The sequence below is a fragment of the Ylistrum balloti genome, unplaced genomic scaffold (assembly GCF_031769215.1).
Source record: "Ylistrum balloti isolate Yb309-2 unplaced genomic scaffold, AGI_CSIRO_Ybal_v1 Utg370006, whole genome shotgun sequence".
NCBI classification, from domain to species: domain Eukaryota; kingdom Metazoa; phylum Mollusca; class Bivalvia; order Pectinida; family Pectinidae; genus Ylistrum; species Ylistrum balloti.
Genome location: NW_026782081.1, coordinates 2,947,084 through 3,019,172, shown reverse-complemented (window position 1 = coordinate 3,019,172; position 72,089 = coordinate 2,947,084). Strand labels below are relative to the sequence as shown.

General features: G+C 34.4%; 2 protein-coding genes across 2 annotated transcripts; both read right to left on the bottom strand.

Moving 5' to 3' along the window:
- Positions 1-40,614: 40,614 nt before the first annotated feature.
- LOC132548277 (homeobox even-skipped homolog protein 1-like) lies at positions 40,615-48,594 on the bottom strand. Its single transcript, XM_060212129.1, has 3 exons — positions 48,306-48,594; positions 41,568-41,728; positions 40,615-41,172 (listed from the first exon to the last, which is right to left on the bottom strand). Exons 1-3 carry the CDS (start codon positions 48,592-48,594, stop codon positions 40,615-40,617), a joined length of 1,008 nt encoding a protein of 335 aa, XP_060068112.1.
- A 19,814-nt stretch (positions 48,595-68,408) lies between these two features.
- Positions 68,409-70,409, bottom strand: LOC132548203 (uncharacterized). The gene is made up of 2 exons (XM_060212025.1): positions 70,322-70,409; positions 68,409-70,129 (listed from the first exon to the last, which is right to left on the bottom strand). Exons 1-2 carry the CDS (start codon positions 70,407-70,409, stop codon positions 68,409-68,411), a joined length of 1,809 nt encoding a protein of 602 aa, XP_060068008.1.
- Positions 70,410-72,089: the final 1,680 nt, after the last annotated feature.

The window sequence follows — 72,089 nt, the reverse complement described above, 5'->3', positions numbered from 1 at the left end:
CGTGGGAAAACCCACGTGGTCGGGCAGGTAACCCCCATACCTTTTCAGTCCGTTCTGGGAATCGGGACCCGTGCGACCAGGTGAAAGGCGAGGTTGTTACGATTGCGCCACCAACCTCACTTTTGTGGTTTAGTACTAACAACCATAATATTTCTATAGGAAAAATAATACTATATTAATATAAATACTACTGTTTGCAGTTACTCAAATCCTTGATAGTAGTGTTATTGTCATATACTAACATTTGTGCATGTAACTATATCTGGTCCGCATTTGACCATAGCGCATGTGGTCACGTGCAGAATTGCGTTCAATAAATTAAACAAGTGTAAGTTTTTTTATGGTGTTCCACTAAATGTTTATATGTATTGTGTACAATAGAAGATGTGATAAAATGATTGTTTACCTGTGGCTAAGCTATAGAGACGCCCACCAAGCCTGGAAGGATATATATATATATAGAGTTTGTACCGTATAATAATGGATAGAGAAACTCGAATAAATGTTTTCTGTCGTTGGTAAGAAATATGGCAGCACATATTCATACGAATAACAAATTAATTAAATCATGATGTTCATAAATTTATCACAAAAGTGACACGCTCACTTAACTACAGGGGTGAAACAGCGTATCATAGGGCTGTGTGATGTATTTATTTATATCACCAGGGTCCGCACGGACGATGGCTATTGTTGCCGGAGTAGGACAAAAGCTTGACCAATAAACAATGTCAGGACAGTAATCACCTTAAAGTGACGGACTTTTATCTCAAAGAAAAGTAAAAAGAATATTTATGTTTGTATGATGCATGATAATAGGACTTTATAACATAACCTGACCACCAGGTGAAATTGATGGTAGACTGACCACTAGGTGAAATTGATGGTAGACTGACCACTAGGTGAAAATGATAGTGGATTGACCAACAGGTGAAGTTGACGGTAGACTGACCACTAGGTGAAATCGATGGTAGACTGACCACTAGGTGAAACTGATGGTAGACTGACACCAGGTGAAATTGATGGTAGACTGACCACTAGGTGAAATTGATGGTAGACTGACCACTAGGTGAAATTGATGGTAGACTGACCGCTAGGTGAAATTGATGGTAGACTGACCGCTAGGTGAAATTGATGGTAGACTGACCACCAGGTGAAGTTGATGGTAGACTGACCACTAGGTGAAATTAATGGTAGACTGACCACCAGGTGAAATGAAATTGATGGTAGACTGACCACCAGGTGAAGTTGATGGTAGAGTGACCACTAGGTGAAATTAATGGTAGACTGACCACTAGGTGAAACTGATGGTAGACTGACACCAGGTGAAATTGATGGTAGACTGACCACCAGGTGAAATTGATGGTAGACTGACCACTAGGTGAAATTGATGGTAGACTGACCACTAGGTGAAATTGATGGTAGACTGACCACTAGGTGAAATTGATGGTAGACTGACCACTAGGTGAAATTGATAGTAGACTGACCACTAGGTGAAATTGATGGTAGACTGACCACTACGTGAATTGCTGGTAGACTGACGCCAGGTGAAATTGATGGAAGACTGACCACTAGGTGAAATTGTTAGTAGACTGACCACTAGGTGAAATCGATGGTAGACTGACCACCAGGTGAAGTTGATGGTAGACTGACCACCAGATGAAATTGATGGTAGACTGACCACCAGGTGAAGTTGATGGTAGACTGACCACTAGGTGAAATTGATGGTAGACTGACCACTAGGTGAAATTGATAGTAGACTGACCACTACGTGAATTGCTGGTAGACTGACCACCAGGTGAAATTGATGGTAGTCATTCTTCTTACTGGAATCTAAATATAAACGTGATGGTTTATACTCCTCTCTGCAGCAAACAAGGCAAACGTCAGAGCTTAATGTTAACGACATTCTGGGTGCAATATGTACATTAGGGTTATATAATTACAATTATTGTCATTTGATTCAACGGGAAAAATACTCGTAACTGTTATTATCTCCAGATATCAATAAGTATTCAATGTTTTTATATCTACAAAATGTACTTTACTGCAAGCCTGCTGTTTTATCTCTACAGGGGCATAGGCGAGAACTGACTATCTGAAAGCTGATCATTAATAACGAATGTTAACGATGGAGTTGGCCAGCCTCACCTTGTCTGATCTCATGAATTATGCTTTAGAGATACACGAACTTTGACTCGAATATTAATTATTTTTTATGTTGTTATTAAGAAGTGTTGTCGTTTATGAATTTGTTTTTTATTTGTTTTACATAAAGTCTAATATTCTTTGGTGACTTTAATTAACTTGTGTAGATAGACGATCGGAAAAATTTATCACATAATGGTAATAAATTTCTGAAAATGTGAAAAGATGAGTAAAAGAGGACAATCTATAATAGCATGACACCGTGTCTTTAAAGAATGTCGGATAATAATGAGTGACTATGAATATGTATAAAGGGTGTACACAATGATATACGGTTAAAATGAAAGGATGACCACATTTGAATGGACACGTGATGCATGACTTTTCACACGGGTCATTATACGTCATTATTATACTAATTAGATATAAATATTCATTTGTTCTACCTCATGATTTTACTTCATAGGATAGATGTCGAGGTTCATTATTTACGAGGAACTACAAGTCACGACCGTACACAGGGACCTGTATCATTTGTAGGTAATAGAATCTAAAACACTTTTTTTTGTGAAAAAATCTGGAATATTTATCATATCAGACCCCTGTGTTATATTAAAATGTATGCCAAATATACGCTATAATGGGTGTTTGTGAACGTGAATAAGATAATATTAATATGATGACACTCGCAGTAGGAAAAATATAAATAGATAAATATTTATAATATCACAATAAGGCGAACGTTGGCAATATTATGTTAATAATACTATTTATGTCAACGTTTCAGCGATCTTCAGGATGATAATTTATAAAACTATTTACAAGTAAATATGGTATAATTATTATATTTATTATGACAAATTCAGAAGGGAAAATGATGTAAGCGCGTATAGTGTCAGCATCTCATCGCTGTGGCATGGCACCATGAAATATTACTGGAGTGACAAACTAGGAATATGGTAGGCAAGCGCAAACATTACAATATTAAACAGGATGTTATGTACTGATATGTGTGATTGACGGGTAAATCTGACTAACTAGCGATCATCTGGCGTGTTACCCAAGAAAATCAACAACCGCACATTTCTGGCTGAACGAAATACCTTAATGAAATCATAAAACACTCACTGCCGGAACAAGTCGTGAATACATCTGACCCGGATGTGAAAACGCGGTATCACAAAGTAGAGAAAATAAAAATCAGAAAACTGACCTGTGAAGAAAGAAAGAATTTCAAACAATTTTCAGCATTAAAGTTAAATTAGACACCAAGATAATTAGCAAGCATATAAACTCAAAATCCAGTTCAGTTGTAAGAAATGGAGACGTCAAGACTGCAAAGAGGAAACAGATATTCTAGCTCTATATATTTTCGCATTCCTTTCGTTATGGAAACAAGAAAATACCAACATGTGAACATCATCATAATTCAAACTCAAATTCAATAAAACTAGGGCACATTATGAACAAAAGCAAGACATAATCGGAGACTTCTAAATATTCCGAAAGAGAAAGCGTCTTTTGCTTCACCGACGACACCCGACATGTAAGCTTTGATTAGTCCAAGCAAGTAACGTCACGTTCTGAAACGAGAAAAAAATATCAAAAAGCTGAATAAACAGGCAAACTAGATAAGATCACCATGACCTCCGTAAAACTTTCCGATAACAGCAACCTGCATCTTTAAAACCCTGTGTTTGACATGTAAACACCTCCTAGATATATAGTAGGCTCGGAAACGTACTTATTTGCGGGAGATACAGAGACATTTAAAAAAAATAGAAAAGAGCGAGGACGAGGAGATTCTCAGAAGGGTTTGGATATCAAGAATGCACATCGAGAAATGTGAATAGGTCTTTATCGACTGTGAACTGAAAAACACAGGAAACGCTTAGGTGACATTAGGGTTCTACATGTATATGTGTGATATTTACATATCATCCTTGTTCATTGTCAATATTCATTGGCGGATGACGTAAATGACCGAAAACAGTAGGAGAAATAAATTGTTTTCCCTTTTACAAATGTATTGTAAGAACACACTTGGATTACACATGTTCCGTTTGGTACCCACTTAAAGCGAAATAAGTCGGAAGAATTGAGGATGTACAAAGCAGAACAACCCAGAGTTTACCGTGAATGTATATCTACCCTATGTAGAAAGACTACAAAGCGGAAACTTTCAACTCAATCTTAAAGGCAGACGCGCAGGGATATGATTGAACTTTATAAATGATAAATGAATAATACGATAAAGAATCGTCCAGTTTTATAAACATGTGGGGAGATGTGTATCAAGGCACAGCATTAAAGGAAACTCTAAAATGACATGTCCACAACAATCTAGAACAGCACTGAGGAGCAGTTACTGCTAATATCAGATCTACAAAACTTTGGAACAATCTTCCAGAAAAGGGCGTATCGTTCCCCAAAATAAATTATTTAAAAAGGGCATTGGACGAATATGGAAAAATCAAGTCATGTTATATAATCGTAAATCAACCAGGATAAGAATGAACGTTATAAAACGTAGTATGCTTGATAGGGTAAGGTGTAGAGGAACTGTACCGGAAATCAACTATAATTAAAACTATATTGGAAATTGTCCGGATAGTTAAAGTATACATCGGGGTTCGTTAGTGCGGACACTCCGGCATAGAAACAGGTAAAGGCCCTTGTCATTATTGGCGAGTTGTAGAAGGACGAAACAGCTGTATGAAACAATTTAATTCATTATTTGACTCTATCTATCTAAACTTGTATGAAAAGATGCAATTGCCACGTTTCTAAGTGCGGACACTCCACTTTGTGCGAATACTCTGGTATAAAAGCTTAGTTGTGTGAACGCTGTGGTACAGAAACTCGTAAGTGCGGACCTTCTTGTATATGACACCCATTAGTGTATACTCAGTAGTGCGGATACTCTAGTATAAAAACTCGTTAATGCGGACTCTCTTGTCTAGAAAAAGTCAAAAATCGTTAGTGTGGACGCTCTAGTATAAAAACTCGTTAATGCGGACTCTCTTGTCTAGAAAAAGTCAAAAATCGTTAGTGTGGACGCTCTTGTATAAAAACTCGTTAATGCGGACTCTCTTGTCTAGAAAAAGTCAAAAGTCGTTAGTGTGGACGCTCTAGTATAAAAAACTCGTTAATGCGGACCCTCTTGTCTAGAAAAAAGTCAAAAATCGTTAGTGTGGACGCTCTAGTATAAAAACTCGTTAATGCGGACCCTCTTGTCTAGAAAAAGTCAAAAATCGTTATTGTGGACGCTCTAGTATAAAAACTCGTTAATGCGGACCCTCTTGTCTTTTTGTGTCCTAGGCTCGGTTATAACCAGAACAAGGACGTTAAGCCCCAAAAAAGAAAAGAAGAAGGAGAGAAAAAAAAAAGAAAACCCTCTTGTCTAGAAAAAGTCAAAATTCGTTAGTGTGGACGTTCTAGTATAGAATCTCGTTAATGCGGACTCTCTTGAACAGTAACTCTTTATTCTGAACTCTCTAGTATATAAACTAGCAATTGCGAAATCTCTCATTTACAAACTCGTTCGGCTGGCCTGGTGAGAAAACCCGTGAAAGGATGCTTTTTATTAAAACAAATGGCATCAGATATATTACTTTCTGTTGTTGAGGATATCTATCTTGAACCATGCAGTTAGCTAACCTATAAGCGTCCAGGAAATGTGGTGGCGTCATAAAGGGATTATTAACTGTCTGTTTTCATTCTTAATCTTTGGTGGCCGATATGTGGGTGTTTAAAGACGCCAAACCGATAAAGCAAAATAACGAAAAAGGACAAATCTGTGTTCATCTGTTGTTACATTAATAGGGCTGCCATAATCAAAGTTTTAGTATCCGCCTGCTATAATTCATCTCACGCCCAATAAAATTGCATCAGCACCAATTAGCACCTCCAGACTTTTGACCACCCTTGACCACCCTTGACCGCCGTTGGCTGTCTTGAGCACAGGTGTATTTACATTGTCCGATTTTTGTGTATTAATCTTGGGAGTTCCATGACGGACTAGAGTGCTGTCGACCTTTTCATAATTTAGGGCCCTTATCTGACCAGGGTCCCCCCGGAATGTTACAGTGTAATGGGCAGTAAAGGGTGTCTTTGATCCCCTATCGCTCCGTGACATCGCTAACTGGACCGTACAGAATCGCCCCATCTTCGAGGACAGACTCATCTCATCATGATTATCATGAGGCATTTCCTCGTCCTCCCCGCCTAACAGAGGAGGAGAAAAGGAAATAAGGATGACTTGTCGACAGAGAGCCATGAATGGGCATGGCATGAACAAATGTTGAGACAAACAAATAAATAGATAAATGATTAAAAGGAAAAATATCAAAGAAAAGATTAAGAAATTCGAAGTTCAATAGACAAATATTTCGTTATCGTAACGAAATTGTTCCCAAGCACATATGTGTATATGAATGATATATGTATGGATTGTATCGTGGCTGTACATGATAAATGATTACTCATAGCATGCCTTCAAAGTGACCTATCCGTATATATATCTTAATATCTTAATGTCTTTTTATGTAATGAGTCTATAACCCCCCTTCAGGAACCCCAGACATACCCACACTTGACGTCAGTAACATAAAAATGAATTACATACCCTATCAGGGGTCCACACAGCAGCAAGTGGGCTGTAGGACCTTAGTGTTTGATATACCAATTAGCGCCCTTGTGTGAGATTTGTGAAGATAGAGTAAGGAGTTGTAAATAATGTACGAGATAAATTCGAGCTCAACAACATGCCCCTTCCCCTCCACTCCCCCCAAAATATTTACCGCCATTTTTATTTTTCTTTTGTAATCGAACATTCTGAAAAAAGATGTTACTATCATTTTTGGGGGTTCTAATATTTGCTGTTTCGGGAAATCCAATAGTGAATACTAGATGTATTGAAAATAGAAGTAAACTGAAATTGTTGGCCGTTTTATAGTTTACATGAAAAATAAAATCCTTTTTACTCGATTCAATTGGAAAAAACGAAAACTTAAAACACGAATACAACCTGAAAGGACATATTTTCAAAATTAAGGAAATAAACGTTTCTGTTCTTTTCTTCGCAATTCGGACAATTAAAGAAACAAATAAAGTTAAAAACATTTTCACAAGGGTCTCCACATGAGCATTCGGCATCATCAGCTAGATTTACTCAAAATAAATAATATTTCAAAGTACTACTTTGATGAAGTAGATTTATGTGAATTATATTCAACTTCCTGTCACCAAATCCGTAGAAGATTGTGGAAGTTTTGTCTGGTTTGGAGTTATAGAATTATATTTGACAGTTTGCAACGATGGTGAAGATCTGGATGTGATATCAAGTACATAACGTAGCCGAAGTGTAGATGGAAGGAAGGAAGAGATAGGCTGACTTGTAGTTTGGAATTACAAAGTCCTCTCTGTTTGTAATCGGAGACGGAATAGTTTGACAAACTGTTGGAAGTGAAAAGGAATAAAACAAAGTCACGAGTTAAGCCACTTTTTATCTTTAACAGTAATGGTATTTTCCTCTTCTAACCGAAAATTCTTCGAGAACTGTTTTGACACACAGAGAAATGTTGCTTTAGCAACCAGTAGTGACACGTGCCAACGCTAGGCTTTATATGTCACATAATTCGTTAGCATAGTCTAATATTAGGGCAATAAATGTTTAATGTATTTGGAAGAATGCATCACGTTTGTACACAAGTTTTAAATTTCGTAAAACATTTTGTTTCATAACTGACAAATCTATATTTTCTTTGTTGTCTCTCCACTCCACATTGTATATGACGTCACGTGCCTATGCCAGTCGCTAACATTAAAAAAAACTTTTGTTTTGATTGGGTTAAATTTGACGAGCCTTTTACCCTGTTTCTTAAAGATACAACTGTTGATTTATTGTAGTTGTTGTAATTTATCACAGGAAGATGTACCCGTCAGTGAGGTACCATGCACGAAAAGAGGAAGATCGAGTGTAAAACATCCGCAATATTATTTATGTAAATCAGGAATAATAGGAGGCCGAGGATGGAACCCTGTGGAACTCTTAAAGCCCGAATATACGTAACATTTACCATTTTCAGTGTAGGATCACACATAATTATTGAGATATTCTCTAAGATGTAGTTAAAATTAAGTTATTCAAACAATAGTTACCATGACTTTGTGCATAAAGTGTTGATATATGAGCAGTTGAAACTCGCTATTTGTAAACACACCTCCATTTTAAACACGCCGCCATCGAAATTACGATTGTTGCCGAACCACGTCGAAAAGTTCATGACCTGATCTCGCGAGAGTTGAGGTTTCTACTTATAGAGGAAGCACATGCAGATATGTCTACGGTAAGTTTTTGTTTACAAACATTGTTTGCGAAGGCTTGTCGAAAACTTGAGGTATTCCTGTGATAAACATTCAGTTTTTGGGAAATTATTAGAAGGAATATTTAGTTTAGAAACGATACGACGCACAATTATAACGTAAGAATTCAAAATGGGCCTGATGTATGATTGGAAAAAAAGGAAGCGACGGGTGAACGTCTGTACTGTGTCTGCCATGTTTACACACGCGGAATATGCGCATGCGCAATGTCATCGCTACGAGCGGTAATGTATGAATTATTGTGGGTCCCACATTGTTTATTTTCCGATTTTTTCAATTTTTATTTAAATTGAAAACAGTCAGTTTTATTTTCTTTAATTAAAGGAAAGTATCTGTTTTGTTACATATATTACGGGGAAAATAAGATAAAGTTTGTTTTTATAGTGATTTTTACGTATATTGGGGCTTTAATGTAATTATTGAAGAATTTTGGAACTGGACTGCGTAGTATATCTAAACGTATAGTGACTTATTCCGTCATGACCAGACGCCTTAGAATTAGCAGTATATCGCCCGACTGCTGTAACTGGGTGGGGTGGGGTGGGGGAGTCAAGTGACAATGATCGATAAATTGGCAACCACTAGATTTGTTTGCAACTTAATACTTTGTCATCTTTTTCCAAGGGTTGTTTTCCCCATCACATCAAGTGAATGATTTTTCTTTGACCCTGCTGGCTTTCTTAGGTAAGCGTTTTTGTATGTTTTGTTGCTTCTGTATCGTTGACATCATAGAGATATGAAAACCCTACGCTAATGTAAGACAAGAAAATAAAATAAAAACCTACCTGTCCATGAAAGAAAAAGAACAAATATATGAAGTCAGCAAAATGATGTTCTAAAAAATGATCTTGCTACAATGAAGTATGGTTCGGATATATGACATTATTTCATATTATATCCCAGCAAAATGTTTCGAAAGCAAAAACGAACAACTGAAAAATGAAAATAACCTCAAGTAACAAGACCAAACGAAAGGCACAGTAAATCTAAAAAAAGATGAATTTCAAATATAAAATGACAAACCAATGAAACATCCTGTAAGCCAAATCAAATCGCTATGTATGGTATAAACCACCAACTAATTATGTTACCGTCATGTATAATCTATTAACAAATCTTCACAAACACATTGATCATTCTTGATGTCCAATTTAAATAATTGATAAAAACATCCCAAGTTGCATTGTCAAAGACAATTATGATTTGAATGCATAAATCATAATGTATTATAAAGCAATAATGACACATTGATAAAATACGACCACAGATATGTATATTAGAAATGATGACAAACTGCATATATTGCCCTCAAAACGTATTTGTACGTCATAACGTCACACATTTGGTTAAATTCATTTCATTTTGTTCCGTATGCACCAACATCGGATTATAATAAACATATATACGAGGGCTGATTGATAAGTTGTGAGCCTCATATTTAAGGGTTTGACTTTTGGCAGACATATTGCATTTTTTAAACATAATTTCCTTCAGTATCTATACAATTTTGCCAGCGATATCTAAGGGCTTCAATTTCACTTTTCTCGACTGTTCAGAAAGTCTTCCACTGCATGTATGACGTCATCATCTGACCGAAAGTTGGTCCCGGAAACGGCTTTCTTTCAGTTTTGGAAATAGATGAAAGTCTGATGGAGCGGGAGCAAGCAAATAAGGCGGATGGTCAATTTATTAAAAGCCACAATCGTTAATAGCAGCCATGATAATGACAGAGTTGTGAACAGGGAAATTGTCTTGGTGGAACAACACACTCAACAGAGAAAGCGATGCACAATGTGCCATGGATTGTTTGTCTTTTTCGCAGATAATCTATCATCAGAATACCATCAGCATCCAAGAAAACTGTGGCCATAACCTTTTCAGCTGATGGAACAGTCATTGCCTTCTTTGGCGGGGATGAACCTGGGTGTTTCCATTATTTAGACTGTTGTTTGACCTATGGGGTGAAATGATGGACCCACGTTTCATCCATAGGCATAAGGCTCTGCAGAAAGTTAACAAGATTTGCCTCTAAATGTTCAGATCAGCACGTCCGGTGTGGTTCTTGATCAACTGTCAGCAGTCTTATAAGAATGGAATGTTTTCTTTCCTGTGAAATCCCAACTTCACTGGCTATATATCTCTCTATGACTCGCCTGGTAGTATATATCATGGACAATTTCTGGGGTTGCAACAGTGACAGGTCTTTCAGAACATCGTCATCCCGAAAGGCTCTGCCAGTCACGCTTAATTTCCGCCGCTCGCAATTTCACTGTAGCATATGAAAGAGCATCATTACCTAGTGTTGCTACAATATCAATATGGATATCCTTAAGTGCTAGACCATTCTTATGTAAATATAGATTCAAAGCTCTTACAGCGATTTTGTCCATTTTACAAAAGTCACTTGCCTTGTTAACTTTAGTGTTACATCTTTGACATTAACTGACCAAATTACACCAGTCTTTGGGTATACATCCTTAAATAGTCATGTAATATTATAGATGAAAAAGGACATCCTGATTAACTACTTCAATACAAGGCTCACAACTTGTTAATAAACCCTCGTATGATAACATATTACCTTTGTGTACGATTGCGGAGAACACAAAAAATACATTTCAAAAACCATATTTATAAATCAGCAGACTACATCATAACATTAACACGTCATCATTAGATCATTAATACATGTAACAGTAACAAGCAACATTAAAAAAAATATTCAAAGACATTAATTCAATGAAAAAATGAAAATTAAACACAATCATGCGTCCTTTTCATAAATGTATTATATTTTAACAGCAAGATATACATTATCTGGTAACAAATAAGAACGAAAATTTGTGCATTTAGTAATAACTTTCTCTTAGCTGTAGCATCTACTTAAAATTCGATTTTTTTACATTATTGCTGGAAAATGATTCTATAATTTTGAACACAAATAATCGACGTAAGAATTCTTAATAAGTAGGGAATCATAATATACATATATATATATATTATATGAGTTTCATTTTCAACTTTATTTCTGTCTCATAGTGAGCAGTCTCTTGAGATGTTTCGACATTAAGCATATTTAGAAATCGTTTTTATATTCTTTTTGCAGTGTACAGTCATAAGTCTTTAAACGTTGCAGCCAGTATTTAATAATAGCAACCCTGCGTTGTTTATAAGGAAAACATAGTTTCCTTCCTTTTGTTATAATGATAACGTGGTCGTTCTACTGAAGATAAACAGTTTTACCTTTACCGAAAAGGCAATAGTCATTTGCATTGCTTAGTAATATAACTATGTACTGTTGTAATTTTACCCTTAAGCCAAGGTTATGAAGCTGATCTATCACCTCTGTTACCACTGTTAATTTTATAACAATCTCGCTTTTTCTAAAAACAATACATGATTTTCGTTTTATCTGCATTCATAGTCAGATTCCAACGATCCGAGTACCTCTTCAAAAAGTCTAGAATATTTTGGAGTTCAACAATATCTTTAGGAAATTACGCAGTATCATCTGCATACTTAATTAAAAACAGATTACGAACTTGTCTATAACATTGACAATCAGATTAATTTAGCTCTGATTTTATGTCACATAAAACATATTTACTGCTGTTAAAACTGCTGTCGTTAATTTCAGTAAACAAGTTGTACACTTTCTTTCATAACAAAAGAGGAAAGCAATAAAAGATGAGTTAAACGTACTTTTAATGTACATAATTACATAAAGGCACTGAATGAAAATAATCATATAAGATGATACGGGATGTAAAAAATGATAATAATCAACGTCAGAAAGCCACGATATTCAAGTCTTTGAAACTGTTATTTTAACATATTGAAAAGAAAAACACTTTTTTTCTTGTATAAACACCATTCATTTATTTATTGAAGGCAATATGTCATTATGTGTGCTGAATATAAAGTAATGTTTTCTAATTGGGAAATGATATGTTTCATACGTTATTGATGAAAATCAGGAATGAAAGTGAAACGAACGTGAGGACTATGTCAACATGTCAAAGAACTTGATACAAAGTCATTAGAAATTATGAAGTCGTAATTTTTCATTCCGGATTCCCATATCACTGTTATAAACACACTGCCGGTGACAGATATGGCCAATAACATATATATTTAAACTTTATCAACCACAGTGCTTTCCTTTTTTCTTTCTATTTATTAAATATTCGGACATTTAAACAATTGCTGTTTGATGTATATCAAAATCATGTGCAATTCAAAATAAAAAAATGACTATTTAAATTTTGTATTAATTTATCAGCGATTGTTGCCCTGTCTGGTTCACGTCGTACGTACTACTTACATAATACCTACACAAGTCTGTCACACCGTGCTGTGATTAGTGCATATCTAGCATCAATACTTTGACATAGGTGAAATTTGGGAATATTTTATCATTATTTCGTGTCTAATTACATAGTTGACCTTTGAAATATTGAATTGTTTATGTAGATTTTTAACAAAAAACTGTATTTAATGATTGAATACATTATAAAGACAGAGTGATAACTAAATTATAAATTAATCATTCAAAACGAAGACATTAATTTTCAATATAGTTCTATTCATCAATATATAATTGTATGTGAAGTGCATTGCATCTTGAGCAAAAACTACAAATGTTTTGATATATTTATAAAGAATTTAGATTTGAATTTATTTGAAGAATAATACGAAACAAGTCAGCAATCGGTATTAGTCGATAATTGCTGATAGTCTTTGGGCTCTGTCATAAACATATATGTTTCGCCGGTATGACTACTGTTCACGTGACCTCTTGATGCAGTGTTTAAACTTGGATTATGCAAAGCATACAATTCAAAGCCAGCCTAAGAATATTTTGAAATCGACGTTTGCACGATTTTTATTCTCATACGATACCGCACGATTTCGTATAATAAAGCCAAGAAAATGTTTACATTATCAATATCTCCACATGCACTTTACATTTATTCATAATGAAATATTTTATAGGTTGACATGTATCTTTGTATTTCGTATTTCTCAGGCACGGTGAAATCTTTAGGTGTACTCTATTGGTTGTTTTTAAAGACAATTTACGTATGTTTCATGTAATTTCCGTTTTTCAAATTTGGTTTTTGACAGCTTTACAAATGATTTGTACGAAACTTTGAAATACAAAATAATAATTTTAAAAAAAGTTAAGAAATGTGAAAGAGAATCTTCAGTGTTGAGATATATATTTAAAGATACGAAAGGAACATATTTTTGAAACATTATGACATAAATGAAATGAGATATAATCTGTCATATCCTTTGACATTATTTATTTATTAGCGAATGATAATAATCAACAGTTTTGCAATTTATAAAGTCATATATTTACACCAGTTAACCTAGTTAAACAATGATATAATATGTAGCGAGCACATGTTTAGTAAATATTCATAAAATGAACAAAATAAACGACATCGTGTAATGAAATAACGTAGTTCATACCAGACTTAGACAGGAAATCAGATTACTTGATTTCGAATATTGAAATACATACCACAAGATCTTGGAACATACATACCCTGACATTAGGGTTCTATAATGCATATTACACAGATTTAGACATTATTATCAATATACCACAGGAATAAATTTATCAGAGCAATGTTTTAGTAAATAAACTCACCAGTTTGTATACCCCAGGAAAACACCACTTAATAAAATGAATAAGAGTAATATGGTTGGAGAAGGAAATACGAGTGAGAATCTCTATATATCTTTTTCAAAAACGTCTGTGTACTCTGTTTAATTGCTGTGTAATTCTTCAGACATTCTTTATATTCGCTGAACTCCGCCCAAAATGAAAAAGAAACAAAAAACGTTAGCGGCAATAAACATGAGCATATCCTTCATTGCTTTAAGTATACAATCTATCATTCGTATATAAAATATATGTGTACATTCATATCCTGAGTAACTTGAGCAGGAAGACATAGCATTCGTATCATAAAACAATTGACTTAACACAAGTTCTTCGTAGTAGTTGTCGTGGTAGTATGGTAGTAGTGACGGTGGTCCTCCATCTCCGCCTCGTCGTAGTTTGATGGAGACATAAACTCCCGCATCATAATTTACAAAAAGATCTGCAGCATTTTGTCGTTATTGGTATCTAGCATTATGCTTCGTGTACAAAAAATAAACATTTAATTCGGTAACCAAACTCTAAACCTTATTAGTAAGAATATACTTATTGAGTAGTTAATGTCAGTTCCGGTTGGACAACTTTGAATCACTGTTACATATCACCACAGAGGAAATGGAATTGTAGCTATGGTTTTAACTGTCTCTAACACTTACTAGAAAAGTTGTTGTGGTGAATTCTGTTAGGTCCAATGTGGCAGTCGTTTCGTGTTTCAGGTATAATAACAAATGTATTTCTTCCTGAACAGGAATGGTATACTAGGTTCTACCATTTATATATTACACACTAGAGATCCATGTATGTTATGTAAACCCAGAAATACGATACCAGAACTTGCTGCACACACACATATATATATATATGTATTTTAATACATAATCCGTCTCTTATCAAGTAAATTAGTTCATATTTTTTCAGATGTCACCTATGTAACATACCCTAGAGCATCTTACATTATTTTCGCCAGTCGGAAATCGAATTTTATGTCATAATATGGACAATGAAACGATAATATTTGATTTCGTATCCAATGTTTGTACTTCAAAACCCGTCGAAATAAATTTGTCCAAGTTGATAAAAAGTATCTTTTAGTAGATTTTATGAAACTCGTCCCGAAGTTTTAATTAAAGACTCTTTTCATAAAAACACATATAAAATGAAACTCATTTAAAATCCATATATGTATAATTACATGGTTTATAAATAACGGAATTACATTAGATGTGACATTGCTGTGATAATAAAAGTAGGGAGGCGAGATATACTTTATTTCTCGGTCTTTAAGTAAGCTGTGTTATACGCATAAGTAATTATATTTCTATATATAGATACAAACATTTCTACATCTTAAATCGTTGGTGTTCACATATAGCAGCTTATTGATAAGAAAAGGTTATTGTCAACCTCACGATTTCCGGGATAAATGTCGACTGCGGCTCGATAGCTACAAATAAATCTCTGTTGATGAAGATTTTAGGTCAGCTTCAAATTATAAAATGACTTGAAAATATCATAAATGTGTAATTTGAAGTGAGATGTGTTCGATACTCGGATTTGGTTTTGAATACGTGATATTTTTATCAATTGACCAAATTTTACAGTGTGAGTGTCTTCAATGCAACAGAAGACGCTCAACAGCCCGAAACACTCGGTCTTACTTTTGGAGTCTCTTTTCACAATTTCACCGTATAGAATTCTTTTAATTATATTTTACCCTTGTTCTATTGAGTTTGAATTTAAATTTTGTTTTTATTTTGGAATTGATTTTTTTGTTTTCTGTTTACTCTTTTTGGAGATGTCAATGTCCACTCGGTAAACGTACCCGATCAAACTTCGGTGAAAGCATAAAAGATAATTTCAATCCCTATACGAAGTGTTTCAGAAAATTGTGTAGATTTATAATTAACCTAATCCTGCACAAATCTAACGAATTAATTAAAAAGTGCTGTCATTGCATCAAGCATAGTTGAGGCGAGTAGCAATAATTGTCAAGTGACTGTATTATAACATCATATTCAAAACACGATCATCGTATACATGACTCATTACCGAACCACCCATGCAGAAAATTGAATAGGTTTAAGAGATATTACTTTGAATATTCATGAGTTTTAATGTTTCTTGACAACTGATAATTATGTATGCATATAAAACGACTCGCGATTATATTAGGTAAATGAACTGTCCAAGTAGATAATTATTCCTGTTTTTATGGTGTGATTGATGTATTGAGAGGACGTATCTTGATGACCTCTTGAAGATCGTGAGATGGATATATCACATTAGGAAACGAAAAGTAGGAAACAGGAAAGAATACTTATCTACCCGTAGTATTTTCAGGTTTTAAGATGGTTTTCCTAATGCTATTTTGTTTTCAAAATCGAACGAATGAAATAGATACATTAAAAAAAAAGATGAAATAGAAACACATTAACAGCCTCTTCTTCTGCATAAAGATACGCGTCAGACGTTGTTAAATGATCTAACTTTATATTGTAGAAACATAGGACCTTATATGAGTTTTAATTACAGTCAGAGAAATTTTAAGTTTTGTGAGACCTGACGAGCAAAAATGAAATCTTCGAGAAGAGTTTCATGAAATGTCATATGAAAGGAAAACAAATTTAAGGTAAATTTTACCTCATACAGTATTGTAACTCGGAAAAGTTAAGCATTTACAAGTTTTAAATAAAAAAATGTGGAGACAAAAATCAAACAGATGTAGCCATTTTGTTGCGGCACTTTGAATTAATGACGTCCATCATTGCCCAAATTATGATATCACACTCGATTTCTGACTGGTGTTGCCAATGTAAAATGCCTTAGGGTATGAAACATTAGTGACATACACGCTAAAAAATTATGTGGAAGAATTTACTGGATAATAGGTGAAATATATGATAATTAATTGATATAAAATATTATTGGTGATATCTTATTTTATGACATGACATATGGGTTCCCATGGAAATTAATTTTCATAAGCCTTTTAATTCAAGTTTAATAAGCAGAATGTTTGATGTAGGAATACAGTCGTCCATCCCTCTTATAGTGCATTATTACCATAAATGGACAGGGAAAGATCTTCAATAACATGAACAATATTCTATATTTAGAATCAACATCAGTAATATTTGAATGAAAATACGTTAGTGGTCAATAATTCATAATGTTATTTCTTCATACATCACACCATGTTGGTTGTAATAAAGTATGTATTACAGTATAATGCTGATAACATTATACTCTTGATTACAAGATAATCTAGAGGTCAATTGCAATGCAATTCTTGGCATAAACTACTCATTTTTACAATCATTGGTATTGGCTAAATCCTGATTTTATTTTTTACAACAATAATGAATTAAGATATTACACATTATATCAATCACTGCTGTTGGCCTGGATGGAAACATGTTAGGGGTCATCCTGCGGGGGAAACTGGAGAACACGGGAAAACCCACGTGGTTGGGCAGATTACCCCATACCTTTTCACTTCCGTTCCGGAAATCGAACCCAAGACGGCTTCATGAATGGCGAGTGCGTTACATATCGTTTCGGGTTTATGTGATGGACGGATGTTCTTATAAAAGCCAAATATATTCTAGAGACTTCATGCTAGTTTCCTTATATTCTAGATAAATTGGTTAATGTCTTTTTGCAGCCGTAAAATTGCCTCTGTAGCAAAATAAATTCAATTATCCAGTTTTTGCTTCTTTCGCAATTCATTGTAGTTTTTTCTTCTTCTCACTGACTGACCGATAAGGAGATCGTTATTGTATGATAAGGACTGTGAAGTTAAAAATGACATGTCAGAACAATGTTCAATAGCATTCAACAATAGGGAAAAAGTAGTGCGAGACATGCAATGCAACCAAGATAGCCACTTAATCTATCATCGCTCCATCTACATTCGACCGAAATCGCTGATTTGAATAAAAGAGAGTATCGTAATAACAGTTGTTGAATAACTTATAGATTGAACTCTGTATGATGATCTTAGCAGTGTGGAGTGCATATGTAAATTGGGATATGTGGAGCACATAGCATGCTTATATCAGTACATCTTAAATACAGTATTAGATACCATAATCATATAAAAAGAAAATTACAATCAAGCTTTCCATTCATCTCAATGGTCAGCTGACTTTACAAGTGAAGCGAAAAAGTCCCGAATAATATTGTCTTGTGGCTTCACTCATTCGACATAGGAAATAAATTTCTCGCACTCAAAATATCTAAATTGAGAATGAAATATTTGGCAAGGTCTTTGTTTTTATGAGTTTCGATGTATGTGAGCGAGCACAGTACATTCCTACAGAGCACCGTTTGTATCCTAGTAGTTGTTAAAGTCCAATATAAAATATCACCATATCTTTTTTATAAAGCCAGAAACACAATTAACCTAAGGATTGCACCTTCAATTGCACGTTGGTTTACTCCAGTACATGAGACCTATTTAAAACCAAAACCTGATATCTTTAAACTGATTGCGAAATAAATTGTGCTTCTTTTCATGATGTACAAATACAATTTTATAATGATTTAACAAATTACATTTAGTTTTTGTCTATTAGTCCTTGTCCCAATTTCAGCATATGAGCTAGCATTTTACACCGTATCATCATCGTTTATGGCTGACATTCACTACTTATTTGACAAATTAGAATCACCATTATGATGACCGCCTTATTTGATAAGAAAGGAAATCTGTACAAAAATAATAAACTTTCTCTACTAGATGGCAACATCTCAACAATCAAACCATCAGTGTTGGCCTGCAGATTTGACGGAGATGTCCTTCCATTTGTCAGGTTTATGAGATATGTTCTTTAATTAGTTTTATTACCATCATATGCATCTTTAGACCTTAATGTATATTCGGAAGAAAGCAAGTTCCATGCATAATGAGATTTATTGCTATAAAACCAAATGTATATTCACGAGCCAAAAACAAAACTCCCAGGCCATGCATTCAACTATGTGAATATCTGCGACGTTAAAGCTTTTACATGGGTAGTGATCGTACTCCTCCCTTCATTGCACTGTACATATACAAGAAGTTTGATATTTACATACTTGTACACTGCAGTTGCCATTCCTTTAAAATTATACAACATTGACTAATTTACCATATTTCAAGTCATAAACTTCACTGACGTGACGAGTTCAAAGCAGCTGTGATGTGTATATTGATTCCTACTTCGACATATACTCTTTTATATAGCATTTACTTTTGTATCAAGCTTAATTAGTAGATGACGAAGAATTTCGTTATTTTTTTTACCTAGTCCTTCCTTGTATTTCTCTTCACCATAATGCTTTCTTCTTCGTTGAATTTATCAGTATTTTATTATGTTCTAGTTTCCTTCTAACAGTAAACTATCTCAAGGATGAAATTTATACTGAGGTGTAAAAAAGGGGACATAACCAAGGTTAGTACACTCTTTTCAGTTTCCTATTCTATCTTCTCAATAAATATACTATTTATTCCTAGTGTTTATTTCAATTCCTGCATCAGAAATAATATAACCATAAAACATAATGTTTTACAATTGTTTCAGAAGAATCCGTATGTTAACTGTTCTTAATACACTAATGATATAGCGTACATGTATTTTCTGAACCTCTTAGATAGCAAAATATGTACGAGAGGATCTTTATTTTTGAAAACCTCCCAATTTCAATCAGAAAAATGGATCGAAGTATATATACACAATTACATTCAAAATGACATCAAGAACGTGTTGATAATATATTAATGCAATGATCACATGTCACATTTTAAATATGCATAATAAACGTCTGCTTCTAAAACAACTGAATTGTAAATGAAACTTGTAGTATGAAAATAAGTTTTATTACTAAGAAAAAACAAATATTACTATGTCTTTTCTTGATGAAATATACATGTTTTCAGCATTGCTTAACCATCTTGATGATCACATTAATATCAACGTAACTTCCATCATAGAGCAATCCGATTTAAGATACGAAATAGATTTTATGATAGTACTAAATGCCCGCTGTTAAACACAGTATATGTTAATGACACACATCACCTAGCTAAGTAATTATGTATATGGCGATTTCAATGGAGGACAGTAGTGGTTTTTTGTTAATAAATGTCCCGTGTCACAATTTTCTTATTGTAATAAACGGTTTTATAAACCACACTCATTATTTATATTGGGAGCTATTCCGTCTTATAATGCAGATATTCTGAATAATGTTATAGTGATTGTGGAACAATTCTATCTGTATATGTTTCCATGATTATCATGATGATATCATGAAGCATACAAATATAAAAAGTTAACTACATACCCTAAAATCTCGAAAATAAGACTATTATTTTCGATTATAGTAAGCATTTTGGAAGTCGGCAAGTTTTGGAGTTTTAGGGTAAATACATTATTTTGTTACATGCTTTCATAAAACATTTCCGTTACAACTTCACGTGAATCATTGGATATAATAAACTTTTACAGTTTTACCGGAATAGATAATCAATCTTGTTAATAACGAAGTGTAATAAAAGGTCTAGAATATCATCTTGTTTAACAATCATCATACACAAGATAAGTACAGTTTTTTGTAGGCATAATAACAAAAGAAAAGGAAATCGTACGAAAAAAATGAATACTACTTACAAGTAGTAATTGCTTAGCTCTCGGAAGAGATGTTGCAATGCATTTGTAATCAATAATTGGGTTTTGGCATTTCGTATGATTGAGAAATTATGATTAATATATGGCGTAAGAGCATCGGTATTTTTGATAATAGCGGTTTTTGTTGTCTTTTTAAATTTTGGTAATATAATTATCTAGCTAATACTAGCTTAGAACAAACCATTTCTTGTAACATTGTATATTAAAGTCTTTCTTTCGTTTTCTTTCAAGACATCATTTACAACCAAATATCACATCTTGTATCACATTTTTCTTTTAAGATTCAGTTTTCTAAAAGTACATGACAAGGTCGCTGTCCATTTCGCTTCAGACAATAATTAATTACGCTGTAATACATACAAAACCGTTTAATGAACTGTCTGGTAAAATGAACCCCTCCTATCAAAGCAATAGTCTAGAATCTGTCAGAAAGCAGACATACTTTATCTACATAATATTTTCTTGGCACGTCCAGTTTGTGGTACTATTTGATGGCTAAAGGTCTTGGGAAAGTAGTAACTAGTAACAGAAATTATTGTGCCAAATATGGGACAACATGTGCAGAATAATGTTTTCCTGAGATACTGCACCAGAGATGGCAACATTTCGAAACGAAATACACTATTTGTAAGCTTTATTAATGTAAAGCGTATGAACGTTTTGGCAGACACTTATTAATATGATAGCTAATCATATTTGGTAATTACCACCCTGTCAGAGGTTATAAAAATGTCGGCTTGTGTCTGGAACGTTATTGTTACGGAGACATACACAGAAAAGTACATCGCTCCATAGCAGAGTAAATTTCGGCTATGTATACTCAGTAATTATGCTTATTTTGAAGCAAATGTTTCTATTTTCAATATTCTTATCCAAGCGAATACGGTTTTATGCATCATTGCATAGGGGTTCCATTTGATTTACAATGACATTTTCAAGAATTGTACTTTATCTTACGATTGTATGTTTATGCTATTTACAGCAACACACCAAGTGTTGGGAGACAGACAAATGATAGCTTTTTGTAATTATGATACCGTTAAATACAAATTTGAAAACAATGAAAAAAGGTCTACATACATTTTTCCTGATTGTGTTTTGTCAAATGGTATTGATAATTACAATAATTCATATGCAATATGTAATCTAATCACATATATTTTTTTTCAGGAGAAGGACTTCATATGATCTGGATAGTAAATTCTCTTACCCAAATACAAATGGTTTCCGTTTTGTTTTTTATTTTCCGCCATGCCTTATATTAAGAAATATATTCATTACAATTTCAACTATAACTGTATTAATATCAAGTGATATTTGCAGAGATTAGATGACTTCCTTAAATTTGCATACAGTAAACGTAAATATAATATCAATCTTAACTTGGCGCTTTTCGTTCTGACAGCATTGACCTAAAATAATTGATTATCAAAAATGTATATGCTGCTTATAATTAATCGTTGCACATGCGCAAATTTATCATTGCACTTTATTGCTAGAGATTGATTCTGAGCTAAAATCTGATTGTGCCAAATTAAGTACGTTTATAGTAGTCTTGATCTGCTCAGCTATAGTAAAAATAACATGGTATTTTGAAAGATGACTTCTTATCAGTATCTTTACAATACATAGTACATGCCAATTTAATCTAAGGGTCATGCAAAAGAATCATGCCTGATCAATATAACCATGAAAGTATACTGTGTTCATTTCAAGCTAAAAATGTCTAGAAATACACTTGTAATGCTATATTTCAAAAGTATTGACCACACAGAAATGTGTGTATCATTGAAATGCCGGTAAAAATAAACCATTATTTTACAGGACGTTCTCAACTTTTTTAGTTAAATTTGTAGTTAGTATTTGCACCTTTTTCGTGTATGATACTGACGTTATACACACATTCCGTAACAGAAGACATGTAGTATCATATATGACAATAGATCATGTTTTTAAATGTTTTGCTATTACGACACAATCATCCAATGTCCTGCAATTGATGTTGGAATTTCGAGATTATAAATATTTAATTAAGATATGGTGACATTTGTTTAGAGAAATCTTAATTCTGCCCAGTTACGGATATGTCATTAAGAATACTGGGAAATATTAAGATTAATCTACTTATTTGGTTAAAATGTATCGCAAAATATGTAAATACATGTATAATAAGAGCAATAATTGTATTAAAAATTAGACAAAAGCCATTAACAAAAAATATCAAGTGTGTATTAGCTGGAAAACTGTTAATTAAATGTGGTATTAATTAGATATCATATATAATCATATATGTTAATATCGGTGTTCACTTAACACAGACTTTGTTAGCTTATCCATTGTAAGCATGCATGTTGTGTGATAAGTCTCTGTTTGGGAAGGTTAGCAGAGTTCAGTTACAATTCTTTCATCGTATTATATACAAGTTAACAAAACCATTATCAGTCAGGATTCTTTTTCAGAAATTTTGAGAAGCGTTTCATTATTTTTGTCATAAAGCTACCAATACTTAAAACGAACTCCTTACAGCGACATAGTAATTACTTGCAATTTCCATATGGTTTGCACTGTGATCCGAGTATCATAACTTACATGTCATTATGGTGTGAATATCGTGAAATATGACGACATCTTTGTCCTTCTATGATTCATGAACAGACTGACTGTTTCATATCAAACCTCTCCATATTATACAATACAAATGATAATTTTGTAATTATGACTTTTGCCATTTTTACAGCTTCACATGGCATTTATAATAATCAAATTTTACGAGCATAATGCATGTTTCGTGTACCTTCTATGTAAAACTAATGCAGAACGTGATGAATCCAATTAAATGTTATTAAGAACTTAAAAATCAAAACTGCCATTATTTCCATAAGCTTATCCAATATTCAGAGAAGCAGAGCAATAAAACCTTGGTCGTTTAAATGTAGTTTATAGGCTTTCGGGATTTAACAGGTACTGTTAACATTAAGCATTTGCAAACAGTTCTTCATTTCAACAAAAAGACGAGAATGATGAAATTGCGACACTGTGTTTAACCAGACAGTAAATATTATGTCCAAAGCAAGTCTGTAAAATAACAGGAAAATAACTGGCAACAGTGTTAATTCTGGGAGTACAGTAAAACAAGTTGATCATAGAAATGATTATTGCAATGAGCTCAGAATTCTCATTATGAATGTTAAAAAAAAATATCTGACATTATTTGGTAAATGACATCATATCCAATGTACTAAATAAGACCTAGAGGATATTTTTGTTTTACACGAACATATTGAAAGTAAACGACATGGAAACAACTGAGCAAATATCACTAGATGTAAATGCTTTTGATATCTTGTGAGCCTTGTATTGAAGAATTTACGCAGGGATGCCTTTTTTAGGCTGTGCACCTGTAGACTGGTGTCATTTGGTCAGTTTATGTCGAAGAGGTAGCACTCAAACAAAAGAGCAGTGATTCAATATTTATATAAGAAAGGTCTAGCACCTATGATACCCTACTGACATTGCAGCAACACTAGGGAATGATGTCCCTTCATACCTTGTACCATCACACTTCATGCCTAGCAAGCATGATATTGTTATGGCTGATAGGCGAGTGAAGTAAAATATTACCAGTACTGTTGGGATTTAACAGGAAAGAGTAAATTCTGTTCTTACGAAAGTTCTTGCAATGAGAAAGCTCTCAGTCCGTTGGGTAGTAATACTTTTGACAGATGATCAGAGGCACATCAGGCGGACATTGTCACGTGCTAATATGAACCTTTTAGAGGCAGATCCTGTAAATTTCTGCAAAGGTTTGTGACTATGGGTGAAACATGTGTCCATTATTTCACCTCAGAAGCCACACAACAATCTAAGTCATGGAAACACCATGGTTCATCCTTGCCAAAGAAGGAAAAGACTGTCTATTAGGTGAAAAGTTTTTCTTAAGCAGTTAAAAGAAAATGTTAAACCCAAGCGCGGCGTAAAAACTCATTAAAGATGTGTTGTTTCACATGGGCAATGCCCCTGTTCACAAGTCTACCATTGCCACAACTGCTATTAACGATTGTGGCTGCGGATTGGGTACTTTCGGAACGTTCCAGAAAATTGGCGTTGAGGCCCTAAAACATCGCTGACAAAAGTGTATAGTTACTAAAGTAGATTGTGTTAAAAAAATAATGCAATATGTCCGCCAAAAGTCAAACAATTCAATATGACTCTCACAATTATCAACCCTCATATCAGGTGTTTCTGAGAAAAACATTGCCGTCTCGTAAAAGATGGTGTAATATTATCTTTGCCCGACATCAGCACATGAAGTATTCAAACTGAGAAGTGAATTGTTATTCATTTTAACTGTGTTATCGGATATCTGACAACGAAGCGGTAACATTTTTGAAAATTCAAATTACTCTTTAAATTCTCAGTAACGATCACTATGGGATAATATTACATAAGTTTTGAAGCTCGTTTGTACCTTTCGCTTAGATGAGGATTGGGGCCGACCTGTTTAGCATATCTGTAATGAAAACGTCGCTGTGGGAAGTTGTATACTATTTCATAGTATTTCACCGTACTATCATGCAGCGTGTTTCGTTGTTACCAACTTGGAATGTCCCCTTTGGATCACGTACACGACTGTGATTAAACTTATTTCATGTTGTATATTATATAAACTAATTGCTTTTATTAGGTGAATAACAGCATTTAATGATTTGTTTTATAGAAACCTCATGAAATCATTTATAAAATAGTATATAATAAAACGAAACAAAATCCATGAGTTGCTATCCTATAACACCACAAGTAAATATATATATCGAATTATGAGGATCGCGTTTTTAATATTAAACGGGATTTCTATATCGCTTGTCTTTTATCCATCTAGCAGGATATCAAACAGGCATGTAATCAGTGCCTGATTTTACATACATTTTAAAGTTTAATAACAGAATATAAAGTGAAAACGTCAAACAATTATTATGCAAATTTGCTGTCAATTTCAGACTTATTATGTCACCGTTGAAATGGACATTATATATTTAGAATAAATTTTTGTCAAAATAACTGTTCGGTCTTTTTCTTCAATCAGAAATGATTAAAATATTTAATAAGACATATGATAATAGATATGAATTAGTGTTTAAACGTTTAATTAACTATCCACACTTCAACTTAATGCAGACGACAGGTTGCATAATGTCGTTTATTCTGTGTCTTGAAGTGACATCTGCATTTTATTAATTATGAAATCAATGAAGAACAGTGTGGGCCCAACCCTATATATATATCCTTAACAATGCCGACACTGTTTCAGAAGGAAATGTTCACATAAGATGTCGTTCTCACGTCATTTTGGTAATATGATGTAATCGTTTTTACGGTGTTTTTCAATATAATTGTTAGAATCCGACAACATCAACAATTGACCTTCTGCTTGTTCAGCTCACGTGATCTGTCATCCAGAAATCAATTACAAAGACTATAAATGCTAATGTGCCAAGCAGGTTCTTAATATTTCTAAATATTTTATGATTTTTCTGTTAATTATGTCACAGCATTAATTGGTTAATTAGATATGTAAATAATTATAGAAATGTCTTCTTCACCATTAGAGCTGTCAATCTGCACAAATCTTATTTACATATGCTGATTTCCAATTAGTTCATTTGAATTTTTTTCCGGATTCTTCTTGACACCTGTCCAAACATGTCAGAAGTATTGACCTATCAAAGCACCTGATTAATTACAGCATGATAACGAACTGTAACTCGATGAACTGTGTATAAATGAGAATTATATTGTTACACATTAAATTAAATGTTTAATTGGTGACGAATTACGACGTATTCAAATTACAGAGAACATTTTTTATTAAGATGAAATTCGTTTAGTATGAAAATATCATAACGCTATGTACTTGTACTATGCTATTTCTAAATTTGGATGCACTTGTGCTTTGTTAAGATCTTTCTTTTATTTATTAATTTAAATAAAATTAAATTGAAATAAGGTCAATAAAGTAAAATGGCTACTTCCAACAATTTATTTTTGAGGTGACTACACCTTTGAACTTGTTATTGACATCTAGATCGACCAATTTAGATCTTCTGCAACCACCTCTATTAGTTTAGATTCACATGAGGAGGAAGGAAGGAGGATGTTGTGAATTCAACAAGTTCTATAATATTCTGTATTATTTCATGAACAACTCTAAAATCTCATAGAAAACGTAAAAAGTTTATATTCTCCTAGTATTTTTTTTCAAATCCACTAAATATTACCAAGTAAAGTTTCGTTGTGCTTGTTGTGTAAAAACACCAGAGACGCTCTGATAGCAAGCGACTCACAACAACAGATTTTTTCCGTTTGTAAAGCTGACTAGAGTAATGAGCAAGGACACTGACAAAGGAGATGAATAATAATGATAACGAGGAAATAAATAGGTATTTTTGTGCTTAGTCTTTTTACATGATGTTACCACACAGAATCATTATGAAAAAAAAATTTCCAACTGTAATCTGGATATCATTTATCTCCCTCTTAAGCATAAACATGTAATTTATCTTACCTGTAACCTAAATATCCCTACTTGTTACGCCCACTGCTTCTGTAATATCATTAATTCCTCTTGCATTCAGGGTCTGATTTATCTCCCTTTGTAATTTGAATCAGATTTATCTCCCCGTGTGACAAGTATCTTATTAATCTCCTTCCGTGATCCGGGTCTGATTTATCTCCCTTTGTAACATGGATCATAAGTAATCCCTCTGCAATCAGGATAAGATTTACTACCTCTACAGTCTGGATCATAAGTACGTACCTCAGTAATCTGGATCATAAGTACGTACCTCAGTAATCTGGATCATAAGTACGTACCTCAGTAATCTGAGGCGCCATTAGCAATTTTGTTCTCGATCTCCTTGAGGACCAGCACAGTTCCTAATGAGTGGAAAAGGGCACAGATAACAGCAATCTTTAAGAAGGGGGACAAATGCGAACCAGGGAATTACAGACATGTGAGCTTAACTTAAATTGTGTGCAAAGAACTTGCATCTTTAATAAGAAGGCACATAACTGATTATATGAAACAAAACTATTTTTGCTCAAAGAAACAGTTCGCATTCTTGTCTGGCAGGTCTACGTCACTGCAACTACTGAAAGTTTTGGATGAGTGGACTGATCATATGGATAATAGACACTCAATCGATTGTATCTATATGAATTTTAAAAAAAGGCATTTGATAAAGGGCCACACAAAAGACTTTTAGGTAGAATGAAGTTATATGGAATTAGCAAGGAGATCATAAAATGGACGACGAGTTACATATCAAACAGGAAGCACGAGTCTCGGACTGCAGCGATGTGTCCTCGGGAGTTCCCCAGGGATATGTTCTTGGACCTACAATGTTCGTCATATTTATTAATGACTTGCCAGATATAATAAAGTCTGAAGTCTATCTTTTCGCAGACGACACTAAATTGTTCAGAAGCATAAAAGAAAATACCGATGTAAATATACTTCAAGATGATCTGTATCGCCTTTCAGCTTGGAATGAAAAATAGTTATTGAAATCTCATCCGCAAAAATGTAATGTTTTGCGCATTGGCAGGCAAAGTGGAGACAGAAAATAGAATTACAGGAAGTCTACCAAGAAAAGGATATAGGAGTAATTGTAGACAATTCTTTATCATTTGATGAACACATAAGTACACACAAACACAGGTCAAAAAAGCAAACTCTATGTTTGCACTAATAAGGGGAACGTTTCAATTTCTCAATGAATATAACTTCCCATTATCGTACAAAACAATAGTTAGGGTTCATCTGGAACATTCTATTACGGTATGGCATCCATATCAAGTCAAACATATAGATATGATCGAGGCAGTGCAACGGAGAGCAACAAAACAATTATCAGGATTTAAGGAACTGGCTTATTTGGAAAGACTGAAGCGCCTAAAATTACCAACGTTGGCATTCAGGAGGATTCGTGGGGATATGATTTAAGGCTTCAAAACAGTTTTTGTGATAGTAACGCTGCTGGTTTTCTTAAATTGTGGATCGACAAAGTTCAAATTTAACGGACAAGTGGTCACTCCAAAAAACTTTACATGCAGCACTGTAAACTTGCCTTCAGAAAACATTCTTTTGCTTTGCGTGTGGTCAAAATACGGAACAATCTGGTAATATTTATCTATTAAATTAGCTTGCATTAATTTCATCCCCTTGTCATCTAAATGTAATTTGATAAATATTTAAACACGCGATATTATATGAATATCTTTCGACTTAAGTAGATTTTCTATTTCGTGATATGGAAATAGTAACACCAAGTAGGGTTACTATGTAAGTTCCTGGTTTTCTTATCTGACGATTTATTGACGATGACGAAAAGTTGTCCTTGGTTTTCCCTAACTTTCAAACAAATTATGGAAACACTTGAAGCCAGGAATAATAATTAACGTTTAGAACGTTAGCCAATATCAAACGTTGATAATGAGATTAAAATTAGCGAGAGTTTATTTTGGTATATGAACCAAGGAAATGATTTGCCTTTGTTCAAGGGGCCACTTAATGAATATGTAAAAATGTCGTATTATGTTAATTTAATGGTTACCGATGACAAATAATTAAGATAGACGCATTCATATTACTGAAACTCTGTCAATTTCAACCTTTTACTAATGACCTAAAGAAAATATCACCCTCTTAATCAGTATAATTCTTTAATAATATTATTAACATATTCATTACGACTTCATAAGTATATTCAATGATAGTACAACCAATGAATAATGATTGGTAGGTCAACACGACAAAGGAATCTTAAATAGTTCCGTTACATCTCAATAATGTGTTGCCTGGATTTGTAGGCTTCACTGACCTTATTAGGGCGTACATCATATGCTTGTGGCATTCAACAGGTTGACGAATAATTAAAACTTGCATAACACAGGGTATCAGGAGATGCAGGTTGATGAAAAGTAAGGGCAAGTTTTACGGTCGTCATAGAGATCTCTTCTGAGAAATACTTCTTTATTTCTTTGTGCGATATAAAACTGAACTTGTTTGATGTACGTTAATTTGTCTGTTATTCAAGATGGAGTACATTTTGGTCTCATTTAAGAACGTGAAATTACTTACTTGGATTGACCAAGATTAACCTAGGAGTGTCTTCGATGAAGCAGAAGACCTTACTATTACAAAACGCCTGGTCTCTTTGTACTTGTTCATGAGTCTCAATTGAAACCTTTCTTTCTTTGGTTCATATTTTCTTTAAGTTGGAATTATGATTTTGTCCACATGTTGGTATTTTCTTTATGGATTTATAAAAATCAACATGTAGCTAAATTTTCGATCAGTTTTATATTTTTAACTACGGGAAGTAAATATACTATATATGTATATGATGAACAACTTTTCACAATAACTTCATCTTTAACCAAGGGGACTAAACCGTCCTCCAACACATCTGAATGATTCATATACATTCATGTTTACAATAGAACGATTTAATATTTAAATGTTTACGCTAAGCTGATGTCCCCTGCTATTTTGTAACGATTTAATCTTTAAATGTTTACGCTAACCTGATGTCCCCTGCTATTTTGTAACGATTTAATCTTTAAATGTTTACGCTAACCTGATGTCCCCTGCTATTTTGTAACGATTTAATCTTTAAATGTTTACGCTAACCTGATGTCCCCTGCTATTTTGTAACGATTTAATCTTTAAATGTTAACGCTAACTTGATGTTCCCTGCTTTTCTGTAACGATTTAATCCTGTTAATTTTTACGGTTAATCCATGTTTCCTTTTATTATCTTTGAATGTTTACGGCAACCAAATTCCCTGCTATTAAATGTTTGCGGTAACTCAGTGCCCCCAGGTATTTTATACAATATGTAACGAAATAATATATAAATGTTTATGGTTACTCAATGTTCTGAGCTATTTTGTGCAATATGTAACAATATATTATTTGAATGTTTACGGTAACTCAAAGTTCCCAGCTAGACAGCTATTTTGTAACAAATCAATCTTCGAATCATTGATCATTTCCACCAAGTTTCTCTCTCTCTCTCTCTCTCTCTCTCTCTCTCTCTCTCTCTCTCTCTCTCTCTCTCTCTCTCTCTCTCTCTCTCTCTCTCTCTCTCTCTCTCTCTCTCTCTCTCTCTATCTCTCTCTCTCTGGAGCTTGGAAAGCCTGAGGTGTTTCAGTATTAAATACTGCATTATAAAAGAGGCTAATGTTCCGTTCCTAGAATAATATCCGTTCTCTAAAGTAATTTGTTAATTACCTCTTCAAATATACCAAATTCAGTATGTTTTATATACTTAGTAGAGAATATGTACTTGTAAGCAGCGATCATATTTTTGAAATGTCTACTCATTTACATTCACGTCTCGAACTTATAAATATCCAAGCATCATTTTTCTGGGGATATGTATCTTAAATTTCAGATTTCTCTCTGTTGTCGTAAAAATAAATCTAATGTGTATATCCAGGTGGTAACATCCAGCCGTCCCTTGATATAAAACCCAGATAGTACATCATGTAGAGGTGACAGGTAAGACACTACAATGAATTCTTATAATCGGGACTTGTTTTCGTATCATATGCTTGGTGGCTCAATAATGGGACATTCCTTCTCGGTAGCCATCTGTCAACATGGCGGCCATCACATGACTACAATATCATAAACAAATCTGGTTTGGGTCAGTGTTTGGGTTTGAGAAGCTAAAATTGTGTTGTTAAGGTTTGATATGTTAAAATGACGTTTGGTCTTTATAATCAGGGTTGGGAAAGCTGAAATGACAATTGGTCTGTAATGTTAAACTTTGCCAAGTTAAAATAATGTTAGATCTGTATTGTAAGGATTTCTTGAATTCGACTGTTTTTTTTTCGTCTGTGTTTTCAAGGTTTTGTCAAGTTAACAAATGAGAGTCACTGTTGTTACTGTTTGACAGTTAACAGCTGTTGTCTTTAAATTTAGGATATTCGTTTTGTTATCAATCTAAAGTTTCATATAGCACATTAAATGGTGCGATGTTACCTATTTTTTTAAATTTAAAACACATACCAGTTTTGCAATCAGCTGAATGTCTGGATATCTAAATAACATGTTTTACAATAACAGCTAGAAAATACTCGCATGTCCACATAATCATAATTCAAACATAAATTCAATCAACTAGAGATAAATACAATATAAAGAAAGAGACTCCTGAACAAATTACACGGAGATTTAGATCAGGTGTTCAGGAAGAGTAAACGTCTTCTGCGTCATCGACGACACCCGCCAAGTGAAAATTGATAAATAAAATCTTACATTTCAGATCACAGGTTGTACAATAACACAAACAAGCAATGTTTCGATTACATATTTACACTATCTGAAGCTTATGATTGAGGACAGATATGTCATTACACGTGACAATGATCACATTCGGGAATATTCTATTCCCTGTTGCGATATGAAATTTGACGTGTTAGATGTTCGTATGTAGTCCGTTTGGGATTGTGACATAATTAACCAAGATTGACCAAGATTGATATGTCGTCGCTGAACCAGAAGACGCTTATTCTTGTTCATATGTACCTTAGCTTCATCATCCCTTTGAGTTTGAATTGAGATTCTGTTGGCATGTTACTTTCTCTGTTGTTTTTGATACTTTTTCTATATAAAACATGTATTTTTATTAATAATTTTGATACTTGCATGGTAACAAAATGTTACCAGTATTGTAAGTGTGATAAGAAATTTCTTTTATTGGATTTTAATAGGATTTTCATCAATGTAAACGATTAAGATCATCCAAAGGAAAATGCTTTTTTAATCCATTGACCACAATTTCTCTGACATGAAAAAGGTGTTTGTCGTGCGTTTGTATACGTCCCTGTCCTAGAGTGATTGCCAAACTTTTATGGCCGAAGCGTACTTATGAAGTCCCATCCTTAGCAGTCATGATATACACATTTGTAAGTGGCCTACCATTGTTTCCTGACCCTGTACTGACCACTAATATGTAAATGTCACCCTAAAGGTCAAGAATGTAACTTACGGACATGGCCCGGAGCGACATCTTTTCAATGATAAAACTCATTTCATAAAACCATAAAAATAGGACACTGTCAGACGGTCACCTCATCACAGAAATAAGTGCCCATTCTCCGCTCGAGCACCCTTATGGGAATAGAGCTCATTTGTCCGCCATATTGTCACGCGTCTTGCTTCGACTGTCAGATCCGGTATAGCTTTCCCACAATCAATGCGACAGAAGTACGATTTCGTGGCAAAATAGTGTCAAGAGTGAAAAGGTGCATGATTGTCGTCATTCGAACAAATGAGAGCGTTCAGTAGCAATAAGTTGGTCTAGTGATTTGGCATTGTGTGGGAGCTGTCATCTCACTATTTTTATAAATATATATTCATGTTTTCAGTACTCTTTCTTTTTATAATTGATAGCATAATTTTGTATCAAATGGTTTTAAATAGGCCAAGATTCAATTGCTTATCAAAACTTGAACGGGATGCCAGCAATGATATCTAATTCTAAAAGAGCATTTAGCTACAGAAATGATAATAAAAAAAACTTTAAACCAGGCGTTGAAGTCCTTATGGCAATTGATATTTCTTTGGATTGTTGGTTTAGGCAACAGTTTGCGTTCAAACTAATATCGCAGCTTCCTAACTGATACGATTGCCTTTCTATTTTTGCTAGTATTTATCACGTTTAAGCCTTAATTGATACAGGTAATAGGTTTTGAAGACTAATAAAGTCTAAAGCCCATGTTTCCAGTTTGCACATTTCTGCGTATACAGATAGACCTTTAAACGACATCACATTCTGATTGATTGTTGTTTGTCTTTGAAGTGTAGTAATTAGACAATCCGTCAGTGACAAGTTTTACCTTTGTACTTCAACAGAGGGTGTCCAAGAAATATAAATAGATGCTTACTGTCAAAACAGGCACTGTGTATCTGACATTAAAGCATCTGTTCTATTTGTAAAGGATGATAATTTAAATTATATAATGTTTATTTTCATACATGTTCTATTTCTTCGTGAAATATGAAGCTGGGCGTTTTTGATGCTCCAAACTTTGTCTGCTGGTTCCGTTTCCGTATATTTGTTTTCATGTGTGATCGTGACATTATTTTCTTGATTTGACCAATATCTACATGGCGGTATCGTCGATGAAGCTGAAAACTCTAACACTTCAGGAACACCTGATCTTATTCTCCTTGTACTTTTTCAGGAGTATCCATGTAAATTTTTTCTTTTGTTCATATTTTGCCCTCGTTTTATTGAATGGTAATTCTACAATGATTCAAATGTTATTGAAGTATAAATTTCTCGCTCAGCGCTTTCCTCCATTCTGTACACTAGGTAACAACCGTATTTGTTACACAAGGGAATTAGTAATCAGAAACTCGTGCACACAGTAAGAGATTATTTTTATCTATATTGGCTCATGAAAGCACTATGCGTCTTCTTCAGATTCAATTCTAATCTGATGATTGTTTTTGATATCGTTGCTTTAATACAAGTAAAACAAAAGGTTTGAACAACGTTTCTTTTATTGAATTTTCTTATGATATAGAAGTTGTATTCTTAAACAATTTTGGAAATGACAACACATGGAATTACGAGGATGGAGAAGCTATACTAAAAGCTTAGAAAACTATTTTTGTGTTCTTTGCTTGATTTTAAACCTAATCGACCAAATGATTTAATCCCAATGTCTTTGATTTAATACAAACACTGTACCAAATAATGAAATGGGACATTCTTTGTACGGAAGGAGTTAAACTTCAATATTTTTTTTGTTCTTATCGTGCACCTACAAAATAACATACTATAACGTTTAACTCTTGAACTCCTATTAATTTCACAAGCAAAACAAACTTGAAAGACTGTTTATATATTCTCAATATCACTAAACAATTGGTGTCTCGGTTTTAAAAATGATAATACCAACATGTTAACAACATTCAAATACAAAATCGGAAAAACAAAGGCAAAATATGAACAAAAGAAAAGGTTGTCACGAAATAATTAGGAATACTCGAGACTATAGAAGACGTCCAACTACATATCACATATATGTATTTATATTTTCCTATCCGATAAGTCAGGTAATAAGTCAGTGATTCGCTATATATAGAGAGAGCTGAGAATGAACGTTGATTTGTAACTAGTTGGTAATTAAAAGTTAATAATTGGACCATATTGTTCATTTTTTCTTTAAAATACAAAAATGTATTGGAAAGGTTTAGCTAATATGACGAATTCTTTATACTTGCGTACATAACTTCAACTGTTTCTTATAAATACAATTGGAAATAACGGCGAAACAATAGGATACTATGTTATTTGTTTCTAGAATCTTGACGTGAGGAAGGACATTTATAAATATAATCAGATTTCTCCGATAACTGATTAGGAGTGCCATCAAAAACACGGCATCATGACCCTCCATCTGGTCACACGGTCACATTGTTTAACATCTTAAGGGGAAGCTACTGGATGGAAGAGTAAGCAGGAGAGAAAAACAACTAAACCATGTAACTCTAAACTAATGAACTTTCTCTGATGACTAATAAGTAACGAAATAAACGACACATATCCCCATAATTCTGTTTTAGGAGATTAGGTTTCCACTTTCTAAATTTGAATAAGTAGAGGAGACGAACAAACTGACAGACATGTATGCTAAATTCTACTTAATATCGATACAATATATAAACCACACAGATAAAGAAGCATGGAAATACGATTCGTTGAATGTGTGTAAGATAATGTTTTCTGTTTTCCAAGTTAACTACACTTATACAAACAATCGTGCCTGCAGGGGTTTAAAAAGTGATCACACACACGTGTCTCTGAGGCCCCATGTTGCCCAACAAAGATGATGTATCTGACCCTACCTAACGAGTACAAACGAGCGCCAACCGCCTGATTGATACGCTGAAAACATAAACGAAGCATAATTTGTGACAAATTCACTTTAATGTCATTGGTTCCGGCGAGAAATTTACAGCCTTTTTCATCGCATACTCCACTAACATTGACATTTGAAAGAAAAACTTATTTGACTATCATCTGTGACCCAAGGAGCCTGTTTGTTATCAATCATCAGATAATTTGCTCAACGTGTGCTAAAGGTGTATCATAGTGGGTCTGGAAAAGACATGTTTCACTGTAAAGTGAAATTTACATATTAAAGTTTTCTTGCAAGTGTTATCGTATTATTCTAAGAAATCTACTGTAAGGAACCTAAGTTTATCTTGTTTCTCTTGTTCAAAGAGTTGCTTGGCTGAGCGTCTCACACAGAGTAATTAGTATTTCTTTTAAAATACGACTTTGCACGCACTGACTCGAGAAATGTATACGACGATATTAATTTACTGTCAGATAAGCATATTCTCTTAATGAACCCGGTACGTGCACGCCTGTACCAGTTATTATAGCTTTTAATTTGAGTGAAAACTTAATCGCATACTTCTAGTTTAGCAGTGCGCATGCTGTGCAAATTGTTCAAATGCAAGCACAGGTATACAAAGATATACATTGTCATACAATTTCAAAAACAGGTATATATTTTACCTACAAAAATATATACAAGAAATTTTCAATAACGTTCTATATAAACTCCATTAAAATAAAAGATAAACACTTAATCCCAATAGTTGTCAAATCTGACCATTTTTTTATTATTATTTGCTAATGTTTATCTATGGAAGAGATTATGTTAAATAGAGCTGCATTGTGACTATATATTAAGAGCTGTTTACGTAAGATATTTATGGTCACTAGCAAAAGTCAGAGCTACAGCTCCTCGTGTTTCAAACTCATATACCTTCACTCTCCCTGCCATGTCAAAATCATTATTTGCCTTTCCTGTGTCAGATTCCACATATGTAGTGTTTTATGTGTCGTTTGTATTAATTCTTTGTTATTTATTTCCATAACAACGATGAACCTTAACACTGTATATAAAACCTCATGAGACCTCATATATACCTGGAACTGCCAATAACATGTCAATACATGTGCCGCTAAACAAGGCAATCCTGAGTTATTTCCGGTTCCGAAAGAAAATCATCGCAACATTTAAATGGGTATCCGAAATTTGAATTGGTTATTGTGTCATGGAATTTAAATAAACAATTATTTCATTATTAAATTGTTTACAGCATGCATTTTAAATTCTCGTCATGTTATAACGTATTTACATTAAAGTGACATGTCAAATGTATTCCGTTACAATGTATCATTGGTAGCAACCTTTTTTGTACATAATAAACTTTGATTTCAAAGCAGTGAAAAAAATGTGGAAACATTATCAAAAAATATATCTTTCGATTTTAAAAATCCTTGAGAACCCCTAGACCCTTTAAATCGTTTCTGTACTTCGATGTGATATTTCAGTAGTTGGTGTGGTGATGAATGTTGTCTCGTTAGCGAAGAAGGATTACCTGCCACACTAAACTACCTTTTGACAGGTAAAATAAAATGAAACCATCAAGTTTTAATAAAGAATTAAAAAAGTTTATTGGAATAATTTGAATTTATATAGCAATTATCGTTCAGAATAAATTACAATAATAGATTACTTTTATACTGTGATCTGCATTATCTTTCAAAACAAAATTCCCAACACGGCACTTAATATGATGATTTTATGACGATCAGGTTTATATTACATCACCGTAACTCGTCGGGTCGGTCTGACTAATGAAGGCTGTTGGTTTTACATCTGTCCTGTAGGTATGACGTAAGAACTGCATGATCGTAAGAGGCGACTATATTTTCTACCTTTTCTGAAGGACTTGCCCGTGCACCGTGTGGTAGTCATTGAGTTTCTTATATCTGGGTCGAATACTACACAAACCAAATCGAGTCTGTCAAAAATATTACGCAGCCACACAATATCACATGCATTCAATACATGCACTCACATCGCATATACCGCGAGGGATTCCTTAAATGACCCTACATGTTGATAAGGCGTTTAACAATGTAAAACCAAGGCAAACCTACCTGTTTACGTATGTCTATGTTATACAGTATAAAACCATTAGTGTTATACAATATAAAGCCTATTGTTGTGTACTAATTAAAATGTTTGATTAGTACTAATGTCCGTAGGTTTCTTAAGTATGCACGCATTATAATTTCATTGGTAAACTAGCGATAATTGAAATGTCAGTATTACAGTATGTGCGTAACCGAACTGAAATCCATGTGTAAACAAGGCTTAAAAAACATGTTGATGAAACAACCAAAAAGGGTTTATCATGGTCATCATCTCTTTATGTAATATTATATCTTATATGAAACTCAATGTGTTCAATGTTCAAAAGAGTGTTAGATGTGGTTCTCTTTTAGCTATGTCCTCGCTTATTGTTTGAGAACATTCGATTACAAGACGTTTACTCTATGGTTGGATTTACAATCAATTGTTCATTGTTGTTTTCGTAAATGCGAATAAATTACGGAATGATAGTGAAAATGAAATCAACAATAACACACAAGAATAAAATATTCGTTAGTGAACAAGTGCGTGGACTGTTTGCTACTGTGTTAAAAGATTAAAGTTACAACACCCATATCGATCCTTCTTTGCTTTGCCGATGAAATTGATAAATTGATAAATAAACCGTTACAACACAAAAGTGCATTGGTGGACACACCTGCTTAATGTCTTAAGACGAATATTTTATTTTTGTCTTGAAATAATTATCATATAAAATTTGAAACAAAGAGTTGTTTTACATCCTAGAGTACATCCTGGTCCAGGTAATTCCCAGATTATATAATGAGGTATCAACACACGTCACTAAATATCGAGACAACATGCATTTTTTACCTTCTCGGTTCAAAGCGGAGCGCGGCTTTGATGTGTTCCGTATGGCGCATAAGAGTGCATAATTTGCGTTTTAAGCAAGAAGTTTAATTAATTAGGTAATTAGGGACAAAGGATTTGTATTTCATATCCTAAGAGGTTAACAGAGAAAGTGACAGTTTAACCCTTAAAGTGAAAATGTATTAATTGAAAGATTTTGATGACAAACATATGTTCTGGTTATAATGTTTAACTAAGTGTTAATGCGAATGGTTCGGATTCATAAAATGTGTATCATTACCAACCACTGCACGTCTCACACGTCATACATATATTTCATACCAATAGTTTTTTGAAAGGATATTTAAGCACAAAATATACTGTCATAAAATAATAATATTGACATGCATGTGTTAAAGCTGTGAATCTAGAAAAAAAAAGTTTTACAGATATTGTTGTGCCTTTGAAGTGTCACATGTTTGTTTATACTACCATGTGGTCTCATAGTTTCACTATGAAGTGTTTCAACATCACTCGAAATGATGTTTCCTTACGTAACCTACTGGCTTAACCTCTGTCCTAAAGGTATAACAATTGTCAGATTTGAGATGACAGGAGTCAACGTTCAGAACGCCTGTTCATTTATTCTACTGTCTATGTTATAGATAAACATTAATTAACCTGTTTTCTCGTATTTTTACTTCAGTGTACAATTTATTACATTTACTACAGTATAAAACGATTAAGCGGAAGTTGTTATATCTAAGTAAGCATCCTCTCTTATTGAGCATGCGTAATGTTTAGGATCTTACTCGAATCCCCGTTTCGTATATTTCCTTCGTGTTCCTTTTAAATTATGATATATCAATTATACTGCGGTAAGTGCTACAACCATGCCGTTCCGTTTGGGCTAATTTAAAATTTCCTATTTTTTACTTTTGTTTTGAACCGCACTTATGCTGCCTAGCGCCACTTCCTTATAACGATCAGTTGGGAAAGTGATGCAGGTCGGATGTGGCATTGAATCTTTTATGATCTTTTGGATAATTTCGGACCTATTCAGAAGGATTTCGTTGTAGATATTTCAGTTAGAAGTACGGTCAGGTTGCGTGCTGGCAAATTTTTATTTCTTTGTATTCACATCCACAAATCATTTGCTGGACGTCCTATAGAAAGTTTGGCATATCAACCAAAGAAAGCAAAAATTCTTGCTTTCTCTTTCAAATATTAATGCATCTGCGATATATTTTTCATTGCATATATCATGGATGAAACGTGAAGCATGGTATACAGAAGTGAAAAATAAATCATGGTCCTTATTTTATAGCATATTTTATTATCAATTTCCTCAATTCAACACTGACTCAAAAATCCCAGTATCAGTTGAACAATTTATAGAACAAATAAATATAAACATGAATCAATGGAATGGATTTAGACGTTGTATAAAACACGTATACAAGATTCACACACGCCGACGTAAGTACTTTTTACAAGTGTGACAATTTTCACTCAAATGTTGAAATCGTGATTTTGCAGCGTAATTCATCCCACCTAAGTTGTGACGTAAGAGAAGTATTACTTGCTGAGAATTAACCATCGCAGTTGTTTTGAACATAAAACACAAATTTGTTCTATAATAACTGAAGTCATGTACATACACTACGTGTATAATTTTAAACAAACAGCATAAGGTAACATCCGGCTAGAGAATAGAACACAGTTTGTGGCTTCTGTTTATATAATGTCTGATTTCTTACCAGTGTCACAACAACGTCGCTTAAATGAGCATGTTTCACTTAATATCCATTTGTACCTTTATCAACATACGACAATGTCTTGTTGGTTTGTACTCGGTAAAATATCTAGCCTTTTTCACAATCACGTTCTCTCGGAGTCCGTCTGGAAAGGACGAAACAATCCCTGTGATGTTGTATTCGAATGTGCTTTAGGTGCTTGCGCAGACGGAAGTGACGTAGGTATGTTACCAAGTCCCCCTAACAACGGGTTACAGTTACAATTATCAGCAGGCGGTGACGTATTTTGCATTGAAGAATGTCCATGAATAAGTGGAGAAGAATTGTCAAGGGAGTTATGCATATTGCAACCAATAGAAGAAGTAGCCGGCATTGTGTGCGGGATAGGCATTGTCGGATTGCGCATAAGTGGACCTGACATTCCAGGGAGAATATCTGACCGTGAACGAATCGGACCACCACCGAATGATGGGTACTGTCCGAGCCCTGCCGAAGATGGCCTCTGGATACCAAGGGAAGCGTAATAGTTGAAAGGGTTAGATCCAGGAGAGGATATTCCGTATGGATACGAAGCTGCGGCGGCTGCTAAATATGCATATAGGTGTGGATCGGCGATTCCATAAGGCCAAGCCATAGCCATTCTTTGTCTCTTGTCCTTCATTCTTCTATTCTGGAACCAAACCTGCCAAATAAAAGAAAAAATAGAATAAGATGAAAACAACAGGCTTGTTTATTTAACCCGTCAAGCTGTTAAAAGGACATACTTTTAATTAATACATATTACGTTACAATGTTATATTATCATCAGTCAACTAATAGTCTGCAGATGTTTTCTGCAAAACTATCCTACTATTGACTTTGAAGATGTGAAAATGTAAATACGGAAATGAGACATCATTTTAAACACGGCCTGATTGTGCAATGTCAAAATTAATACATGTAGTATTCTTTGTAGAATAAAAATTGTGAACCACGTTAATGTGTTTCTGTGATTTATGTACAGCACTTGTATAAAATTCGACGCAAAGTAACATAGTTTTTTGTCACTAGTAACATCGTGAATTGTGGGAAACTAACCTTGATGGTATTTTCCTGAAGGTTTAGAAGTTTGGCGAGCTCACACCGCCTCGGCCTGGATACGTAGTTCTCTTTGTAAAATTCCTTCTCCAGTCGGCCAATCTGTTCACGGGTAAATGCCGTCCTGTACCGCCTGACTTGGGAATCGTCTTGCAGATCATCTACACATATACATAGTACATAGGTATTATAGCATTTATTGAAGATTTGAATTAGTTCTGATTTACTCTGTATACATGACCTGTCTAAAACAATGAAACACTATCCCTCCGCAAATACAAGAGACGACGTAACAAAACTTTCGAGCAAAATATCATTCGACGGTAACCAAGGAAACACAGAGACAAACGTAAAGAAAACTAAGAGGATCTACAGGAAATCAAAGTAAGAGAAATGAAACTCAATGAAACAAACAGTAAACGTTAGATAAGGAGACGGGGGGAAACAGGTATGAAAAGGTCTGTATTTATAATGCACTCAGTCTCTGTACAAATCAGGGAATGTTTGCTAACGTTTCCATGTTAAATTCAAAGACACTGCATTGGAAATACTCAAGTTTAGTGAAGATTTCGGAAGAGCCAAAATAAAAATGATATTATATTACTTAATATGAGCGTTTCTGGATGACTTAAACATAATAGTTACATATTATGACTATGCGTTCGTACACAATGAGTTGTTTGGGCCATAAGATTTTTACATAACTTTTGATACTGGTATAATTCCATTTATCCTTAATTGAAACTATTGAAAGTTTCTCAAAAACGAAAATTGAATAGATCAACTCAATAATAGATTCCCACACCAGTATCAACTAATTCTATATTCAACTTATTCAACTTTTAAGAAGATAACGATTAATTACCGCCGTATTTTTTAATTACCATTAATTTTTAATGAATTCGAAATTAATTTCGGGCTATGAATAATTGTCGAAAACGTTACGGGTACGTCTAACCCGGATTAGAGTATAACGAATATGAGATGATACATCATAATTAGGAAGTACTAGTCTTAGTTAACATTGTAGCATCAAAGTATCAATTTACGTCAATTTCACGGTATAGTTATCAAAGCACTCTGTATAACCTTATCAATGATGAATTCTATCGATGGTGAATTGGGAGTTGTCCCTGACACAGTAGGAAACACTGATTAGAATGCACCGATATTAAAGACTTTGGTGTGAGAAGTCGGAACAGGTGACTACATATGAAGATAAAAGAGCGCTGTGACGATAAACTGAAGTTTCTGATTCAGTCCATTGAATCACATATTGAGTATATATAATTATGTAACGGCGGGAATCCTCATCGAACTCGCCGAACAAAGCAATAAAACAGTGATATGAATTAATTATGTCGGTTTACGACTAATTAATAACCCTTCTTACACGACAACCAGCGAGGAATGAAATGATATATTTAACAGCCCAACACAATTGAAATATATCTTATGATAGTTATCTAAGACGTTACGGTGAAGACTAGCAGACATGTCGTAAATCATCGCTTATCGTAGTACAGAAATCTGGTCATTACGCTTCATGAAATATTAAACAAGTTGTCATGTCCAACATGTACGTGTTCATTATGCGTTCCTTTATCATGGATTTGACGAGCACTTGACAATGGTCTATATTTCGAAATATCAGACTTATTATGCAGGTGTATTTTTTCATCTTTTTTCCTACAAGTTCAGAAATGCAGAATGCAACTCCGATAAAAAAAATCGACAGAAACTCAACATAAAAATGATTAAACTTATTCGAAATATCAGATTCAATCGTATTTCATCTATTTTTTTCTTCATTTTTTCTATAGGATTTTGTTCTGGAGAATTTATTTTTCTTATTTATTTTGTTTCGGTTAATTTCATTGTTTTTAAAACTGAAAAAAAAAAGTTTTCTTATTATCGCACTTGTTTGTAGGACTTCCCGACACGAATCGATTTCTGGTTGCTATGAAAGGACATACATCATCATAATTATTTAACCACGTAGCGGTTTACATTAATTAATATTATAAAGCTTATTGTGTTTTGTGTTCGATGTTTTGACACTGAAGATTTTTATTGTAAAGATAAAAAAAATGTAGTAAGACCTGATCGCGTTACGTTTTATTTACATCGGAAATATTCTCATTCTTGTGACTTTATTCAATATCATGATATTTCGATTTGAAAAAAATGTATTATGGTCCTAACTTGATTATTTAGATGTATGTTTGAAATACGAAAATGTAGTCTGTTTGTCTTGTTTTTTCTTCAAATTTTGTGAATGATATCATAAACAAGTTAATTACATTGTATACTAGTTAACTATATTATAAACTAGTTATTATTTTTTTTTGTAAACCAGTTACTAGTTATTATTTTTTTTTGTAAACCAGTTAATGCTATTATGTAACTAGTTAATGATATTGTGTATCTAATTAATGATGTTGTCTAACTGGTTAATAATATTGTAAACTAGTTAATTGTACTGTAAACTGGTGAATGATATTAAAAACTAGTTAATTATATTGTGTAACTAGTCAATGATATTGTAAAACAGTTAATGATGTTGTAAACTAGTCAATTACATTGTGAACTATTTAATCATAATGTAAACTAGTTATTTAATATTTTAAACCAGTAAATGATAATGGAGCTTAATAAATGATATTGTGAACCATTGATGATATTGTAAACTTATCAAAATTATTTATCTATAAAACTTCAGTGTAACGTCGTAGCTGATCCTACATAATTGATGAAGGAAAAATGTATGAAAGAGAAGTAGGGTCTCCTTTGCTTTGACTGGTCATTTGATGTATATATGTGAGGGATTCCAAGAAATGTTTCTAAAATAAATGATGCATTTTCAATAATACAAGCTGTGGATATAAATTACAAGTTTTATTATATACAAAAATCAGTTGGCAGCAATTCGAGCGCCTCTGAGGCTATTAATTAAACTGGAAAATCAATGATTCATTCAAACATATTTTATTGATAAACAAACAAAAGGATTAGGCACAAGTTCCTACAACTTACTAGGCCAATCAATGATCAATCAATCAAAAATCAATGATAAAGAGAGAATAAAGATAACAATTCTACAGAACTGGTACCAACACTAATAAATTTTATCTCGGTATTTTTATACTCGAATCACGATATTTTATTTATCACTGCTATAATTCTTAGAACGTATCTGTAATTATTTATGAAAAGAATGGTCATAAGTTTTTTTTTTCTTTAAGTGTAAAAAATGGCGATTTAGGTAAACAATTCATATTAGACAACATTGTAGTACTTCAGCAACTTAATGTTATTGTTTTTATCGTCTTATATCCAACTATATTTTATCCAGGGAGAAATATTCCTCTTTTGTCCAATTCCGTCATAATTAATAGTTGAAACCGGATTGTTTTTAATCATACCTATATTATATCGTATCATTAAATTTAAACGTCGAATACAAATTATAATTTTGTAACTTTTATTAATATGTGTACAGCTGAAAATAATCGTCTGAAAGTCAATGTTGACTTGTGTTTCTTAACAAACACAACATCATATAATTGTAGATATGTTGAAAGTAGGTATGCGCACTGTATGTGAGGATATCATTGATAATCACAATTTATATGTAGGTATCTGACACCTGACACGTCCACGGCTAAAATACCATGTGTCAGGTGTTAAGAATGCAATTTTCCACAGTCATATTCACGTCAGAATGGAATATTTCCTTTTGCTGAAAAGCGGTTTTTATGTACTCAAATTAGTTTGTATGATATTAGGATGTCATCAATTTCTTACGTCCGCTGTAGATATACATAACGTACTGAGTTATGCATCCCGAGTATGATGTTAGGCTTCTGACAACTGCACTCGGGAAACCAAGCATGATTAATTTAAAAACGTTTCTATTGGGTTTTTTTTTATCGGAATATCCTAAAAATCATAGTCACAGGAAAAATAACATAAAAAAAATCTAATAAATTGTTATTTAAGCATTTATTGCGAATAATCTGTCAGAGATTTCCTCGCTGATATCCTTTAATGGTAGTAGACGAGAGAAATGATCCCTCGTTGTTGATTTTCACGGTCAATTAAAATCCCATCAACGAATTTGTCATCATCCGTTTAAAAATCGTTTGATCACCTCTTAATACAGTTTGCGCCTCAATGTCCAAAAGTTTCCCAAGCAAAAAACATGTTCACAGATCTGAGACCCACAACTTGTACACAATTGGGCAATGATTTATTAGTGTAACGAGTCAATGAAGAGGCAACTATTTGCCTCGGTGAATGATTACATATTTTACTTCATATTTGTTTTATCATTTCAAAGAAATTTGCTTCAAAGTTTTGTTTTTTAAGGGAGAGTATGAATTTTTTTCTATCGATTGCGACATATAAGTAACGTCAGCGATAAACTCGTCAAGCCACACACCTGCAGTGGTGAAGTATATCGACCGAGGTGTGACAGTAATGCGCACACAGTGCATAAGTTTTGTCACGATGTAAGAGACAGAGACACTATATGATATCAAATTAATTCCATATTTTCATTTATTTTACAGTAAAATAAGGGAACGTTACATTGATGGGAAATATATCATGATTATGCATTATGTACCCCTCGAAAGTTGTCATTAATTCTAATAAGCGGGTGTCAAACGTTACATGGAAGAGTCTCTAACATCGATGTGTCTGTTTCCTACAATCATTTTATGATAATTTGTTGTAAATAAATTAATATTTTTGTGTATCTTTCATGATAATGAAAAAAAGTAATCATAGATTTAAATAAAAAATGATTTCTCTGTCCTAATGATCATTAAAAAATAATATTCCCTGATAGATAAAAAAATATTACCCCAATATGCAATGGTCACTTTGAAGGTGAACAAAAACCGAGAGTGAATTCGGGAAAACAGTGACGCAAACCTGTGGTCTAAAACAAAGTTAAAACTGAAGGATAATCAGGTGTAAAATCTTCCATGTGTGCTATTTTTTCTGTTAATCTGGAATCAGACAACGATGAAATTGATATTCTGTTTTTTTAAGGTATTGTATTAAAATAAATCTTCATTTCTTCAGATTGCTATTCAACAAAGTGGATACTTCTCCGAAATATCGTGTACTTTGTCGACTCTATCACTGTAATGACCAAGAGATGAACAGACTTGTTCACAGCTTAAGCCATTATTTACCAATTACCAAAGCCCTAACCAGCCAAATGACTCCCTCGGGGGTCAGTCAGGTCTCGAAGACGAAACCTGTTAGACCCTAAAGCATATCATTTATCGCGAAGCATCTGATTGGATTTTCGCACCTGTAACTCAGGTGAGTACAGGTAAATACTTTGATCAATCGATAAAGGTGTAATCAGGTATCGATCAGCTTGTAATAAGACAAAAACGTGACTTCAACAAGTTTGAAATTCATGTCAGTAGCATCTGTATACAACAGACTTTCTCGATTAACCGAACAATAGAAAAAGATTCACCTGGGCTTTCTTATCGTCTTTTAATTGAAATGCACTTTGTTTCCTTTAAAAGCACAAAACGTGCTTTAACGCTTTCATAGGATCAGACACTTGAGATAGGATAATTCATTTAAAAATGTTAGAAAAAAATGCTTTGTTTTTATTTGCACTGGGGTCACATTGTCAGTTTCGCGAGGGGTCACAGGATTTCCATCAAGATACAGTATTTAAAAAATCCTTTGAAGTGTAAGAGCTGAAATCACTTAAAATACTTTTCAAAACGATTTAGGCAAGTTTTCTGCTTTATGAAATATCAACAAGAAATTTGGAGCATTTACATAATTACTGGAAGCTGAAAATATCATAATTGAATATTTTCAGATGTTTTCCTGAAAGAGAACTTATCCATTATAACGTGATGTATAGACGTTTTTTGGACAGAATGTATATGTACATGTCGGAGAACTCGTTACAACTGAGAATTAAAAAAACCCACAGCAGTAAAACAGTATCAGTCATGAACGTTTAACATATTTTGAATTATGAAATGTTGGTATCAGTCATGGTGCCCTCTATGACAAGGGAAGCAACCCGTAGAACCCAAGTTTTCGACCACATGTTATAATCATTATGAATTTTAAAGATAATACAGTTGATATGATCTGCTGGAATGTAGGACCGAAATCCTTTCGATAAACCAAACACTACCTTTTTCCTTTATGTTATGATATTTGTTTAATTCTGGTTTTAAAAGGCCAGTCAGAAAATGTAACATAACGTAAATAACACGAGACATTAGGGCGTCTACACAAGCAAAAAACAGAATTACTCTCCAGATTGAATTTTAACTTGTAGATGTTCCCATGGACACTGCACACAGATGCACATGTAACACGTGTTGGAATAACTCTAACTATGGACTTTTATTTTGATGTGGATAGAAGTTTTTTATTATCTTAAAGAGCCACGTAAAACTATTTACCAGTCCTTCAAGGAAATTTCTAGATATGATCATGGTCTTAAGATTCTAATTAAAAACTCGAATTTAAATGATATGATGTGATTAATTAATTTCCTAGCAGATTCTTAATTGCGGAGCACGTGCCTTGTGGTATGTTGAAATGTTTTAATTGCCATAATTAATTATTTTGCTTCCTGAACTCAAGGTTGTTTATAATTTTAAGCAAGTGTCCATGGTCAATTTTTTTGGGTAACATTTGCTGCTCTGCTTTGTTTTTAGTTGCCATGTAAATTACCTTTTGATAATGGTGATCCTAGATTTTTATCCGGAGATTCGAACTCTGTCCCGCTGTGACACTCCTCCGATCTGGTGTTGTGATCTGGACTAACCACTTTGTGTCCATCAGCGTCCGGAGAATGTAATACACTGTCCGAATCTGACAGTCCATCGTCCGATTCAGAATGGGACATACTTGGTATCCGATTTTCCAGCTTCATGTCGGAACTTATTCTAAAGTCTACAGACACTTCTCCATCACTTCCTGTTTCTTCGGACAGGCGATATTGGGAAGAACTTGGCATCATTTCTCACATCGAAATATTATCAGTTACAGGATTCCAAATTGTCCGTTAAAGTAGTTCCATTGTTTTCTACACTGAAGTAATCACTATTTCCACTTGATACTGGCTTGTACAAGTTCTTAGAATAATAAGAGATATGTCCGAAGTATAGATGTATACTACAGTGTTAAATCAGGTTAGCTGTCTAATAACTACATGTGTTTTCCTATTATGAAATATTATCACCGCTGTATATCTTGAAATGCAAACATGGAATATCCCCGTTATAAACAAACCTACAGCTCCTGTTCAACCTGAGATAAGATACAGGCGACCCACCATGTGTATACATGTCATTTGATTAATGAAGGGGCGGTGCGTTCGCGCCTCAAGAGCTCTTTAGACTACAACGCTTACCTGAAAACAGTCAGGATAGGCATGATTGACAACCTCGCTAGCCAATCGACGGCTGCCTTACGCCGATGAGGCGTTAATTGACAATATGATGGGCAATTTGGTTTCTGATGTTTGTCGTGTAGTTAATAATTGTAGTGAAAGGTGAGCCACCGCGATCTTTTAACCGCCATATTTAGTACTGGTGATGTGTAATGTCATTGAAAATTACACTTTCAAGAGTCAGGGGACAATTGACTCCGATTTTTCAGACAGATGAAAGGAAAATAAAGTCTAAAATCATCTCGCGGTTTGCCTTTACCGGTAACTCATTTATCTGTCACATCATGTTAGAGGGAAATAGCAAGGCTAGAGATATGAAACCGGTCCAGTTACTGAGGAGGGTTTGTATTCAACTTAGCTGTGAATAAACTATTGATACACATATTAAAAATAACACTTTTTTATCATTGCGCCTATATCTACATGAAGTACGTAATAAGATATATCACATATAGATACAAAATTATGGTAATTGAGGCGATTTTTTTCCTGGTAACATAGAATTATCACGAATGTCTTTCGTTAGATATCATTACAGATTATTTTACACGTGTATCAATAAATATTATGATACGCGTGTATCATTAAAACTATAATGCTCGTGTAATTAAAGATGAATTTACACATGTATAATTATAATTATCATGCACGTGTTTAGTTACAGCATGGCATATACAAACCTTATATAAAACGAGATATATATTGTATAATATAATTGCTTTAATTATTGGGTCTTTGTTGATTAGCTGCAAGTCTCTAACATTTAATACTGGAAATAAGTTGCTAGGTTAATTTTTACACAGATTTTTTTCTCAAAAAGTATTTTTTGATGTATTTCTTAATTTAAATTTCTAAATTCATTACATTCAAGAAGAAAATGGTTTCATATTCGATGAATTGTCTCATAGTGCATGTATTACAGAATCGTTTAGACATAGAGGTACTATTGTATCCACAAGTATTTTTATTTATAATAATTATGTATATATATATATATATACAGTTTAGGAATATATTGATTTAGATAATAGTGTAAAGTAACTTTGTCAATAAGATGGTCATAAATTTGACAATTTGATTGTGTTTCTAATGAAAATTTAAGTTTTTTCAGCATTTGGCAGCTGCTTTTCTCATACATATCTGAAATAAAAATGGAAACAAAAACAAAACAATAAACAAAACCAACCCTCTTGAAACAATTTCTTTCATTTTCAATTCTTAAGAAAACAACATGTATACTAATCAAAAGACAATTTCCTAACGGAATTAATTTTAACCAATATTTCACAATATACAATCAGAATGATTTTTGTTTTTTAAAAAGTGAAGTATTCTTTTACAAAATTTATAAGATAGAATCTATTTGATTATCTTTGATGATACCCATGTCTCACCGGATAACTTAAAATACTGAAAACATACTTGTCATAAAAGATTAAAATAAGTTTTTAAGTTCGAAGTTTCGAAATAAAGCGCAAACGTCCCTTTTCTGGTTGAAAAGTAGTTTTAAATATTGCTTAAGTTGTGATTGAACTACACGTCCATCTTTGATATATACATCCAATTACGCAAATTAGATTTTTTTTGCGTTACACGCCCACTCCTCATTACTATGTACCATCTTTTAGAAAACTACCATTTATTTATTTATTTATCAAGTTATTTATTATTTATTTGTTTCAATGTTTGAGTAGATGCTGTAATCCCTGACCAGTCTCTGAAAATGTAACCATGTTGTCAGCGTAAGACATATGGAATAAGTTTGACCTGAAAATCATTTGCAAATTAATAAAATGGATTAAAACATCGTACACATTAAAATGAAAAAAATATCGCAGACAGAATTTCTCCATGAAAGAGACCGGTTATGTACTTGTGTCTTTACAGTTGATCATACATGTGTATCATGATAGAATTTAGAAAAGTACACATAATAAAATACACAGAACGGATCTAGATATTATCAAAGATATTCACTCGGAACAGATATAGATATCGGAAAAATAATTATAGTCACACAGAACAGATATCACAGATATTGTAAAGACGACATAGAGAGTCACAAGGAAACTGACAAACATGTAGACATTGTAGAATTGGAACCAGATATATTGTCATTCGGCACCGTATATGAAAATTAAGTCGCATTTATTGTACAGATTGGCATTATAAGTGAATTAGGTAACGACAGTAGGTGCTCTTTGGGTGCTAAATCATTAATTACAACACCTGAAGCTCACCTGTGTGGAACTCTCCTGTGTAATAAACCGATACCTAACCCCCTCCCGTGGAAACTTGCTAGGACTGACGCCGCAGGCTCTAGACAGCCGGGATGGTCTTTTGATTAATTAGGTTGATGGACAGAATTATTATTACCTGTCATTAAACTATAGAACTTGATAGGTACAACACACTATCTTATAAACCTAATGTGATATGACAGAATAACCTGTAGTTTCTACAATCAATTAAAGTTTTCTGGTTTTTCTTTAATTTCAGTGTCTCTTTCCTATAATATCAAATTAATTTCAATCTATACCATCTTTGTATTTTGAATTTGTGAGATGTGTTGTCATCTGCATTGTTACGTCTAACTTCAAGATTTCCTTTTTTAGAAGGAAATATCTATAAATGTTGAAATCAATACAACAACTAAAAAAAACTTTAGTGAAAAATGAAACGTTTGCTGAAATGAATTTTCCAGCTCTGAACACAATACGTTGCCTTAATCAAAAGAACTATATGATTTTAAATTTCAATTATAAGCGCGAGACAATTTTATTTTCACTATTAATATCCCATCGAGATAGTTGTAACACACACATGCTTATGTAACTGGTCTTTTTTCGTTGGTGAAAAAAAGCAACAAGACGTCATCAAAAGTTAGTAGTATGGTTTCAGAACTTTCGAAGTAATTATACAAATTCAAGTACACTCGAAACACATCAGAATTATTTTAAATTAGACATACTGACCTAAGCGCGATATATCAGCTTTCGCAGCTTACCTGAGTTCCGAAATTTATAACCGGAAATATTGCACCAGTTTTCAGCTGAATGGTTGTGATAAATCGGCTATGTACGGCGGACCAGACCTTCATTCTAAGTGAAATGATGTTACCATACACATGTAAATATAATGCTAAGTTGCTTCTGTCGTTTACAAAATTTAGATTGAATTGCGAAAAATGAAATTATGTTAGAATAACACATGTACGAGAATACTGGTAAATTGACGGGAAATGTTAGTATAACTACAATCTCGTGTTTATGTCTCAGGTGGTGTCATGTACTTCGGTAGTGCTAATCTGGTTGATAACTTTTATTTAACAAATGACAATGATTACCTGCTAAAATTGACAAAATGTTTGATTAATCCATTGTCATATATTAAGTCTTTGTTTCAGTTCCATATATATGTAAAATATTTTACTTAACATGCCCGTTCTACCGCTATTTCAGTTTTACCGCCAAAATCGGCACGGGACAGAACGTGGTGGTAAAAAGGTGGAACAATGTTCGCATGAAGTTGGCAAGTGCTCTCGAAATGTGTGTTTGAATGTCTTGGTTTGTAAAAATAACCATATTTAATTCTTACATTATTTATGTGTGAAGTGTTAAGTTTTGAAGTTAGAGAAAAACACTATTATACAAACGTTTCTAAATGATGAATAAATTCAAGTTGAAAACAACAAACAACTTAAGTTTTGTTTCCAAATCTATTAACGTAATTTTTAAATAATATATATAATAATATATTGCAAAGTCATCATATACTGCACATCCTAAACACAGAAATAACGATTTTATAGAGACTTGCATGTAATTAAAACGACACGGCGGAGCGTCACTAGTGATGCAGTAGCTTGGTGTCAGAGGTGAGAGGAAGCCTGTCATTTGGTCCATCCTTAAATGACATGTGTGAAAAAAACGGCCACAACTACGTCATCCGATGATAGAGATAATTGTCTCTGGTCAGTTGAACAATTAATTATATACTAAGAAATATTTCGGTAGACAGGTATTGCCGGTGATGATTGTGGTTGTGGTGAGAGTGAAATAACATTGTATCTACTTGTAATCAATAGCTATGACATTCGTACACGGAAACATAAAGTCATCTTATATCTCTTGTTTTCGCCTGACTCTTTTAAAAATTATCGATCTAATTTCTTTATAAAACAAGCCTGCGACATTTATATTGATTGAAATGCAGGTCTCCCATTAGAGATTCAAATCCATAAAATCGTAAATTAGATGTTTCCTTCGTCATACAGACATTCTACTCATATCTACCGATTCGACATGGCTTTGTTGAGTCACTAAATAACGACTCCTTAATATCTAGGAATGGAATATTTACATATAATACTGCAACGTTTATTTTCTTTCACTTGACGTGATTCTGTTTAAGTCGTGTAGATTGCACAAGACACACACGTGAATAACAATTTTTAATACCAATTTAGAGTTATATTCAGTAGGCTCAAACAAAGAATTAAAGCGTAAGTTTACGAAATTTACGTGTTAGTTACAGAAGAACTATATTAAGTATATATCAAATCATTTTAATGGATAAAAATGCCAAGAAATTATATAAAAAAATAAATAAATTTGTTTGTAAACATTAACCCCTACCTGCGGAATGCTGTTATATATACCGTAGGAAATGTACTTGTTGACGTTTTTGTGAAAAAGTCTCGTCTAATAAGAAGAATAGTACCCTGATAATGATAACATTAAATTATAGTGTTTTAGTATATCGTTACAAACATAATGCGATATTTTAGTTATACACTTCAAACTATCTCACGGGCTGAAGAGCTCCATCGACGCGGAAAATCGCCTATTGCTTCTTCTCGCGTGCTTAGAGGAGCATAGCTGTAAGTGACGAACGACCTGAACCCATAAAGTATACAAATACCTCATTTACACGGGACACTTCATTGCCTGCCCTTCTTCGTTACTGGAAGCATTACCGAAAAATGCAATGACTGAAAAAAAGATCAAAGAGAGTGTCGATTTGTTAAATGGGTATATAGCAATTCCTTAATAAAGAGATTCAATATTTTCCCACTCGTTGAAATATTTTAAAAGTGATTCACAGTTGATCTGAACCGGTGCATAGTTTATGAGCTGGTTTAACCTTTATTTTCAGAGCTGATTCTATTGAATATAATGAATGAATTAAATGCTAACGCTAAAACATTATTTCCCACCTTTTAATTTATAAAAATCAACACGTAAAAACGATACAGCATTATTTTCATATCACTTCCGGTTTTTTTTTTACAGAAGTAAGTCGACTCAATGGTAGCCACAATAATATGTTTCTGTTTAAGATCGAAATCTATGAAAAATCATCTGAACTTAGATAATATAAAAAAGACAAAATAGTGAGAGACGATGTAGTCAGTGTAAATGTTTTAAACACAATATTTTTTTTTACTTTAGAACAAGTATATTCAAACGGTTTTTCCTTTTCTTTTTTTACTTTTCATTGTTTTGGAGCTTATATGAAGATATCTATAAATAAGGAGCCGACATCCGCTGACTTCAGCAAGCCAATCATTTGGAATACCGTCCTTTCCGTCATCTTCTACAAAACTGATCTAAGCCGGTGTGTCGTTTCTTGTTCGTGATCTGGCTCCACAACAACTACAAGACTGATTGGATGAGAACAAATGACAATAAAAACGAAGAGTGTTTTTCTCTTAGAAACACAAACAAACATTATTATAAAATAGATCAAAATACATTCATACTAGAAGAATGTGTAAACCCTTGTTGACCTGCTTTCAAATACAAAGCATATTTCTGTGTAATGTATTAGTTTTTGTGAGATATAATGGAAGAGAAACCACAGCTTTTGAACATGCAATGGATGTCGATTAACTCTCAGCAGGACCACGTATAACCATGGTCTACGGATACAAATAGCACAAATGCATACTGATGATAGGGCTTCTTTTGGTTAAAGGTATTCCATATATTTTATTGGTTATGTTAGCAACACCAACGATAAATAAAAACCAATATAAAGTTGTCAAAAAGGTTTGATCTAAAGAAACATGCAGTTTTATTGAATATTAAATATAAATTTTCAATTCATTCATAGTATAATTTAACTGAATTTACGAGATGTGGATTTGGGAGTGTCTTCTGTGAAGCACAAAACAGACGACTAGAGGAGGCACCCCCGTAGAAAGCACACAGCGGGGACTAAAAAGGAAATAATCTATTCACGGCGCAAATTGTCTCATTCATGTCTAACCCGGGCTACAGCTATAAAACTTTATCATCTCTTATCAATTAAACTTCAAAGCTGCGCAGTTCCCGATATTACGGACCTAATGACTTCTAAATTTCCTATTGGGACGTCCAGGACTTAGCGAGGTATTGGTAGCCGGTTAGTCTATCTATTTCACAGCTATAAAACCGGGTCATCCCTGGGAGGTCCGGAACGGAGTTATGCAACTTTGACGGAACTCTCCATCAAAGGAGACTGATAATGCTTTCACGGTTTTTACACTAATGATCATGATGATGACAGTAAATCTGTTACTTTAAGATTTACGTCTGCTGATCGCAAACCCTACTTCTCAATCCAGACCACGAACCGGTTCTCAGGCAAAATCGCACATGCCCATTACAACACTAGATTTAACTACAAGTTAAGCGACGCCAGAATGGCACCGCCCATCCCACTTAAACTTTATTTAAATTTTGATTTCTATCTGTTATAGTTTTAAAGCCATGTAATACTTCGCATATCAATTGATTCTAACAGTACGATGATTGATTAGTAAGATATTTGAAGGATGGACTGGTTAAACCATTTACAGTGCATGTATTTCGACACTCAAATTCGCTGATGGCATTGGCGGTTCACGATAACCCCGACAAACAGACAAAATCACGGAAGAAATTGTAACATGAGTCAGACAGTGCCTGGAAAGAGCGAAGCTTACATGTCACATTCTCGGTTGAAAGTATCAAGAAAATAAAACACCGATCAATTTTGGTTAACTGATCAGTGCTTCGAGAAACGAAGAACATTTGGCGCGCTACAGCGATTGATCGATCGCACGATTATTGTGACGTCGACGCTTGTGTGCAATCTCTACAAGAGTTGTCGTTACTTAACAGTCACAAAACACTTCTGTAAATGGCTCACGAACCACCATGAGTTGACCGCGCGACCAGGGACAAAGTTTGACCTTGAGCAGAACAATGGCGGCATTCCTGACGACACCAAAGAGGGACACAGCTGTAAGACTATTTTGTATGTCATCGAGCAGCGTAAAATACAATAATTGCGCGTTTGGAGATGTTATGTGCCAATATCCAACACAAATGTCCACAAGTTATCACTAATATCACAGTATTTGAACATTCTCTCGGGAACACGTTGGAAGCTGAAAAGTGAAAATACAAAAACACGACGGTTGGTCAACAATAAGATTCCGCAATACAATCCATAACGCTTGTAGCCATATAAACAAATACAGTTATGTTCCAACTGAACAAACATCGTTATATATTTTCAAAATGAATAATGCAGATAACAAAGAAAAAAAAATACTTGATTATTTGACATAAATATGTTTTTTCAAGAATCTTAAAATGGCGTGAGCCCTTTACAGAGATGTATTTGGAGTAATAATGAAATTTCATTCATGCCAAATTCATTGTGTAAAATCATCTTTATCTTTAGTAATGATTAAAAGGAAGTCAAACAAATAAACAAAAAAGTATTTTTGATTAATATTAGCTATAGGTAAAGTGCAGAGCTTTTCACTTACGAAAGAATTTTTATCAGATGGATCAAGTCCTGGAACCTCTCGTGAACGAAACTGGTCTTACACATGTTATAGGTAGATCGGGGAACCCGAAGAGATTAGCTCATATTAGACCCTAGTACAATGGCTATTGTAAAGAGTTTTTCTTCTTCTGATGTTAATGTTGTATATGTATGTCGTCGTATCAAAAATTCACATGAGCTGATATTAGTACATTTATCTTATAGTCAAGATTCTTGGCAAGTTCTTGTGTGTCGTACATACTTCAGACATATGATAGAGATTATCGATACAAATATAACGTGTTCATGTTTCTACAATCTCCCGATTATGCTTCAAAAGACCATGGTGCTTTCTCTGTTTATTTGTCTGTCTGTCGGTATGTCTTTCTGTCTGTCTGTATGCAGGGTTTCCAGATGATAACTTGAGTTATGTATAACCGATTGATTTGAAACTTTGAAAAAATTATATATAATCTTAGTTAAGTAGGAAACATAGTGATTGTGTTTGGGGTCAAAAGGTTAACCATATATGTTATAGTTACCAAAAATAAGTTTTTGGTTTCCATATGATAACTTGAGTTATGTATAACCGATTGATTTGAAACTTTGAAAAAATTATATATAATCTTAGTTAAGTAGGAAACATAGTGATTGTGTTTGGGGTCAAAAGGTTAACCATATATGTTATAGTTACTAAAAATAAATTTTTGGTTTCCATATGATAACTTGAGTTATGGATGATCGATAGGGATAAAACTTGATAGAACGTAAGTTATGTAAGGATGATCGAGTGTATGACTGTGTTTGGGTTGCTAATCATTAAACTAAGATATCCATTATTGAATTGTCATTTCACAATATCTACAGTTATTATAATGTTATTTGACAATGCCTGAACATAGACATTTACCACACACATTCGTTCCCACGATGACATTCTCTGCAAGAAGAATGTACTTCTATCAGTAATCTATTTCCGATCAATATAATTTTATACATGCAAACTTCTGAAATAAATGTACATGATATTGGCTTACATACTAGTTATGTTCCTATCAAGGTATTTGAAAAGTTGCTTCAGAGGATTGTGTTGCTTGAACACTAACTGTAATCTTGTTTTCTGTAGTTAAGTTTTCAATACAGACTTATGGTCTTTCATGAGTTCCGCCTATTCTTTTAGAGTTCAATGGTATCAGGTATGTACATTAATGAACTTTACAATTTGATGATCCACTTCCATTTGCGCACTTTGTCATAGGTGACTTACTTGTTATGTTACAGCAGATGATTATCAGTTCAGATCTAGGGGTATGGTGGTTTAAAATAGAGCATGATGTAGGTAAATCTATATTTTAAAGATAAATTGAAATTTTTAGACGCTTACTCTTTCGGACACCTGGTCTTATTCTCCCTGTACTGTCTCATGAGTTTCCGTGTCAATATTTCTTTTGTTAATATTTTGCGCTTGTTTTGTCGAATTTGGTATTTGATTACGTTTATGTTAACATTTTTGTGTTGTCCTATAATGTTGCCGTCTACTGAACCTTTTCATACAAGAAATTAATCTTACAAAAGCAAACGAAGTCTCCATATGAATGACAATGAAATGCTGCTATGTACAAGCTCTGATTCCAGTATTATCTCTGGTTTCATTTGTTCACGTTGCTGTCACAATTTCGAAATATCTGAGGGAAAACTGTAAAACGTGTTAATCCACCTAATTCATACCCAAGGATGAATGCTTTCTGTTTTATTTCTTCTTTAACAATTCAAACATTGAAATACAAGGGTCTTTTTTTTGACGCACAAACTCGACAAGAGCTGTCACTAATCAAATTTTAACTGGTTGTTGTCCCCAACAATACCCTGTTTTAATAATGTATAGCTCAGATCACCTGTTTCATATCCGAATGAATCCCGTATCTTTTGATTTTGAATAACTGTTCCTCAATGAGTAAATAACTGGTACCAATCATTACTAATTTTGATTCGGGAATTCGATAGAGGTTTACTTTTTATTTGCCTTGTTGAACTTTTCATAATTTCGGCAATAGCGATATTTTCAGGACGAACGTGAATTATTGATAAACTCATCCATATTAGATTCTAATTGTATTACATGGCCATAATATCGAAATTAATGAGGAAAGTCAAGAATATATTTCATGCATTTTATCAAATGTACAAACCATACACATAACTGTTCTTGTTTCCTTTGTAACCACGTAGTACTAGGACTTGTCCATTAATCAGCAAGACTTCTTTGCCAGTAATGATGTCGTTCTTCCGAAATATATGTGTATTTCTGGCACCATTCTACGAATTACCCAAAACAATCTCGCTTTCTAAATGCACGAAGATAAAATGACTTTGCCTATAATTGCGAATAACGGAGAGAGATCGGTTATTCAGCCTACCAGGGAGAATTCAATAATTGATTTATCATTCTAACCTATACCACTTGAGATACAAATTAAGAAACGGTCCACTAGAATAATATGAGGTATTGATCTCTATCACCCGACGCTTGATTTTATTGCTATTCTGCCATAATTAGTAAGCACTTTAATGATCCAGACGATTTTCCATCTCGATAAGGTTAGAACGATCGACAAGAAAATAGACAGTCCATCCCTATCATATTAGCATTATTTGCTCGCAATTCCGGATTTACAAGAAAATGGAGAAATCTGACAAGTAGTGAAGTTGTTTCGGGATTAATGCGACGTTTCATACGTTTGTTTTACTGAGAATTAACGAGCTACACAAAACTACAGCAACATAAACCCTGGAATGGTCGGGCTGTATCAGATAAAATGGTCACAATGAAATTGACAACATTGATTAAGACATTTAAAGACGAGATCACGGTGCCAATTGGCTGGGATCATTTGTTGAGAAGGATTAGGCATGCTGTGTAGGGAGTTTCAAAGTAAAATATAGCAGGAGAACAATACGAATTTTATATCAAGGTGTAAGTAGACGGATGCAAAAACGTTGTCTTCCATTAAAATGATGAGGTCGATAGAACCGAGCAGCCATTTTGTGTATTTAATTTCAAGTTAGATCTACTCTGGATGTTGTCTACGTCGTTTGAATAATAGAACTGATCTGTATATTTAACAAGCAAGGATTCTATCAAACAAAATTAAATGATGAATCAACGACTTGATCATAATTGGACTCGGCAAATTAAAGTTCTATAAAGATATATTTTTTCGATTCGAACTGTATTCGTTACGTCATTCATAACTTTAACATGTCGGACAATTAAAAAACAACCTTATTAAAACATAATGTTAATTCTAACATTAAGATAAATTTTAAATAGAAAGATTAATACGAATGAGATTACACTTAGAGTGATTAGAATTTAAATATTCATAGTCGTGTCCAGTAATTAACTTTGAAGAGTAGTCAACTTGTACTTACTGTATTTCATTAACATATGTAGCTTTAAATTAATTAAAATTGATAATATCCTCACCTTCTTTTCATTCATTTGTAAATGAAGGGCCCATTAAAGAGGAAAAAGACATTTGTGTCAAACTCTTGTGTTCTATAGGCAGCGAGTACACGTTACAGATGGTCAAAAGAATACATCATGGATTATGTATTAGGGCGGGCATTCAGGAAATAATAAACTTCTAATGCATATATTGATATATGAAAGGAATGGTAGACATAATATTTACAAGCTAACGGGTAATAAGTATTTATATATTACTGTATTTGACATGTCGTCGTACCTTGTTACCAATATATTCATTTAACCTATACTCACTTGTACTCAATATTGTATTATATGCACGTACCTTGTTTGAAAGGCAACGATGGGGTAATGCGCCAATTTTTTTGGTGGTAATTATGCATATGTTGTTAATTCCAATTTGTTCAGAACTTCAATAAGCTTTAATAATGATGATTTCCCCTACAACATAAATTCTTTGGTGCAAAAATGTAACTGTTTGCTGTTGTTAAATTGATGGTATGTTAATCAATCTTTTTTTTTCAAACTGTACAGCCTACTTATGTCACGCTAACAGGCTTTAGTTGTCTGCTAAACTGTTGTCTTGTATATATTATTGTACTTACTCGCACTTGTTTCTATCTGTTGATATGTCTCATTTTTAACATTTGATTAAATATAAGGAACGCTAATAGTTTGCAGATTTTTAAAAAAGAATTCCGAATGAATATTATTTATTCTGGATACTTGTCAGGTTTTATATTATTCAATACTTCAATGACCATTTCACATGTTACCCTTAAATCAGGCATGGACATACTGACCTTCTTTTTGTTTTCACCTTCTTCTACATCGACTGCGTATCTCGATCCTTTCCTACAACGAAACAACGTACATCTTTCCATCAAGCTGTATGACAATTTCAATTTCATTATTGTGAATTTTCTATTTCTGGATAGTAACTACACCCTGACCTACAGTGTTTACCTGTTGTAGTTGACTCGATATTCAAGTTTTTTTTCCCATTATCACAACTGTTATGCAAGAAGTCGTCAATTGGCTGACAAGCTCGTAATTCCAAAAGATGCAGGTTTACGAAAATAATGAGATAGTTTTACGGTCGCCATAGTGATCTCACCGAGAAAATATTCTATTCTTATGAGAGAAAGCTGGACGTGTTTGATGCTCGTTAGTTTGGCTGTTGGTTCTAATTTTAGATCGCGACATTACTTACTTGGATAAAACCATTCTTTTGTTCATATTTTGCCCTAGTTTGATGAAATATGAGTTTGAATTATGATTGCATGGTAATTTTTTCTTGTTTTTTTTTTTAATCCATATTAACAACATGCTCATCGAATTGCAGGCTACTAACACCGTCGCAGTAGTACAAGCCATGATTAGAGGATGACGTTATTCTTGCTTCTTCTAGTCACAGTGCCCTGCAAACTCCGCTTACCGTCGCACATAACTACATTTAGACGTTGAAATACCATTTTAATACATCGAAACGTTATATCCTATCGAAACACGTGCAGGAATTTAGAATGGGCATTAAACAACAACCCGCTTCATATCATGGACAAAGGTAAACTTTGACAGTACTTTTCTCGTCCAACCTTTCAAATGCAGATGCTGTTGACAGCGCAAGTAAGAAAGGTCGTTAAATGCTACATTCAATCAGGTGCAAGGAACTGGCTTTATGGAAAGCTGTTCATGTTGGTCTCAATGTAGGAAAAGATCAAGATAAGCAGTTGATGTAGAAGAGTCTGTCGTGCCTTTGGTTTCCTATTCTGGTGGGTATATAGGATTGGCATGGTCAATATTTTTTTTGTTATTTAAAAGACGTCATCAATATATCTGAAGGTGAAATTATACGACTTTGCAAGGTCTTTGTGATCTGTTTTGATAAGCTCTTCAATAAATTCTGACACGTATGAAAACAAAAACAAGGCAGCCAACAGAGAGGCGCAGTTAGTTCAGTTAGGTATGCCAACAATCTATTGAAAGATGTTACCACCTAACTCGATAATTCCTCTCTGTCTCAATGACCTTTGAGCCCTGAGCCAAATTGATTGAGCACAAGTGTGAATTACTGCGCTGTGTATGTCTCAATATTCTAAATTAAGTTTCCCGTCACTCCAATATGGCAAAAATGGTTAAATATACCATTGTACTGTGTCAAAAGCATATCTCAGAAAGCCATATAAACTTTGCTGATTTGCTGTATAATTCCATATATACATTCACGACGACTAAATGATGTAGGTGTACTATTTTAGGTATCACTCTTCTGTAGAGTATCGGAATTCAAGAAACCTATAGGTAAAATGGTAACATTAACACCGTAGTGTTTGTCGTGGGACGAACACATTCTTAACAAGATTACAGTACATATCACAGATTATCTACATGATCATGAAATCACAGCTGCTTCGATAAATTAAAATTTGATAATGACTGCTTGTATATCACACAAGTGTTTAACACGAAAGATAACGTACATATGCCTCAAAAAGCAAAAGACATAGAGTGTCTGGATATACAATTATGTAATGTGTATCAAAAGAAGACAAGCCAGAAATAGAAATAGTCTACTAGAATCTTTATCATAAAACATCTAACATCTAACACAGTCGACAGGAAAAGAACCGAAAGTTATGTATCATTTTAAAAAGACGTGCTAAAAAGTCTCTCCCCAAAAGTTTGACTTAAACTGTATTTTATTAACAGGTACGTCATCACATCACCAAATAATGTTACTTAATCAAGACGATTAAAAAAGTCCATGGATTCTACAGGATATATACAATGACGCAACTAAAAGTCGAAGGACCTGACCACGGTACTTCAGCCGATTTAAAGATCTCATCAGACCAGTGGACTCTTATTCAAGACCTAATATTCCATGTCCGATGATAACATGCGCACTGCAGTTGTGCTTGTTTGGTAATTCCATCAAGTACATGCAAGCAAAACTTGCACAGAATGTGATTCTGATGGTATGACATATTTATTGTTCTCCGAAAACGGACCATGTCGTCAAATGGATTAAGTAAAAAGCGGCTTTCCTCAGATCAGTGGACTCTACGCCAATACCTCATAATCCATGTCCGGTGATCACTTGTCCACCGAAGTCTTGCTTGTTTGTGCCTTCCGATCAACAGAAGACGTTTTACTAGTCGGAGAGAGCGAAATAACCTATTGTTTAAAGTCTGCTGACGGCAGACTATCAAACATGAATATGACGTTCCATCGCCTGTTCGCAATGATGAATGGCACTCCCCAAGCCAGTATAAGTTTACTCTATCTATAGTTTTTTAACGTCTTTCAGACCTTGGATGCTCGTCAACATGTTTTTTGTTTTCACACTGCATTTACAAAGAAATACCAGAATGGCTGACAATGAAACGTTCATGAACGTTCTAGAAGTTTGCCATCTTTCAACAATAGTCAATTTTCGACGTGCTACTTTTAAATACAGTATGGGCATTCTAAACTTTCTTAAGATGTTCCAGTAATACACGTGCACACACTGTATTAGGTGGCGAAACAAACTTATGTTTTGTTAGAGCGTACGGGATTCCCTAGTTTAATCCTGGTTCTCGTTTAGTTTGGTGTATCGCTTGTTGGCATACGTCACCGAACATAAAACGAGACACCGCAAGGAGTATGTCAATGTTTCTTTCTACAAAAGGAAACATTAATTTTCATACTGAAATGGATGGTCTCTTACGTGTGGTTAAGTGAATAGATTGTACTTAATGGCGAGATTTATTCCAACGGGGGACATCTCACATTGATGGGTGTGTGCAGGTAGCATAAGATCAAATCTGGGTTTCCGAATGGCAGAACAGACGACGAAAAAACTCATGATTTCCAACTTACCTGGGCTAATTTTGTAAGCCATTCCACACCTTGGCAGCCATAAAATCTCTTTCAATATGTGGAGTTATTTACCTTTGGAATCCTCAAAGGTTATGTTGTCAAAGATTATAAAACAAGTCTTTTCTTTCAACAAGATGTTGTAAAATAGGTAGTGAAGAGAATTGTAAAATCTCAAAAACCACAAATGCCATACATTTAACACGTGCTACTAAAGAACATAAAGTTTATATCTTATAAAATATACAGGTAGTGAAGAGAATTGTAAAATCTCAAAAACCACAAATGCCATACATTTAATACGTGCTACTAAAGAACATAAAGTTTATATCTTATAAAATATACAGGGAAACAATCTTAAAAAACACGAAGTTCTTGTCCTATTTTGCTGATATTTGCAATGTTTACAAAACAGGAAAAATGGCAATACTTAGATTAAGACAGAATGAAAAACTTCAAAATTGTAAATTTTTCTTTTTTCGTAAGATTGTTCTAGCGTCACTTAAGTCTTTGAAGGATATCGACCTGTAATTGGTTGGATCATCCTTTTTCTTAAAGCCTCCTTTAAGAATCCCGATGATAATTTCTCGGTTCAACGTTTTCGGGATACATCCTGTGATTCGGACGTAGTTCATCAGTTTTTTCAACTAGAGCTTTCAAAAATTACCAAATCATATCCAGGAGCTTTTCTAATATATGACTGATCGTGCTTCGCAATTTCCTCGGCAGTGAATCCGCTATCAGTATGCTCTTTTATTTTAGATTGTAAAATGCAGTCATCAACGATCGTTTCCTCAGTGTATACTTTTTTTTTCATAAAAGTCCGCGAATGTTTCAACTATGCTATGTGCATCACAAACAAGTTGTTTACTATAGACGAGTTCTGTACAAGCATTTTGTTTTTTATATTTTCGTAAAATCCTCCAAAAAAACCGAGTGCCCACATCTGTTGTCTCGCTAAGTTCACTTTATTCATATATTTGTGATGTGTTACTCGATGCATGTTCCGAAAGAGTTTTTTCTCGTTTTTGTAATTCCTGTATATTGTAGTCCGCGAGATCTGTTCTCCGTAACCTAATTTGTCTATACATTAGGGCCGTATTGTGTGAAGTTTCTAAGTCGAAGATCCAGAATGGTTGCAGAGCTTCCCTGAAACGTCGTTTGGGAATAGTTTCTTTTGATACTAATGTTAGAATTAGGACTAAATGTTCGTATGACTAATCAATACAGTGAAGACATGTCAAATCAGTGGATTTTACTTACTTACTTACTTACCTTACTTACTACAGAATTAAATGATCAGCGTTTTCTTTGTTCCACGTGGTGCGATTTGTTGTCTTTCGGTTGTCTTTTTATGATTTCGAACATTTAAAAATTGGAATGTGATCTTATGCGATATCAATATCGACATTATCAGCGATATATTTATAGGAGATATTGCCAAGCGTTTCACCCACAAGAATATAATCCTAAGTAGCGTCACAAGGTCTAAATGTATACCTCTCTTCTTTACATTTTGACAGTTTATTAGATACTGGACACTCAAGTTCAACTCGTTTATAAAGTCGTTCATTGTTTTGGCTTTCCGCTTAGCCACGTAATATTTCAGGTCATTTAGGATACACTTGTTAAAGTGATCCACTAATTCAACTTTCTAAATTTGTAAGCAGAAGGAAGGCATATCACATAGTGTCACCACACTCTTCGACGTCTTAGTCATTTTACATATAAACTCAATTTATAAATGGATTGCTCGGAAACCGCTGTTGTCATTTTGATTGCAACAATACGATTGTTACCTATCGCTTCTAATGCACATATGTTGTAAGGATGTTTTACCGAGACCGCGACACCAGTACCAGTGTTTGAGGAGTCGTCGGTACTTTTGGCGTTAATTGCATAATAATCAGAGCCTACGATATCTAATAAAATTAGCGATTCCTAACACAGCTCTTCTTTAGATATAATGGCAAGATCATATTTTGTTTGCTTTAATAATGTAGACATACACTTGCCTGATGAGAACGTTTGTTCAACAAACCATATTAGTTAATATAACGGAGTTTGTAACACATCGTTTTATTCGGATTTGTAGGGCCTCTAAGAATGTTCTATATCGCAGTCATAATAACAGTATTGATCTGCTGTCATTGTAGAAGTCGGAATCTTTCATATAGGAACTGGTACTTAAGTAATTACCGTGAAGTCTCCTTGTAAATCTTCCTTTTAATCATATTTTATCCTAGTTTTAATGAATATGAGTTTAGATCATTGTTATGTTGACATGTTGGTATTTTTGTTTTGTATTGAAGTGTTTGTTTTCTTGCTATTCCTTTGTAGTGAGTCGTGATCTACTTACTGATTATACACGTGAGCATGGGCTACAGAAAAAAAATTGCCGTAAAAGAACCATTGCGTTGTTTCAATATTCTCTATTCTCAAGTCCATAACTTTCACGTCTTGGTTTTGAAAGGGATTGAGAATATCGTTTTCAGTACTGTCGGATATGATTCCACTCAAATAGAAATCACCAGTAAATACACCAATGTCCAGTCTGGTGTCTTGGTTTGACTTCTCTCTTGATGTATTTTTACTAATGATTTGCTCGACTTTGCAAATTGATCGATCGGTGTCTTTACGTAGCTCACCATTGCCGTATCGCGCAAACGAACTCTTTCTTTATGTCCTCACTGGGACATGGGATCAGACAACACATTCGTGTAGAATTGGTCCTTACTGGCCTCCGTAGTGTCACTCGTGTTTCTTTGTTAACATGTGATAAGATGGTATCAATTTTATTCTTTATTCTAAAAGTCTTAAAACTTCTAAGATTCAACAATAAAATTAAGTGTAAGCATCCTTTTCATCATCATACGTTGGTAAAGCGTTTAACATTGATTGCAAGGTACGCGAGAATTCAATCAAACACGGTCCCGCTAACATTTTGTACATTTGTGCAGCTGTACATTGTGACTCCGCGCAAAACTCTTTCCACACGAAATACAAATTTCACCAGTATGTCTGTTCTTATTTCCTCCATCAGTTTAACATTCGACACTTTCTCACCCGACCATCTTTAAGCGCATTCTTTGCTACTTTCAGATAATTACGTACGGTACCGCTGTTTTCTATTTCAGTGCCAAGATATCTTACAAACCTTTTGATGACTCTGAATTACCACTTTCGCTTTGAGGTGTATCGGATAGCTGACTACATGAAAGTGTCTCGTCGAGAGCCCCTATATTTGTTGTCTTGAATTTACCAAATAAAGATTATCTAGGAATTATCACCAGGAAAAGAATTTGACATAGTTTATATAATTTGGACTTGTAGATGTAGTTTTCCTTGTATTATGCTTACCTTCAGGTCAGTCAGAAATCCTTGCATGACTAAAAACTATTTCTATGCCAAAGCACAATGCTCTCTGATTGCGCATATGTTTATATTATTTTTTTTACATATTGATCTCTTGATAGATTGATAACGTTATTGTATATGTATTCACTGTGTTCTTTATTTTGTGATCAGTTCTGGTCTGTTGGCGGGGATGGAGAATCAATCTGGTGGTTACATTGAACCAAATAGACATGGACATCTTAGTTTGGTGAGACACCTCGGATGAGAGTCACGTGTGACAGTTTCAACTTTTTTTATCTACTTTCAACAGAATTTCCTTAACTATCCACATCTAAGTCTTGCTTCAACACACAAACATTACGTGGCAACATTGCTAACCTCGGATCTGTATAGAAACTAGCTGTTACTCTCAACATTGCTGATCTCAGTTCTACATAGAAACTCTGGCTGTTACTCTCAACATTGCTGATCTCAGTTCTACATAGAAACTCTGGCTATTACTCTCAACATTGCTGATCTCAGTTCTACATAGAAACTCTGGCTGTTACTCTCAACATTGCTGATCTCAGTTCTACATAGAAACTCTGGCTGTTACTCTCAACATTGCTGATCTCAGTTCTACATAGAAACTCTGGCTGTTACTCTCAACATTGCTTATCTCAGTTCTACATAGAAACTCTGGCTGTTACTCTCAACATTGCTGATCTCAGTTCTACATAGAAACTCTGGCTGTTACTCTCAACATTGCTTTTGTAGGACTCAACATTGCTTTTGTAGGACATCAGATGATAGTTTGCACTTGTAAAATATCAATACATGTTTAAAATAATAAAATGGAAATGTGGTCTCAGTTATCTGGATATTTCTCCTACCGCGTCAATTTCATTGCCCGTATAAATCGGTTTGTTGGTAGGATGGTTGATTGGTGGATAGGTCTTGGTGGTAGGTTGATTGGTGGATTGGTCTTGGTGGTAGGTTGATTGGTGGATTGGTCTTGGTGGAAGGTTGGTTGGTGGATTGGTCTTGGTGGTAGGTTGGTTGGTGGATTGGTCTTGGTGGTTGGTTGGTGGATTGGTCTTGGTGGTAGGTTGGTTGGTGGATTGGTCTTGGTAGTAGGTTGATAGATGGATTGGTCTTGGTGGTAGGTTGGTTGGTGGATTGGTCTTGGTGGTAGGTTGATTGGTGGATTGGTCTTGGTGGTTGGTTGGTGGATTGGTCTTGGTGGTAGGTTGGTTGGTGGATTGGTCTTGGTGGTTGGTTGGTGGATTGGTCTTGGTGGTAGGTTGGTTGGTGGATTGGTCTTGGTGGTAGGTTGATAGATGGATTGGTCTTGGTGGTAGGTTGGTTGGTGGATTGGTCTTGGTGGTAGGTTGATTGGTGGATTGGTCTTGGTGGTAGGTTGGTTGGTGGATTGGTCTTGGTGGTAGGTTGGTTGGTGGATTGGTCTTGGTGGTAGGTTGGTTGGTGGATTGGTTGGTTGGTGGATGGGATTGGTCTTGGTGGTAGGTTGGTTGGTGGATTGGTCTTGGTGGTAGGTTGGTTGGTGGATTGGTCTTGGTGGTAGGTTGGTTGGTGGATTGGTCTTGGTGGTAGGTTGGTTGGTGGATTGGTCTTGGTGGTAGGTTGGTTGTGGATTGGTCTTGGTGGTAGGTTGGTTGGTAGATTGGTCTTGGTGGTAGGTTGGTTGGTGGATTGGTCTTGGTGGTAGGTTGGTTGGTGGATTGGTCTTGGTGGTAGGTTGATAGATGGATTGGTCTTGGTGGTAGGTTGGTTGGTGGATTGGTCTTGGTGGTAGGTTGGTTGGTGGATTGGTCTTGGTGGTAGGTTGGTTGGTGGATTGGTCTTGGTGGTAGGTTGGTTGGTGGATTGGTCTTGGTGGTAGGTTGGTTGGTGGATTGGTCTTGGTGGTAGGTTGGTTGGTGGACTGTTCTTGTAGGTAGGTTGGTTGGTGGATTGGTCTTGGTGGTAGGTTGATTGATGGATTGGTCTTGGTGGTAGGTTGATTGATGGATTGGTCTTGGTGGTAGGTTGGTTGGTGGATTGGTCTTGGTGGTAGGTTGGTTGTGGATTGGTCTTGGTGGTTGGTTGGTGGATTGGTCTTGGTGGTAGGTTGGTTGTGGATTGGTCTTGGTGGTAGGTTGGTTGGTGGATTGGTCTTGGTGGTAGGTTGGTTGGTGGACTTGGTCTTGGTGGATAGGTTGGTTAGGTTGATTGGTCTTGGTGGTAGGTTGGTTGGTGGATTGGTCTTGGTTAGGTTGGTTGGTGGATTGGTCTTGGTGGTAGGTTGGTTGGTGGATTGGTCTTGGTGGTAGGTTGGTTGTGGATGGTTGGTGGATTGGTCTTGGTGGTAGGTTGGTTGGTGGATTGGTCTTGGTGGTATGGTGGACTGGTATTGGTCTTGGTGGTTGAGGTTGGTCTTGGTGGAGGTTGGTTGGTGGATTGGTCTTGGTGGTAGGTTGATTGGTGGATTGGTCTTGGTGGTAGGTTGGTTGGTGGATTGGTCTTGGTGGTAGGTTGGTTGGTGGATTGGTCTTGGTGGTAGGTTGGTTGGTGGATTGGTCTTGGTGGTAGGTTGGTTGGTGGATTGGTCTTAGTGGTAGGTTGGTTGGTGGATTGGTCTTGGTAGTAGGTTGGTTGGTGGATTGGTCTTGGTGGTTGGTTGGTTGGTTGGTAGATTGGTTGGGTTGTTGATTTGGCTTGGCTATTGGTTGGTTGGTAAGTGACTGGTTTGTTTGTTGGTTGGTTGGTAGGAATTTTGTTGGGTTGCTTGGTTGGGCTTACTTGGTTGGTAGGTTACAGGATTCCCGTCGCCTAGATCTTCCGATTTTAAGCTGTTGTCTGGTCGACGAACATAGCGTTTTGTTGACATGTCAATGACTCCCGAAAGATGGCGTCAGTTCATAAGCAGCCTATTTTGAGAATGGAGGGCACCAGTTTGTGTTCATACTCAGACCATTTATTCATATATCAAAAAGCATGTTGCAATACAAATAAATAATGACATCCATTTTAAATCACTCGTTGTATTTTCTTAAAAACACGATCTATAAAACACGATCGTTGAAAAGCTTTCCAATACTGACTCCCGTTAGCGTTAACAAATGTGGCGACTGGAATTTGTAGATGGCATGGATTGGAATTTAATTAAATGAAAAATAAATCTGCAAGTAAACTTTGTACAACTGGTTAGGCCATTAACATAAAAAATGGGTTATTATATAAATACTTATCTAATTATTTGTGTATAAGTTAGTTACCTTTAACGCGTTCTGTCAGCGGAGCGAAGACTCATCAGTGTACAAGGGGGCATAACTCGTGTAGAACTACAGGAAAAAAAGTCAAAACAAAAACATCACCATCTAACGCGTTTGGCTAAATATTGGTAAAGCAGGTAACTGTAGCTTGATGGTGAAATATTTCACGTGATATTGCGATTATATATTGTGATCCAATTTACCTGTACCTGTTTTTGCACGACGCCAGAACACTGATATTTGTCAACGTAACAACGCCTGGAAACGAGTCACAGTGACGGAAAATCTGTAACTAACCAACCAATCAACCTTTGGTTCATCCGCTGAAAGATCGAAAGGACGTAACACTGGTGGTACGTACAGCGACTCTCATCGTACACCGGATATAGCTATTGACAGGAGGTAGGAAAATCATGGTTTCCATTAATCTAACATAACACTGATGGTCAAAATCTGGTCTCGTTGTTTTAAGAAGACCTACGTTTACAATGGAAAATTAACTAAGAAATCTGAATGTGTCATTATAAAATCATTTAACAAAACATGTGGAGCTATCCTGGAGGTGAACCTTTAAAGGAGATGATGAAATCGAAATGGTTTCATGTCATGCCAAACCTATTACCGACATGTACAACTGCCTTATCATTGTTACCAAACCGATATAACATTAATTCTTTGAAAGTGGATACCGTTTCATTGGCATAATTGTATGGGCATGTGAACGGTTTTTAGCCGTTTGGAAATTCTGTGGGTACGGATTATAGCATATGTATACAGAAATGATAAGCTTTGATCACAGATATTTAAAAAATAAATTTTGTTCTGTGTGTGTGTTTTTTTTAAAGCTGTTATGGATGTATGTTGGTGGAAAGATTTGCATGCTGCCAGTGTCAATATCGCAAGGGGGACATGCGGAATCATAAACATGTCGGCGTGTACAAAAAGCCGCACATTCATCACTGCGTTTAATTCTACATGACGTTTCAGTATTGCACATGCATAAAATTGGCACTCTCACAGGAAATGTGTTTTCTTCATAATAGTTTTCATTTTTCTACAGTAAAAGGTTTGAATCAATTTTCATTTAAACTGTATGTTAACAAGAAAAAAGCTTTCTTCATTTTTCGACGGCGTTTTCTTATAACTTAAATATTAATTTTATTGTGAAGTTTATGCACATGTAACACCTGCCCGAACAGTAAACAGCATTATCTGTAACAGTATTAATTATGACATAGCGCAGAGTCCAGAGAATTGTGACACAGATAGGATGAGATGCCGATTTTTGCCGTATA

Coding starts and splice junctions, on each gene's coding strand:
- LOC132548277 (XM_060212129.1), bottom strand. CDS start 48,594: ATGATGCCAAGTTCTTCCCAATATCGCCTGTCCGAAGAAACAGGAAGT. Junction 41,729..48,305: donor AGGATCACCATTATCAAAAG/GTAATTTACATG, acceptor GTATATGTGTAG/ATGATCTGCAAGACGATTCC. Junction 41,173..41,567: donor TTCAGGAAAATACCATCAAG/GTTAGTTTCCCA, acceptor TTTATTTGGCAG/GTTTGGTTCCAGAATAGAAG.
- LOC132548203 (XM_060212025.1), bottom strand. CDS start 70,409: ATGTCAACAAAACGCTATGTTCGTCGACCAGACAACAGCTTAAAATCG. Junction 70,130..70,321: donor TCCTGTAACCTACCAACCAA/GTAAGCCCAACC, acceptor CCTACCACTAAG/ACCAATCCACCAACCAACCT.